This window comes from Papaver somniferum, unplaced genomic scaffold, assembly GCF_003573695.1.
Source record: "Papaver somniferum cultivar HN1 unplaced genomic scaffold, ASM357369v1 unplaced-scaffold_133, whole genome shotgun sequence".
NCBI classification, from domain to species: domain Eukaryota; kingdom Viridiplantae; phylum Streptophyta; class Magnoliopsida; order Ranunculales; family Papaveraceae; genus Papaver; species Papaver somniferum.
The window spans coordinates 2,307,975-2,380,063 of NW_020622492.1; the positions used below are offsets into that span (position 1 = coordinate 2,307,975).

A 72,089-nucleotide genomic window follows, 5' to 3' on the forward strand; every position below is an offset into this window, starting at 1 on the left:
CTGAATGCACAAACGAGCATTCCAAAACACGAAGGAACGATGAACCTATGCAAAATAGGAAGAAAATAATAAATAATAAAATATTAATCGAGACGCTGGGAGAATGGACCTACCGACCGACTGGTCGTGCCGTGGCCAGTCCCACGCCCAGTTTTATATTTTATCATATTTTTATTTTTTCCGCGATCTCATGAAAATCCCTTCATTTGAGAAAATATCATTCATCTCAAGGAAACTCCCCAGTCTCATGGTGTTTCCTCGTATCAAAGAAATAATAATAGATCAGGAAAGATGTCGTGGGACCGGACTCACTAGTCGGCCGGCCATGCCCTAGCCGTGGTCGGTTCCACACCTCATGACTCCTTATTATTTTATTATTATTTCCCTCATCCCATGAAAATTCCTTGAATTCATGAAATTTCCCTCAAGTCATGAAAATAATGTAAAATTAGAGAAACTCGTGGGACCGGGCCCTAGCCGGTCCCACATGCCCCTTATTTTATTATTATTATTTTTTATGTTTCCCTTATCTCATGGAAACTCCCTTATTTCAACAAATTCCTTGGCTTCAACAAACTTCTTGATTTTATGATATTTCCCTAAAATCATGAAAAATATTATAAAATTGGGAAAAGTGTGTTGGGACGGGCCATTTGGCCGACCGACCATGCCTTGGCCATAGCCGGTCCCACACTTCATGACTCTCTATTTTATTATTCTTATTTCCATAATCTCATGGAAATTCCTTAACTTCATGAAATTCCTTAGTTTCATGATATTTCCCTCACATCAAGGAAAATACATAAAATTGGGAAAGGTGCTGCGGGACCGAGCTTGCTAGCTGGCCGGTCATGCCCTAGACATGGCCGGTCCCACGCTCTGCAAATCCCATATTTTATTAATTATTTTTCATCATCTCATGAAGATTCCCCAGTTTCAGCAAAACCCTGAATCCTTCATAGTTTCTCAAAATGATGCTCAAACGCGCATCGGAAAATATAGAAATTCTCAGGACTGAGACACAGACATTATGGTGACGCGAGCATGTCTCCTTGACCGACCAAGGCTGTCCCTAAGGTTTGCAAATAGCCGGTCCCACATATTTTAATAATTTTGACCTAATTTGTTCAATTTCTCATATTGGGTCCAAACTCTTCTCAAACAACTGGGAGTTTTCTCAGACAACCATCAGCTTGTCCCACAACCATCAAGGGCCGGTCTCATGTCCTCTTGGTCGGTCCCTCATCTCTTCATAATTAGGTTTTATTACCTAACGCTCACACGAGCATTATTTTAAAAAATGATTAAACCATCATTTAATCATCTTTTCGCCAACTGGTCTTCAAGAGACTTTGGTATTTTTGCTCACTTGAGCATCTGGGCGTTACATGGTCGACTCATTGTCCCATGTATTCGGTCCCTCCCTCACTCCGTGGTTGATTTTCAATAAATCATCAATTGATCAAAATTACGGTTTTGAATCCAAAGCTCTGCAAAAAACGTGATTTTGAGTAGATTCAAATACTAATAATTTTACGTTGATCCCATGATCAACACTTTTATTATTATGTTCGGCCTAGCAGTCATTATTTTAAATTAATATTTTGTCTGGTCCTGCCACCAAAAATTCATCAGACGAGCAACATTCGCTCAGATGAGTAATATTTTCTCAGACTAAGGAATATTGGTTCAACTATCAATATTCAACTATTCAGCAGCACAGTTTGCTCAGGTTATCAGCATTTATTCGGCAATGATACATGTGTCTCAACAGACATGTTCAATTCATGAGACTCAGAACATTTGCAAATCACGTTCGACTCAGCAATACAAGGACTCATCATCCCACGAAGTCAACAACTGACTCCACAACCACGAGATGTCAATCGTGTCACATGGGGGGATATTAACTAGGGTTTTAGTCTGGCGGTCTACGGTACGTGTGTTCATGCACACGATGAGAATGTGATCAAGTCGTGCAATCAGTTGAAGGAGTTAGCAAAGTAGTGGATGGAAAATCAACCAAGTCTCCGCATGATGAGCAACTGGTTTTGACACGATTTCCCTCTTCCCCACTCTTTGACTTCAACAACTGTCACACTTCATGGGATCAAGGTGTTCAAAATTCCAGTAATATAAATAAGTCTCTGAATCCTGATTGAAACATACAAGAATTTCTCGACAAGTTCATACAGACAATCTTTCGTCTACACGAACTCGTCGTCTGGGCAATCACTCTCAATTGAGTAAATTCAATCATTCAGAACTTTCTTACGCAGAATACACAACACACCTACAATCTCGATCACCATTGATCTCACATATTTCTCAGCTTCCCTCCTACAGATCAACCCATCCTCTCTTGTGACCGAATAAACTCTGGAACGACCATTGTCTTGGTTTAGGCCGGAGTCTTACAGATTGATCTCTCGAACTTAAAGCACTCCCTTCTTGAAGTGAATCTGTGTGAGGTTGAGCATTTGCTCGGTTCAAGGAGTCTCCTCCGCACGGTCATCTCCTCAATCCCGTAAAAACCAGCAGATCTTTTTCCCCATCTACAATGTGTAGTTCACACTACAAATACATATGGTTTTTGGATCATTATGTAAGGGGGGGTGGTTTCCATGTGAGATGGAGTATTGACTAAGGGGGAGTGATACATATCACCATAGTATTGTTGTCGAAGTTGTGATGCAATTGAACTTTGATGCTGTGTAATAATACTATGACACTGTGTAACAATGATTGAGAATTCTTGTTTTCTCATTGTTATGGCTACGGATTTTCAACAACGATGATACTAAACTTACAACCTTTGGAATCATTGGAGTACTTGGAAGTGACGAAGATTTCGAGTAATGTTGAAGAACCAAGAAGATCAGGCATGTGGAAGTGAAGCTACAAAAGATTATTTATTTATTTTGTATTCCATATGTATTGATAGTTTTGTCACTAAAATTGACAAAGGGGGAGATTGTTAGAGCACTGCTCTGTTGAACTCGCATGCGTTGCTATCTCAAGCATGTTTGTCAATGTTAGTGATCAAAACTATAAGTCTTGATTTCTAGTCTACTATTAGCTAAGTCTCAGACTAGGATAGAAAGTGTAGTTGTGCTCAAGACTTCATGGTAATCATCATACAAAGACGAAGAACTACTCAAGGAACTTGTGGAACTTCATCGACTAAAAGGTATGTGGAGACTTGAACTTATCTATCACTCAAGTCTATATACTCTATCTTCTATCTTAAGACAAAAGTCGTTTTGCTATATAGACTATGATTATACACATTTTTTATTTCGAGCCGAGTTTATCTTGCTTATCTATTTCTCGAAATATGTGTTGGTAAGCTTTCGCTTTAGCCAAGTTCATCTTTACTAGTGACGAAATTCATGTTAAGTTTCAATCACTTGAAAATGGCTTTGACGAAAAATGGTTTGTGAATAACAACTATATAGCGTCCTCTAAGAATGTTTCAATGATTGAAATGAGAGTTTAGATTACATAACCATGGAAGGATATAAACATTGTGTGGTAACACATATGTGTGTAAGTCCTTATTCCTTGAACCAAAGTATGCGTACTTTGCTTCTCAGGAAAACCGGAAATAGAGCCCGCGTACCAAGTCCGCATACTATCGGAAGTTCTCGTCCCGAGAAATTCTGCTGGAGTTTGTAAAATAAAAAAAAAACTTATTCCGGGTACTTAAGTCCGCGTACCAGTTCGCGTACTTAAGTTGGTTATTTTCTAAAAACGATTATTTGTGAACTTAAACTTATATAAACTAAGGAATACATAATTGCAAATAGTGGCTATAAAGTTCATGAATCAATTCGAGTGAATCAAATCGTTTTTGTTTCAATTGTGTCTAATATAAAGATCTAAGCAATTGAACAACTCTCTAACTAATTCATTTGAGTTATTTGAACTAGTTATGGTAAAGAAGAATATGGTTGATATGAAAGTGCTCGTATAGCTAACCATTTGGTTAACTACTGTTGAAACCAACTAAATGTACATGTTTGGGTACGGTTACAAACCTAAAAACGTGCATTTCATTCGTGTGTAACAAGCTAAGTTTCGATCTAACAGTTGAAAGATATTAGCTTGAATCTAATCAAGTTTTCATCAAACGGTGAATATTGAATGCTTTGTTACCAAGGTAACTTAGATTGCAAACCCTGATTTGAAAGACTATATAAGGGAGAACTCTAGTAACTGGGAAACCTAATCCCTATACCTCCTGTGTGATATTAGTTGTACAATCTAAAGTCGATTCTCCTATAACCTTAAGTTTCTATCGAGACCCTGTAGGTTAACGACTTGAAGAATTCATTGGGATTGTGAAGCCAGACCGATACTACTTTCTCGTAGTTGTGTGATCTGATCTTTCTGTTTCTATCGTACTAAGTACAATCGTAAAGATTGGCTTGAGATTGATTTCTCCGATAGGAAACATATAAAAGAAGTCACAAACATCTTCGTCTCATCACTTGTGATTCCGCAATATCTTTTTTCGCTAGTCGATTAAGATTATTGTGTGGTGATTGATAATACTAGGCTACTCTTCGGGAATATAAGGTCGGGTTATCAATTGGTTCTTGTTCACCTTGATTTATCAAAGACGGAACAAAACTCGTAAGTATTTATGTGGGAGACTGATTTATCTATTACCGTAGACTTTTCTGTGTGATACAAATTTGTTTATTAAAGTCTTCTACTTTGGGTCGTAGCAACTCTTAGTTGTGGGTGAGATCATCTAAGGAAATCAAGTGCGTAGTATCCTGCTGGGATCAGACACGTAAGGAGCGCAACTGTACCTTGGATCAGTGTGAGATTGATTTGGGTTCAACTACAGTCCAGACCGAAGTTAGTTTGTAGTAGGCTAGTGTCTGTAGAGGCTTAATACAGTGTGTGTTCAATCTGGACTAGGTCCCGGGGTTTTTCTGCATTTGCGGTTTCCTCGTTAACAAAATTTTTGGTGCCTGTGTTATTTCTTTTCCGCATTATATTTTGTTATATAATTGAAATATCACAGGTTGTCCGTTTGAATCGATCAATTGGGAAATCCAACCTCTGGTTGTTGATTGAGACTAATTGATACTTGAACATTGGTCTTTGGTACCGTTCAAGTGATTTCTCTTGTATTCAATTAGACTCGCAGATTTCTATTTGCTTGAATAAGTATTGAATCGAGAAAGAGAGATATAACTCTTTGATATACTTTTATTAAGATTGAGTCTGACTGTGTAGTTGATTCTCTTAAAAGTATATTGGAGTTAGTCCACACAGATTGCTAATCGAAATATTGGGTGTGGTTGTTAGACCCCCACTTTTTCAGGTGACATAGTTGGAAAAACCATTAACATTCAAAGTAGAGTCCTTAGAACCCTAAGAAGAGAGAATAAACAAAAGAGTTAGTTAATAGATTAGGGTTTTGAAATGAGAAGGACTCTCCTTTGTTTTTCTATGGCATTAATGGTGGGTTAGGAAATCACCGAAACTAAGAAGACAGATGATTAGAGTTACGCAAATTAGGATGAGATAATTGAGCAGATTACCTGAGCAGATCTTTTGGGTTAGATCAAGGGATATGAAGTGAGTGTTTTTAACACTCATTCACTGCCGAACTAAGTGAGAAACCGCGTGAAAGAGTGTTTCCTGCCCATGGGAATCTAAATTTATAGACTAAGCGGCTAATCTTTATCCGCTTGGAGAGAATGTTTCTCTCCAAACGGCTAAACATATGCCTCCTCGTAGTTTTTTTCTCTATTTTAATAATAAAATCTAATTGTGGGTCCCTCGTCTAAGAGTTTTAAATTAATAAAACTCTAAAAATAGGTTTGGGAGGCAGATTTTCAGCCGCTCAACGTGTTTTTTTCCAGACGGCCAAAAATCAGCCGCTTAGTCTCCCCTTACGCCAACTCATTCGTTCCAGTGAGTGCATGAGTGGTTATTGATGAATGAGTGTGTACTCTCATTCCATAGTAGCATCTAATTTGATCAAATTGAGTGATACTCATTCATATTGAATGAGAACACTCACTCCATGGCCATTGCTATTAGGAAACAGAGATGAAAAATTAAAAATAAGCAAATAAGATTATTCCTACACAATTGTTTAGTTCCCTGATCATCAGTTTATGATGAAGAAGAAGCAAACCCTAATAATGGTTTTTTTTGTTTTCGTTTTTTGTTTTTGTTTTGTTTTTTTTTCTTTTTTTTTTCAGGATAATAAATTAAAAAAAATTCTTTATTTTGTAAAGAAAAACCTGGCCAAATTGGGGTATACCCAGATTAATTGGGGTATACCCGTTTTATTCCCATCCAAACTAGTGTGCTAAGGGGTGTCTAAAAGGTGTTAAAAGACCAAATTGCCCATACTAAAACAACCATGCCGACTAAAACATATTCAAAAAAATTAAAAATCTTTCTTCTAAACTCTAACTATACATGATAAAATCAAAAAAAAAAAAAAAAGAAAGAAAAAAAAAAACGAAGAATCAAAATGAATCAAAACTCGGCAGGGTATTTTTTTGTCGACCTTGCCGATTAAAATATAGTCCGCAAGGTATAAGGTTGAATACTATGCCGAATTTTCATCTCTGAAATTAGCAATTACAGGGTCGTCAAGGTATCCATCTCTATACCTTGCTGGCTATATTTTAGTCGTCAGGTTATGAAATTAATACCTTGTCGACTACAGTTTAGTCGACAAGTAATGAAATTAATACCTTGCCGACTAATCATGTATTTGTAACACCTTTCTCGGTATGTGAAAATTTTTATTGTCGGCAGGGTATTTTTTTGTCAGCCTTGCCGACTTTTCATACTTTCGGAACTGAAAATGTTGATTCCTTCTATAATTTTGAGTATAAAATCACCCAGCAGCTCTACAATCCCATATTTATAAGTGTTTGGGTAGTACGATTTCATTTCCGTTACAAGTAGAATTAAAAAAAAAAATCTCAAAAATCTACCCATATCCATGAGTTCAATCTAAAATAAAACATAATTTCAAAATTTTAATCAACTAATTAACTAACTAAATTAATTACCCTAATCACATTTATTAGTGTTAATTAATCAAGGCTAGATTAGCCATTGTTGTAAATATGTGGTTAAGGGGCTTTGTGTTTTACTTTAAAATGACCTTATTTTGTCTCATTTGGTATACCCCAATTAATCTGGGTATACCCCAATCAAGCCAGGAAGAAAAAGGCTTGTTTTTCTCTTAAAACTCCATCAGAAAGCCTTGTTTTTCTCTTCATGAAAAGTGGAACAAAACTGTAGTCATAAAAACCCAAGACGACCAAACTTGTGGTACAAAAACCCTATTCAAACGTTGGGATCCATTAAAACTTCATCTTAAACAAACTTGATACAAAACTCCAAATTTTCAAAAATTGATACAAAAACCCCAAGTTTCAAAATTGGTTTCATCAAATTTTATGATGAAACCTTCATCAAATTCTTTGGGATTTTTGTGTTATTTTTGTTTTGATGGGGTTTTTGTGTTACTTTTGTTTTGATGAGTTTTTTGTGGATGAATAGTGACACCTTTGGGGTTATGACTCGCGGACCGAAAATGGAACGGAACAATTCTAAGAATGGGAAACAGTGGGTGAGAGTCACCGTTCAACGTGGAAGCTTATATGAGTTACGATTTTAAAGGAGTTGGATTATAGCCTGAAACCTATTGAGATAGAAGCCTAGAACCCAAAGGTGAGGTGCCAAGTTTTGGTTTCCCACCGGGTAGATATTATCACAGAAAGACGAGTCTTTGGGTATTCGCGCCCAATCCTAAACATGTTTGCCATGAGTGGATCCTTCTTCTGCCCCACTTCTTCAAACCCTCCATTTCTTCAATCTTCAAGAAAAACATCACTTATTAGTTACCAGAAAATCCAAAGAAACCCACTTCAGAAAACGTTAACATCTTCTTCATCAATTTGTAAAGGAAGAAAATCATCGATTATTAGAGTTTTAAGAGAAGATATTGAAAAAGAAATTGAAACATCTACTGAGATAATTGATATTGATTTGTCTATTACTGAGTCAAATCAAGGAGAGAGTCTTATCACTAGTAATAAGGAAGTTCCAATTCTGGTTGTATATGATGAAGAAGAACAACAAGAAACCCTTAATCAACAACAAATCAAAAGTAAGGTGAAAAAAGATTCCAAGAAAGCAGATGAAGAAGAGGAAAATAGATTCAAGTTGAGAAATGGCAAACATGTATTCTCTTCGTTTATAAATTTGGAATAAATATTGTCTTCTGTAAAAAAGAATTTGTACTGATATATTAGATATGGAATCCGCTCAGGTTGTTGCAGAGAAAGCATATTTAATTGGTGTTGAGCTCAAAAATGTTTCTGATGGTTCATTCAGCTCAGAAGAATCACTCAAAGAACTTGGACAATTAGCTGATACTGCTGGGTTAACAGTTGCTGGTTCTACATATCAGAAGTGAGTGCTCTAATATGTTTTTATGCATGAACTAACATTTACAGCTTCAATTCCTATAATATTTATGTTTGAATGAATTGGATGGATTCATTTACTTGATTAGTAATTTGAATGAATTGAGTGCTCTTATTTTACAGGCTTGCTACTCCGAATCCGAGGACTTATATAGGTTCTGGTAAGGTTGCCGAAATCAAAAGTGCAATTAATGCATTGGATGTGGAGACTGTAATATTTGATGATGAACTTTCAGCAGGGTAGGTTGTTTAACCTAGTTTTTCATTTTGAACTGAATTATTTAAGGTGAGAATGCTTATCATTTTCCACTTACTCCCATTCAAGTCTATGTGGTGTCATGTATAAGGCAAAGGTTACCATTTTTAAAGTTCAGTTTTCCTTAAATCTAGCACGTATATGGTCTGTTATCTGTTGTTGGAGTTTCTAGCTTGAAAGTTCCAGACTTCTGTATCATAGAAACTTAGATATCTAACTCAAATACTAAAGAGACTGTAGTCTGCATTTCCTTCCAGTACAAGGTAGAGGAACGGAACTTCGACTTAAAACCACCCCTGAGGAAAATCCTTGGATTACCATGCACAACTTGTATGAATTTGTTGGAAGAGATCCAGACTACTTGTCATCCTTAAGGGAATTTTTCACTCATGTACCTTTTATACTGACTATTGATGATTGATCATATAGAGGTTACCCCTTACGTGATATTCCTTATAGATGTGTCCACTTACACTTGAAAAGATATATGTAGAAGGAAAAGCTAACCGATTCTTTTCATGTTGTAAAACTCAACTTCTAGGCAACTGAGGAATTTGGAAAAAGCTTTTGGTGGGAAGGTTCGAGTTTGTGACCGCACTGCTCTTATTCTGGATATCTTCAACCAACGGGCTGCAACACATGAAGCAGCTTTGCAGGAAAATATAGGATGTTTTATGTGCAATGCTTATGCAACAATTGGGTGAGTTTTGTACTAACACCAATAAGAATGCGTAGGTTGCACTAGCACAGATGGAATACCAACTACCACGACTCACAAAAATGTGGACTCACCTTGAGCGTCAGTCTGGTGGGCAGGTGAAGGGTATGGGTGAAAAACAAATTGAAGTGGATAAACGTATCTTGCGAACTCAAGTAAGTAAATTAAAATTTCGTGTATCATGAAACGTTGAATGGTTTATCATATTGAAGTTTTCCTAAAAATTATATAGCATAATGATGAATTTTTAAAGCTTTGAGACCACTTTTTAGTGTTCAATACCAACCTTCTCTAGAGAAATCTAAACTGTCAAGAAATGTCTTCCTTTGTCTAGAGAGTTGTGTTTTCTTGGTTTAGAGAAAACATCTCTAGAAGTTTCAAGTAACTGCCATATTAAAATGTGTAAGTGAAGAGGCTAGACCCTCATTGTAGTTCTAGCGAGTGAAGTAAGAAATTAAAGTGGGGTGGTGCGTGTGTGAGGTTGTGTGATCTGTTGAGCATGTGAGGTTTTTGTGTGCCTGGGCAAAGTGTGTAGAATTTTTTGCTTGTGATTAACGAAATGGTCTCATAAGTTCTGTCCATTATGCTTCTCACATTCAACCAATCTGGTATGAGATTATGTGTGTAAGCTTCCATATTAAGTTTGAGTGAATGAGACTTTGGCATAGTTTCGGGTATATTAACTATATACCCTTAGTTTTGACACCCAACAAATATACCCCTATACAACAATAAATATACCACTATCCTTTAAAAACCTTATCCATTTAAAAATAGTTTACCTTATTACCCTTACTCATAAAATTTCTTTTATTTTAAAATATAACAATTTTTTTTTCTCTATTGCTTCACTGTCGCCACCACCACCACTATTCCACCACTACTAGCACCACCGCATATCAAGCCACCACCACCAACATTCAACTACCACTCCACCACCACCACTCAACAACCACCACCTACCAACCGCCACCACCACTAATATTCCATCACCACTGCCGCCGCCACCACCATAGCCACCGCCGCCGCCAATCCACCACCAGTCCGCCGCTGGTGGTGTCAACAACCAAAGTTGACATTATAATATGGTGTCAACAACCAAAGTTGTTCCCAAAACAAAAACCAGAAAATTTATTTAGAAAATTTAACAAATAATATGGTATTAACAACCGAAATTGATCCCAAAAACAAAAATATGAAAACAAAGAAAAAAAAACGGTGTCAACAACCAAAAACACATTTTATATTCTTGCTTCACACCAACCTGAAAACAAAGTTGTAACCCACAGTGCACAGCAAAATCAAATCAAACTAAAAAGAAAAAAAAATCAGAATCATACCTGTAAAGTAAAAGAGATGTTAGCCCCGAACGAATCGAAAAAAATCAGTTGAAATCGAACCCCAATTGAAGATGAACGAAAGCAAAAATTCTTTCTATGGTGAAGAACGTATATCACATAATGAATTACTCACCATCGATTAATGAATTAGGTCTCCACCACCACCACCATCAACTAATAAAACATATATTTGACATCCTTCTGCACCACCGCCACCACCACCACCACCACCATTATCATTAACTAATTGAACATAAGGTTGTGATAGAAAGAAAAATCATTTAAATGAATAGACAAATAGAGTTTTGATATCCACCACCACCACCATCATTAACTGGCGGCAGAAAGAAATGGTGGAGAAACAACGGTGATAGTGGTGGTGATGGCTGTCATCGGGAACTTGGGAGAGGACGAGAGAGAGATTTATATCTGAAAAGAAAAGGAATGAAACGACTAATTTCCCATTACTAATATACAGGTTAAAAATGGAATTAATTTTTTTCTCGGGTTTCCTTTTAAAAGATGGAGGGTATAAATATAATGGGTAGGGATATTTATGAAAGCCCGTAAATAGTAGGGGCATTTATACAATTCCCACCACTATTTTTGAGAGTATCCTCCTCCTCCACATGGTCAGCCACTAGATGGGACTCAAACTTGACATGCTTAGCTAACTAGAACAACCCACACTAGGACACTCTAGCTTAACTGAACTATTTAAAAACAACATACCCAGACTTTTGGACATTCTAGATTTCTCCATAGACCTTCGTTTCTTGTATGCACCAGATTTTATGAAGTCGATGTTGATACTTCAACATGTAACCCATCTTGATTCTTCTGCATTTTCCACCATTCTTATCCCTTTTTTATTCATGTTGCCAGTTTGTTGGTATTTAATCTTATTCAGTATGTTAGAAATTCTACCAGTTTAAAACTTAAGTCTTAAACTGTGATTGGTTGGTTACTGCATTGATGATTCTCTCTCTCTCTCTCTCTCTTTTTTTTTTTTTGCTTGTCTAAGCAATTCATCTCTATTCTGGACTTGTAAAATCCTTCCATCCTTACAGATTGGCGTTCTGAAGAAAGAATTAGATTCTGTTCGACAACATCGTAAGCAATACCGCACACGTCGTCTTTCAGTTCCCGTCCCTGTAGTATCTCTGGTAAGCACATTTATAGATTAACATCAGGTTGAGTTTGCAAAAGCCACTATGTGACTATCCATATCTACCCTTCATCTTAACAAAGGACATACTGCAGGTTGGGTACACAAATGCTGGGAAGAGTACACTTCTAAATCACTTGACTGGAGCCAATGTTCTTGCTGAGGATCAATTATTTGCTACACTTGATCCAACTACTAGAAGGGTGCAGGTATGATAAATACATTAGTGCTTTTCTGCGTCGAAATTTATGTGTCCTCTAATATTTTTAGTTAGATCTGCCTCAAACATAAGAATCTCATGCACAGCAAGGAAAACAGAAGTCCATCTCTTTTATCAGATGAGTTGATTCTGCAGATTCAGCTATACTTCTGTAAAAACTAAATGAGACGAATTTCATCCGCTTGCCATGCAGATGAAGAATGGTAAGGAATTCCTTCTGACGGATACTGTAGGATTCATCCAAAAGCTGCCAACTACACTTGTGAGTTCTTTCTTGTCCAATTAGTTATGATAACCAAATTCCTTCCCACAATGAGCAATTATGGCTCAATATTCGTCAGCCTTGTCATGCTTATGGAATAAGAGCCTTACATGACTAATTTTTTTTATGACAGGTTGCTGCTTTTAGAGCGACATTGGAAGAAATATCGGAATCATCACTTTTGGTGCATGTGGTGGATATTAGGTATAATTTGGTAAAAGTTGAATTTTAAATGAACTATACTGTTGACTTATTTACCTTCGCCTCGTGCTAGATTTTCTATGTGAACAGCAAAATTTAAACGAACTGAACATTGCCTTTTCAGCCATCCACTTGCACAGCAGCAGATAGATGCTGTTGACAAAGTCCTATCTGAACTGGATGTTTCATCAATACCAAAATTGATAATCTGGAACAAGGTACAGCTAGTTTTTCTACAATGCTAAGCATCTAGGATATTGTAAATTTTGTGTGCATCTAGGCTGTTAAAGGCCATCTTATGCATTTTTCTTAACCAGGTTGGTTTATTTATTTACTTCAATATTAGGTATTGAGTAAAATTTATTAGTAATGTCAACTGTTCCCTCCTTTTGAGTTTGTCTGATGAGTTCAAGCCTGCCAAGATAAACAGAAGGTAGAAGTTATAATGAATTATGTTACTTAATTTATAGGTTGATAAAGTCAGAGACCCATGTAACCTCAAGATTGAAGCAGACGCAAGAGAAGATGTTATTTGTGTATCTGCTCTTAGTGGTGATGGGCTACAGGATTTCTGTGACGCAGTTCAATCAAAACTCAAGGTTTGGTTTTGACTTCATTCATTAAGTTCCTTGCAAGTCTGTTGAAGTTGTTTATTCATTTTGAGAATGAACGCTTACCTGAAAATCATAATGCATCTCATCAGGACTCTATGGTATGGGTGGAAGCCCTCATCCCATTCGATAAAGGGGAGCTTCTAAATACAATACATAGGGTTGGAATGGTAGATGGAACTGTAAGTATATATCCCAAAGCATTTCATCGGATGTTGTTCACTTGTTTCGTTAATCAACACACTATCTTATATTCAAACACTTGGAAGCTACAGGACAACATTTTGTCGAACTTATCAGCCTCGGATCGGTCTGATTCTCGCAATTCCCAATTACTATTACCTAATATTATAACTTTCATGGTCCGCCGTAATGATCAGCTATACACATTCTCACAGAAGATGGTTACTTTGCAATACCGTGTATGCAAAGATGGTTACTTTGAAACACTTTATTAACTTGTTTCTTGTCTACAGGAATACACAGAAGATGGGACGTTGATTAGGGCACATGTTCCCCTCCCAATTGCTAGGCAGCTAACGCCAATGAGGCAGCTTTGTTTTCCATCATAACTACCAGGTTACTCCTATATTTCAAATCAATTTGTTGCGATATATCTTACACATTTTTTTATATGTCTCTCCTTAAGGTTTACAAAGTAACCACCCTGTAACTGTGCATATGTGTATATACAACTGGTTTCAGTAGTATCTACCTTTTACTTGTTTGATTTATTCCCATCAAAACTTTGGATACAAGCTAAACTTGGAAATAATATTGAGCAAAATAACTGGGTAATAAGAAAATTACATAGTGAGTTAGTGACTACAGTAATTGATTCGTCGTTTGGATAAGAACAACCCAGACACAAGTTTCCTGCAGATATTCTATGCGGAAGCTTCCAAGACACAAATCTTCAAAAAAACAAAAAAATGACAAAGATAAAGATAATATATATTAAAGAAAGGTTACATCAGAAGCAAGTTTTACAGAGAGAGCAGTTGATGGAACTTGCCACCATTCTCCAGGATTATAACCTCTAAGGACAGATTTAGCCAAACAATCTGCCACCTTGTTACACACTCTAGGGACATAGACACAAGACCAGTTCTTATGATTATTACACATCTTAACACACTTATTTAGCAGAGGAGAGGATTGCTAGTAGGGAAGCAAACCTTCATTTGCAGATAATATTACATTTCTACAGTCAGACTCGAAGATAACTTTGTTCCAGTTGTTTTGCATTGCCCATTGCATAGCTTCTAGTAAGGCCCAACTTTCAGCCTGATGAACATGACTTACTCTTCTAAGAACTCCTTTTCCTGTAACATAAGAGCCTGTAGAATTCCTTGTTAACATAGCAATACCAGCCAAATGAAAAGGCTTATAAAATGAAGCATCTACATTGATTTTTAAAGTGTCTGGTGGAGGAGGATGCCAATGGTATACATGCCCTGTAGAATGACTAGTATGAGATGCATGAGTAATATTAACTATTTCAGATAGATACTTGAAAAGAGGCAGCAAAGTTAGGGTTAGGGTTAACTATTTCCTGTTGAAATTGAACTTTACACCTGCATTCCCAGATATGGCAAACAGTTGCAATCATGCTATGTAAAGAAGGAGTGTCTGAAGTAAAGTTGATGATTGAATCTGTTATCCAAGAAGCAATCCAGGCTTGAAGAGTAGAAAACTGTTGAATATAATTAAAGTGTTGAGGTAGTCAAGCTTTCCAAATTGCACTGGCAAAGGGGCAAGTAAGGAACAAGTGATTGATATCTTCTATATGCAGAATATTGCAGAGGACACAACTATTATCATTTGCATTTGTTATGTGCAAATTTTCTTTAACAGAAAGTGCATTTGGAATAACTTTCCACATAAAAATTTGTAATTTATATGGAATTTTCATCTTCCGAAATTTCAACCAAAAAGAAGATGACGTTGATTGAGAGTTAATATCACATAAATGATGATAAGTTGAAGCAGTGGAGAATTGACCAGAAGATGTAAGAGGCCATAACAAATTATCCTGAGATTGCAGATGCAAAGGGATAGTTAAAATAAAACGCACATGTGTTGGAGTGAACAACTGATAAAGAAGATGAACATTCCACTGAGATGTATGTGAACCAATTAGTTGAGAGAAAAAAGATAGAATGCACCTGTGTTGGAGTGAACAACTGATAAAGAAGATGAACATTCCACTGAGATGTATGTGAATCAATTAGTTGAGAGACCCATTGAATATCAGAAGTATTGAGAGCATCCCATGAACACAAAGCTGAGGATTCACTTGGAATCCAATTATACTTCCATATGTTAATCGTTGTACCGTCACCAACCTGCCATTTACTGAATTTTTGAACAACCTGTATACCATGAACAACACTTTGCCAAATCTAGCTTGAGTTATTATTATTAGGAGGAGGTTCATATTTAAGATCATGATAAGGAAAGTATTTAGACTTTAATAATTTCACATATGAATCATCTGGATTATGAATTATGTGCCAAGCTAATTTGGCTAACATACAAAGTTATAATGATGAAGTTGTTTTAAGCCTAATCCTCCTAATCTTTTCGGCGGATTCATCTTAGACCAAGATATAAAGTGTCTATTCCTATGAGTAGATGAACTGTTCCACCAGTAATTTCTTTGGATTTGATCCATATGATGAATGATAGTGTCAGGTAACTTCAGAACTTGCATTTGATACATTCCCATTGTACTAAGAACAAAATTTAGTTGTATTGTCTTACCAGCCTGATTGATAATTTTACTACTCCAACCTTGAACTCTTGCAGACATGTGCTCCAAAATAGGCTGATAATTTTTCGTTCTTGATCGATGATGGAGTAAAGGTATACCTAGATACTTTTCACCAAGACCCATAATCTTCATATGAAGAATGTTAGTAAAATGATGACGAAGAGAAGGGGAAACATTTTTACTAAAGAAGATAGTGGATTTTTGAAGATTCACTACCTGACCAGAAGCCTTAGTAAATTGATCCAAAATATGTTGCAAATTTCTCAAGAATTACTCAATCGCTAATTTTGTTATCTGCATCAGTAACACAATTCTGAAACTGAGATAAAATAGAAGTATCAGTGGCTGGATTAGCAGTTGTTGAAATAGCTGAGAAGTGTTGTAGGAGAGTATTTTCAATCTCATCCGAACAATCATGCCAATGCCAAAAGAATCCTAAAAATACATCTATTTGATTCCTTTTCTTGTTGTACTTTGTTGTAGCATGAAAAAAGACGTATTTCTATCTGCCTCAAGAGCATGTGTTCTAGCTTTTTGCATGTAGAAATCTTTTTGGATCAACAACCAAGAGAATGAGTGAGGTTAGTGATGATAGGATGAGAAATGGGCATATTTAAGCTAGTAAAATGTTGTATCTCTTGATGAATTGCCTGAATTCTAGATTCAATATTTCCAAAAGATAGTTTTTTGCAAAGCTGAAGTCTTTATCTAGTATACTTCAGTTTAGAAGTAAACCGATAAGAAGGGGAACCTAAGAAACTTTGGGTCCAACTATCATTTGATAGTATCAGTACAAGAATCTTGAGAAAACCAGCATCTATAGAGACGAAAAGGAATATTTCTAGGGCCAAAATCTCGACAAGTAGATAATAAAATCGGAGAACGATCTGGAGCAACATGTGGAATATGTTAGAGCACTGCTCGGTCGAACTCGCAAGCGTTGCTATCTCAAGCTTGTTTGTCAAGTTTAGTTGCCAAAACTGTAAGTCTTGATTTCTAGTCTACTTATAACTAAGTCTCGGATTAGGATACTAAGTGTAGTTGAGCTTTAGACTTCACGATGTTCATCGAATGAAGACGAAGAACTACTCAAGGGAACTTGTGGAACTTCATCAACAAAAGGTATGTGGAGACTCGAACTCATCTATCACTCAAAAGTCTATCTACCCTATCTTCTATTTGAGAAAAAAGTCGTATTGTTATATAGACTTCAATTATACACATTTGGTATTTCGAGCCGAGTTTATCTCGCTTATCTATTTCTCGAAATATGTGTTGGTAAGCTTTCGCTTTAACCAAGTTCATCTTTTATTCTTGACTAAAATCAAAAGATGATCATGTGAAATCGCCTTGTAACATCTTAGATGATTTGTGTGAGACAGCCATCTGATGTAACATCTTACATGATTTGCTTCAATTGTGTCTTGTATACTTCTATGAGAATTTAAACAATTGAACAACTCTCTAACTAGTTTCATTTGAGTCATTTGAACTAGTTATGATAAAGATGAATAAGGTTGATATGAAAGTGCTCATATGGCTAACCATTGGTTAACTATTGTTGAACCAACTAAGTGTACACGTTTAGGTACGATTACCTTTATCTAAATGATGGTACATTTCATTTGTGTATAACAAGCTAAGTTCGATCTAACGGTTGAAAGATATTAGCTTAAATCTAGTCAGGTTTTCATCTAACAGTGGATATTGAATGCTTTGTTACCAAGGTAACATTGATTGCAAACCCTGATTTGAAGACTGTATAAAGGAGAACTCTAGCAACTGGGAAACCTAATCCCCACACATACTGTGTGATACTAGTTGCGACTAGAGTCGATTCTCCTTTAACCTTAGGTTTTTTTACGAAACCCTATAGGTTAACGACTTGAAGACTTCATTGGGATTGTGAAGCCAGACCCAACTATTTTCTCTGTAGTTGCATGTTCTGATCTTGTTGTTTTCTATCGTGTTGAGTACTATCTTCTTTAAGATTTTCTCGAGATTTATTCTCCGATAGGCAAGATTGAAAAGTAGTCACAAACATCTTCGTCTCATCGTTTGTGATTCCATAATATCTTGTTTCGTTGATCCGTTAAGATTATTATGAGGTGATTGATAATACTAGGTTGTTCTTCGGCAATATAAGTCCGGTTTATCAATTGGTTCATGTTCACCTTGATTTACCAAAAGACGGAACAAAACTCATAGGTATATCTGTGGGAGACAGATTTATCTATTCAATAGACTTTTCTGTGTGAGACAAATTTGTTTATCAAGTCTTCGACTTTGGGTCCTAGAAACTCTTAGTTGTGGGTGAGATCAACTAAGGGAATCAAGTGCGCAGAATCCGGCGTGGTTCAAGAGGCGTAAGGAATGCAACTGTACCTTGATCAGTGTGAGATGGGTTAGGGCTCAACTACATTCCAGTCTGAAATTAGCTTGGTAGTAGGCTAGTGTCTGTAGCGGCTTAATACAGTGTGGCGTTCAAATCTGGACTAGGTCCCAGGATGTTTCTGCATTTGCGGTTTCCTCGTTAACAAAATTTCTGGTGTCTGTGTTATTTCTTTTCCGCATTAGATTTGTTTATATAATTGAAATATCACAGGTGTGTGTAAGTTCAATCAATTGTGAATCCAACCTTTGGTTGTTGATTAAATTGATTGACACTTGGATATTGGTTTTTGATATCGTCCAAGTTGTTTCTTATATTAATCAGGCTCACAGGTTTCTATCTGTTTGATTTGCTGATTACATTAAGAAACAGAGATACGAACTCTTTGATATATTTCTTGATTGAGCTCGCTTTATTAGTTGGTGCTCTCAGAATTATATTGGAGTTAGTCCATACAGATTGCTGAGCGAAATATTGGGTGTGGTTGTCAGACCCCCGTTTTTTCAATTGGTATCAGAGCAGGCAAACACTATAAACCTAATAAGTTTGTGTTTGACTGATCCCTAGAGTCTGTCCTTATGGGAAATCTCGTTGGGAAACTTGCTCTTGGCATCTGTAACATACGTCAGAATTTCTTAAAGATTGTTCAAAGCTTATTATCCACAAGACCTATGGTCTCTCAAGATAATCTCGCTCCATCTAACACTTTGGAAAACTTGGATGATGAGGAACAGTCTAAGAAAAAAAATTAAAAGTTCTTCTAAGAAAAATTGTTCGAGAAAACGTGGTCAACGCTCAAAGATATGGAATCTCACTAGATTAACTCTTAATCTTTTTGAGGAATACTATCATGATGGATCAATTGACAAAGATCTATTTAAAGCGTTATTAAATTCTTAGAAAAACTTAATTCAATTAAGGAATTGAATTGTTCTGATAAAAGTTATGTGCCTGACAAATCATGTGTACGAACTATGTTTCCTACCAACTCATGTGAAATTGATAAAAAAAATCTCTGGTGAGTTTTGTGTAGGTTCTAATGGTCGAAAAACGTCATTCCTTGGTCATAAGAAAAAAGATTTAAAAAATTCTATTAACCCTGAGTGTCATCATTACTATGATCATACACGTGGCACATGTCACAAATATCAACCGGAAAAGTTGCAGAAGGATCACTCTGCATTTCTAGCCTCTTGGTAACAAGCTTGGCTTTTACCCCATTTGTATATAACTTGAAGTGGGGCAAGTAACAGTTGACTATTTTGTCTGGGTTAATTTATTTTGTAATATTTTTCTTTTCTTTCCAAGGTTAGTTAAAAGTGATGTAGTCTTTCTACTGTTCTTTTACTGCACTGAACTGATCCCTTCACTGTGCGAACCTTGGTTGGTAACCGTTTTAAGAAATCCCGCTTTCCTTTTGTGGGTTCGGGTTCATGAACGGGTCCAAGCCCATTCTTGGGTCTATAAGAATTACGGTACGCGTACCTTTCTTCTTCCTTATCTTGTCCGCGTACATGAACGTTTCTAGGGTTCATGTATTATCTCCATTAAAATTCATCCTTGGAGATTCATAAGTAACTAAGGGTTTCATTCATCATCAAGGAGCAAATCAAGTCTTCTCCTTGTACTCTCAATTTCTAGGTCTCATGGGAAATTTCAAGGTTTCAAAGAAGGTTTCAAAAACATTGGATTCATCATCTTCTAGCATGACTTTATGTTAGAGTATACAAATAATATATTGAAAGTTTTAGTATTTAGGGTTATATTTAGTGTTTGATATATTTAGTATGAATTGATTTACAAGTATTAATCTTGCATACCAAGTTATGGTGTCACTATATATACCCTATGGGTTCTCAATGTAAATCATCTTACTCAATAATAATAATTCTGTTTTATTTTTATATCTCAAGTTCTGATTTGGTATCAGCGGGTTCGATTCGGACCTGTTGCCCACCTCTTTTTCTTTTCTAACCGGCGGCGGTAGCCTCTAATGCTATCTCCCGCTGCAATAAGATTAGTTTTTCTTATTAGGTTTTTTATTTTTTTTAAGTTTATCATCCATATTTGCCTAATCCTAAACCCAACCCCGTAATTCAAGTTTTCATATTTTGTTGAAGATGTCTGCAACGCCACCTCTCCCTTTCCAGAAGTTTTATTATTTATCTGACGGTTCCGTTACGCTCCGTTGATTCTTTTAAAGATTATGGATCCAGTTATCATTGGTTCTCCTAATCCATTATTTCTTTTCTCTACGGCTGCGCGATTCTTCGTCAACTTTTCTGAAAAAGCGGGGGTCTAACAACCACATCCAACAATTTGATTAGCAATCTGTATGGATAAACTCCAATATACTTTTTATGAGAATCAACTAGACAGTTAGACTCAATCAATACAAAGATATATCAAAGAGTTTATATCTCAATCTCTCGATTTAATCTTACTCAAGCAAATTGCGAGTCTCGATTAAAGAAAGATAAACTTGGATGGTACAAAAGACCAATATCCAAGGATCAATCAATATCAATCAAAAACCATTAGGAGGACTTTCCAATTGATTGATCTAAACGCACAACCTGTATTATTTCAATTATATAACAAATATAATGCGGAAAGAAATAATTTGTTAACAAGAAAGCCGCAAATACAGAAAAAACCGCGGGACCTAGTCCAGATGGAATACACACTGTATTAAGCCGCTACAAACACTAGCCTACTCCAAGCTAACTTCAGACTGGACTGTAGTTGAACCCCAATCAGTCTCCCACTGATCCAAGGTACAGTTTCACCCCTACGCCTCTGATCCCAGCAGGATACTACGCACTTGATTCCCTTAGCTGATCTCACCCAAAACTAAGAGTTGCTACGACCAAAAATCGCAGGCTTTGACAATAAACAAATCTATCTCACACCGACAAGTCTATCAAAGGATCAATCTGTCTCCCACAAAAAAACCCTAAAGTTTTTGTTTCTTCTTTTGATATAAAATCAAGGTGAGCAGAAACCAATTGATAATCCGATCTTATATTCCCGAAAAACAGCCTAAGATTAATCAATCACCTCACAACAATCTTAATCGTTTGGTAGCGAAACAAGATGTCGTGGAATCACAAACAATGAGACGAAGATGTTTGTGATTACTTTTTATATCTTGCCTATCAGAGATATTAATCTCAAGCCAATCAATCTGATTGTACTCGTATGATAAAAGATGCAAGATAAGGTCACACAACTACGATAACAGAAGTATCGGTCTGGCTTCACAATCCCAATGAAGTCTTTAAGTCGTTAACCTGGTTTTAGAAGAAGAAAACCAAAGGTTAAAGGAGAAACGACTCTAGCACGCAAACTAGTATCACACGTGAGGTGTGGGGATTAGTTTTGCACAAGGCTAGATGTCTCCTTTATAGTATTTCAAATCAAGGTTTCCCCTTGCTCACAAGAAAACACTATCCACCATTAGATGAAAACCTGATTTAGATTCAAGCTAATATATCTCAACCGTTAGATCGAAATCTTAGCTTGTTATACACAAATAAAGTGCACGCTTCTAGGTTTGTTAATCGTACCCAAACATGTGCATTGTTGGTTCAAAAATAGTCAACCAAAAGGTTAGCCATTTGATCATTTCATACCAACCATTTTCTTCTTCACCATAACTAGTTCAAATGACTCATATGGACTAGTAAGAGAGTTGTTCAATTGCAAGGAAATCTCATGTACTACACAAGACACAACTTAAGCAAAGATGATTTGATTCACATGAATAGGTTCATGAACTTTATAGCCACGTTTTGCAAACGCATTCCTTAGTCTTTATAAGTTAAGTTCAGAAATCATCTTCAGATATATAACCTTTCTCAAGTTCGCAGACTAGGTTCGCGGACTTAAGGTACTGGATAGAGTTTACAAACTCCAGCAGAAATTCTCGGGTTTGAGAACTTCGTCGGTTCGCGGACTGGGTTCACGCAAGCAGTTTGTTAACTCTAGCAGAAATTCTCGGGTTTCAGAACTTCGACAGTTCGCAGACTGAGTTCGCGGACTTGGCTACTAGCCATTCTTCCAGTATAGGACTTATGCACATATGTGTTTCCATAACATACTTATGTCCATCATTGGTTATGTAATCTAAACTCTCATTCCAATCATTGAAACATTCTTAGATAACGTTATATAGTTGTTACACTATTTCTCGTCAAAGCAATTTTCAAGATGACTGAAACATATCATGATTTGCGTCACTAGGTAAAGAAAAACATGGTCAAAGAGAAACGCTTACCAACACATATTTCGAGATATAGATAGGCGAGGTATACTCGGCTCGAAATACCAAATGTGTATAATCTAAGTCTATATATATAGCATACGACTTTTTTCTCAAGAAGTAGGAGATAGAATAGATAGACTTTTGAGTGACAGATAAGTTCAAGTCTTCACATACCTTTTTGTCGAGAAGTTCCACATGTTCCTTGAGTAGCTCTTCCACTTGTATGATGAATCGCCATGAAGTCCTTGATCTCAACTACACTTACTATCCTAGTCCGAGACTTAGCTATAATAGACTAGAAATCAATACTTATAGTTTTGATCACTAACATTGAAAAACATGCTTGATATATCAACGCATGTGAGTTCGACCGAGCAGTGCTCTAACAATCTCCCCCTTTGTCAATTTTAGTGACAAAACTATCAATATATATGAAATACAAAAAAGATAATGAACCTTTAGTAGCTCCTATTCCACATATCTAATCTTCAATATTCCTTGAAATCTTCGTCCTTCCAAGTACTCCAATGATCTCAAAGGTTGTAAGTTTAGCATCACCGTTGTTGAAGATCCGTAGCTATAACAATGAGAAAGCATTGGTCTCAATCATTGTTATACAGTGTCATAGTATTATTACATAGTGTCAAAGTCCAATTGTATCACAATTTTAACAATAATACTACGGTGATATGTATCACTCCCCCTTAGTCAATACTTCATCTCACATGGAAACCACCCCCCCTTACATAATGATCCGAAAACCATATGTATTTGTAGTGTGAACTACATATTGATTCTCCCCCTTTTTGTCAATAAAATTGGCAAAGGTACAAGAACGGGATCATAATGAAATTTCCGTAAGAGACATTTCATGACTAAAAGAAAACAATACACATCATCTTATTTAGATGCAATCATATAACCGAATCTAATAACATTCATCAAGGAGTTTAAAGATACAAGATAACCCCTCCAAAATTCCACAGCCGCACACCCCTCAAGATATGACCATTAAGCACAAGTTCAAAAGAACTTTCCCCCATTAGATGTCATTCCCAAGGGAACAACAAAAGCGACTTTAATTTCGAAAGAAATAAAGGATTTTTATTGGACACCAAAAACCATGATAAGTGATTTTCTATATCCAAAAACTCAATCAAATTAATCACAAGTAAACCCATGATTAATTTAATCGGAATACGCAATCAAATTAAACACACAAGGTGATCAACTTAATTGATTATGCTCAACATAAATAAACTTACGAAACATATGACTAACATAACCATTAGAAAATGATTAGGATAGTCGTTAATATACTCAACACAAGGAAACTTATGGAATATATGAATACTCAACTAGACTAATTACAAGAGAACCCATAATTAATCTAATTGGAATACACAATTAAACTAATCAAAAAAATAATCGATTTAATTGTCATTTGTTTTGCTCGACATAAGAGAACTTACGGAGCAATAACTAAATAACCAAACAAGATGATTAATTAAGTTCACAAACGCTCAACATAAAATACCTTATGGAACAACCAACCAAGCTAATCAATTAATCAACTTAGTTGTATCTTGCTCAACATAAGACACATTACGGAGCCTCACAGTAATACATATAATATGGATCAGGGATGATCAATACTGCGGAATACACAAGGATTCATTCTATCTTCAATCACTATTTGCATAACTACAATAATAGACATAATCCTTGAAAACAAAAGATTTTAACCTATCTTCCATCAAAGAATTGACAATATAGGCTTAACTTTTGTATTTGTCAAAAGTCCATTCGTTCTTAAACCAATACGAATACCGATCCTGAGAGACTTTACTTTTGACAAAATATGGGACAATCATAGTTCACGGTCGTAAACACCAATATCCCACAACAAATTGCCATATAACAAATCATAAAGATTAAATATTGCAAAACATCATCCTCCAAATATTTTTATAATTTAAAACCAATAAACCTAAAAAATAATACAAGAAGATGAAAATAATAGCTATTTATGGTCACAATCATTGCTATTCAAAGCACTAGTTATTCTTTCAACTAAACCAAAAAGAAGACATACTAGGCAACAAAATAAGAAACATGATTTAGAACACCTTAAACTTTGTCAGCAACAAGAGATTGAACATGAACGATTACTTCAGTTGTCTTCTTTAGTTCGCCTTTCAGAAAGTCAAGGTTCCTGGTTGCAATACCGAGTTGCTCTTGTACAACCTTAAAATCTTCAAGAAGATTTCCTACCAATTGTGAAGAAATCTGAACTGGTAGTTTGTCTGATCAAGAGCATGAAAGCATGAAATAACAATAGGACATAACTCAGCATCATCAACCTTGTTGTTTCCTTCCATTGTGCACCAAGGAGACATTAGTAAGTCTTTTTGTTATTGTGGAACACATTATATAAGGTATTCCAACAAACCCTAGGGAACATGACGTTCGTGTGGGATGGTGCGTGTACTAGAGAACAAGGCCCACGCTAGGCCAAGGATGCCCAAAAGAACAAAACGAAAAAGATGTTTGAGGAGCAAACGGAGTAAAGAAACTAAAAATATATATAACACCGAACAAAATACGATCCTGACCTCTTTAACAAGATACAACAAATCCTCAGAATCATGAGCATCCCTTTTTATTAAGAAGAGATGCAACATAAACAAGTCAGGGTGTAATAGGATGAGCACCTTGCTCATCAATATTTACTTCCCCTTTCTTTTCAACAGTATTTAACAAACTATCTGGTTTAGTTGAAGAAGCATTACCAAGAGAAGATTTAGGAGTACCTTGGTTAACAGCCTTCCATGTTTTCTTGATGTTCCGTCTGAGCCTGTTTATGCTAATCTTCAGATCAGACACTCGATTGTTGACATGTAAGAAGTCTGATTTGGAAGACTTGGATTTATCCCCTTCTTTGACGAGAGCAAAAGGACTCAGTACTTTTTTCTTTCTCCTATGCCTTTTTCTCTTTGCAAGGTTGGTCATCTTTTCGCCACTCTTCCTCCTTCCATTGTAGGCCTTTTTAGTTTTGAACACATAATTAAGAAAAGACTTATCATAGTACAATCCTTGAGTGTTGAACGTGCCTTTTCCAAAAATGTGTGATACCGGTTTAATAACTTCCTTAGACATCCATGTAAGAATGTTATGAAGCTTTTCATTCCTCAACCGATAGCGGCATCTTCGCTCAGAATGTCCTTTATTCCCGCATTAATAGCAGTTAAAGGAATTATTTTTAACTGTTTTCTTGTGAGCAGATTTAGAAGGAACATAATTCTTGCTTTTAGAACCACTGCAAGCTGCCAAAGGTTTTTCACATGGAGAATTATCACTATCTTTTACAAAGTTGATCTTACTAGTTTTTGGAGCGTCTATTCCTTTATAGCCCAGACCACGTGTATCACGGTGTTCTTTACATGATCCAATCATAGAAGATAATTTTGTAGAGATAGAATTGAATCTACTCAGACTCTCTTCTAGTGATTTTACTTTATTAAGAGCAGCTGCAAGCTCAGTCTCCAAGGATTTTTCTTTGGCGAGAAGACTGCGCTCTCTGTCGCTAAATTTTTTTTGTTGAGAGTCATATCTTGTTTCGGTTTCTGCAAGTCTTTCTTTCAATATGAAGAGATTTCGAAAAAGATTATCACATTCAGATCTTTTTGTGTGTACATCTTATTCACGATCTTTAACGATAGATTTTAAGAGTTTATATCTACCATCATATCCTTTAAAGAGTTTTCTCAAATTTCTGTTTTCTTGACAAAGAGGACCCATGTATTTACTCAAGCAGGTTGTTGACTTCTTTTCTTTCAAAGCACGATCAAACAACTTGATATATTGAGAGACTTCTTCATCAATACTTTGTCCTTCTTTTGAATCACTATCATCTGAAAGATCATCCAACTGTTCCTCAAGAGATTTTTTCCAGTCGAAAGAAGATTTATTCAATGGACAAGTTTTTGAATTCTTCTCAGAAGTTACAACCCTTTGAACCTCATGTGAGTGGCTCTGAACTGGTGTTGCGTTATCAGAGATGTATTTATCGTCCATAGAGTCAGATCGCTACAAACACAGACTTGCAAGGTCTTAAACGTGTTTTCCTGCTCTGATACCAATTGAAAAAGTGGGGGTCTAACAACCACACCCAACAATTCGATTAGAAATCTGTATGGACAAACTCTAATATACTTTTTATGAGAATCAACTAGACAGTTAAAATCAATCAATAAAAAGATATATCAAAGAGTTTATATCTCAATCTCTCGATTTAATCTTACTCAAGCAAACTGCGAGTCTCGATTAAATAGAGATAAACTTGGATGGTACCAAAGACCAATATCCAAGGATCAATCAATATCAATCAACAACCGTTAGGTCGTACTCTCCAATTGATTGATCTAAACGCACAACCTGTATTATTTCAATTATATAATAAATATAATGCGGAAAAGAAATAACACAGACACCAGAAGTTTTGTTAACGAGGAAACCACAAATGCTGGAAAAACCCAGGGCCTAGTCCAGATTGAATACACACTGTATTAAGCCGCTACAGACACTAGCCTACTCCAAGCTAACTTCGGACTGGACTGTAGTTGAACCCCAATCAGTCTCCCACTGATCCAAGGTACAGTTGCACCCCTACGCCTCTGATCCCAGCAGGATATTACGCACTTGATTCCCTTAGCAGATCTCACCCACAACTAGGTGTTGCTACGACCCAAAATCGCAGGCTTTGACAATAAACAAATCTGTCTCACACAGACAAGTCTATCAAAGGATCAATCTGTCTCCCACAGTAAACCCTAAATTTTTTGTTTCGTCTTTTGATATAAAATCAAGGTGAACAGAAACCAAATGATAATCCGGTCTTATATTCCCGAAGAACAGCCTAGATTAATCAATCACCTCATAAAAATCTTAATCGTATGGCAGCGAAAAAAGATGTCGTGGAATCACAAACAATGAGACGAAAATGTTTGTGATTACTTTTTATATCTTGCCTATCGGAGATATTAATCTCAAGCCAATCAATATGATTGTACTTGTACGATAGAAGATGCAAGATAAGATCATACAACTATGATAACAGTAGTATCGGTCTGGCTTCACAATCCCAATGAAATCTTTAAGTCGTTAACCTGGTTTTAGAAGAAGAAAACCAAAGGTTAAAGGAGAAACGACTCTAGCACGCAAACTAGTATCACACGTGAGGTGCGGGGATTAGTTTTGCACAAGGCTAGATGTCTCCTTTATATAGTCTTTCAAATCAAGATTTCGCCTTGCTCACAAAGCAAACACTATCCACCGTTAGATGAAAACCTGATTTAGATTCAAGCTAATATATCTCAACCGTTAGATCGAAATCTTAGCTTGTTATATACAAATGAAGTGCACGCTTCTAGGTTTGTTAACCGTACCCAAACGTGTGCATTCTTGGTTCAACAATAGTCAACCACAAGGTTAGCCATTTGAGCATTTCATACCAACCATTTTCTTCTTCACCATAACTAGTTCAAATGACTCGTATAAACTAGTTAGAGAGTTGTTCAATTGCAAGGAAATATGATATACTACACAAGACATAACTGAAGCAAGGATGATTTGAGTCACATGAATCAGTTCATGAACTTTATAGCCACGGTTTGCAAACGCATTCCTTAGTCTTTATTATTTTAAGTTCAAAAATCATCTTCAGATATATAACCTTTCTCAAGTTCGCAGACTAGGTTCGCGGACTTAAGGTACTGGATAGAGTTTACAAACTCCAGCAGAAATTCTCGGGTTTGAGAACTTCGCCGGTTCGCGGACTGGGCTCTCGCAAGCAGTTTGTTAACTCTAGCAGAAATTCCCGGGTTTGAGAACTTCGGCAGTTCGCGGACTGAGTTTGCAGACTTGGCTACTAGATATTCTTCCAGTATAGGAACTATGCACATATATGTTTCCACAACATACTTATGTCCATCATTGGTTATGTAATCTAACTCTCATTCCAATCATTGAAACATTCTTAGATAACGTTATATAGTTGTTACACTATTTCTCGTCAAAGCAATTTTCAAGATGACTGAAACATATCATGACTTGCGTTACTAGGTAAAGAAAAACATGGTCAAAGCGAAACGCTTACCAACACATATTTCGAGATATAGATAGGCGAGGTATACTCGGCTCGAAATAGCAAATGTGTATAATCTAAGTCTATATATATAGCATACGACTTTTGTCTCAAGAAGTAGGAGATAGAATAGATAGACTTTTGAGTGACAGATAAGTTCAAGTATTCACATACCTTTTTGTCGAGAAGTTCCACTGGTTCCTTGAGTAGTTCTTCCACTTGTATGATGAATCTCCATGAAGTCCTTGAGCTCAACTACACTTACTATCCTAGTCCGAGACTTAGCTATAATAGACTAGAAATCAAGACTTATAGTTTTGATCACTAACATTGACAAAATGCTTGATATAGCAACGCATGCGAGTTCGATCGAGCAGTGCTCTAACATTTTCTAATCCCAATTTTGCAAGGTATTATCTTTTTTTCTCTTAGCGATGGTTCTTATATGTATCATCAACGGTTCTGTGAATTTCGCTACTTTGGCGGTTCTCCTAATCGGTATTCTTTTTAATGGAGACGCGCTTCTTCTTATACTTCTCGAGCGTTTATTGGCACCGCACTTCATCAACAACTTTCATGGCCAATCTGATGTGGTTTTTTCAATCCCCATGAGAATTAAGGAGGGTGTTAGACTATACAAATAATATATGGAAAGTTTTAGTATTTAGGGTTTATTTAGTGTTTGATATATTTAGTATGAATTGATTTACAAGTATTAATCTCGCATACCAAGTTATGGTGCCGCTATATATACCCTATGGGTTCTCAATGTAAATCATCTTACTCAATAATAATAATTCTGTTTTATTTTTATATCTCAAGTTCTGATTCTTTACCTTAAAATCAAGACTCTATTAGAATTAGATTTGTCAATGATTCTAGTAGTAATATCTTTGAAAGGATTTCTTCTAGAAAAGAAGTTGGATATGGTTAGTGGTCATAAAGAAGATTTGGTTTTTTTTGAGATTTTTTTTTTGCTCGATCAAAACCAATTTATTACTCATTATGGAAAAATACAACCAACTAAAGAGTTTACAAAAAAAGAACCACCAAGGCCCAATAAAATGGAAAACTCAAAAGAAAAAAATAATACAAACTCAACTCCTAAAGCCCAACTGTAGAAACATAAGAAAGAAATTTTTAGCAAAACCTATAGTAAATTTGCTCAGGTGATTCCAAATCTGGGATGAAACTTGGTTTTGAATTGAAAATGATCTTTCCCCCTCTCACCAATCCTGCACCCTTCTTTGCCATGGAGTCAGCAGAGAAATTTACTTCTCTCAAGCTATGTACAAGTTGGATATTATTCAATAGTTCCTTTATTCTCTTCCATCTTACCTGCATGAACCAAGGAAGTCTTCCTGACATGTATGCACTCACTGCTGCTTTAGAATCAGAGTTAATACATATATCAAGCTTGTTGTTCTGTATAGCCCATTCAGCTGCGCCTGTAATAGCCATTAATTATGCAATGTAATTAGTTGCAATTCCCAGGCCAGTAGATTCAGCATATATACAACCTCCCATTTCATCTCTGCAAACAAAACCATATCCTGCTGCACCTGGATTGCCCCTAGATGACCCATCACAACATATGAGTATCTGATTTCTTGCAGGTAAGCAGAAACTCACTTCAACAATTCTTTGAGGCTTTATTGGTTGATGTTTAAGATCAATATTCTTAAAGATCATGTAATCATAGCTACACTCCCACATAAAGCTTTTTATTCTTACTGCACAGTCCTTTGTATACTGTTTTATTCTTCTCTTGAAATTACCCAAGTTTACTTTCTCTTCTTCAAAGCAAATTCTATTCCTTAAGAACCATAGCTCCATCATTGTAATGGAAGCAACCAGTAACCATATATCCTTTACAGCTCCACTTTTATTCTTAGCAAAGTTCATAACATCTTCATATGATTCAGGGTTGCAGAACAAGAAGATACCACCTAGCCATTTCCATATTATCTGACTGAAATTACAAAACCATAATATATGTTCAAGATTATCAGTATCAACACCACACATATAGCACTTTGATGCTAAACTGTAACCCTTGCTTTTTCTTTTTTCATCAGTTGAGCATATACCCCTGACTATCTTCCATACATTGCTTGCTTTTGTTGGATGAAGAGTAGGATGCCAAACATGTCTTGCCCATGTCACTTTCTTATAATGCTCTCTAATACATTCAACAGCTGAGTGTACTGTGAATTCACCTGACATAGTTCCAGTCCAAACTCTAGTATCTTTTGTTTTTGATAGAACAGTAATTCTTCTACTTGAAAATATTGAAGCATTCTAGAAGGAATCAGCCACTCACCAGCAACAATCAACTCTGCAACTTTCATGTTTTTGTTCTGCATCATATATTCATCCTCTTCACAAATATCATTAAGTGGTTTATCTTTTATCCACGCATCACTCCATACTGATATTTGCTCACCTGAACCAGTGATCCATCTAGTATGTAACTTTACTTCATCTAGTACCCATTTCAAACCTGGCCATACTGAAGACTTTTTATATCCTGAAATCCATTCACCATCTGCCTTTATATACTTTGCTCTCATAAATCTTTCCCATTCAACTTCAGAATTTTGTATCTTCCATACTAATTTCATCAGTAAAGCCTTGTTTATTACTTCCATTCTCCTTATGCCCAAACCACCCTCCTCCATTGGTGATCATGTTTCATTCCACTTTAAAGTTATACATTTTCTCTCATATGGATCCCTGTCCATAGAAAATTTCTTATAAGTTTCTCACAAGTTTTCACTACACTTGCAGGCCACTTATAGACTGACATGTTATAAATGGGAATGATGCACAAAATTGATTTGATAAGGGTTAGTCTGTCCTTGAATGATAGCATCTTCCCAATCCAACCAGTTAGTCTGTTATGTATCTTTTCCACCACACACCAAACTGTACTTGACCTCACAGCTCCTGGTTTCAAGATTACTCCCAAATACTTGTTTGGGAATGAAGAAAGATTCATTTGAAGCTCATTAGCAATTTGGTACTTCCTGGCTTCAGTTACTCCTCCTACAAAAAGCTTGCTCTTCATTTGATTTATGACTTGGCCTGAGGATGATTGATAATCACTTAATAATTTCATCACCTTTTGTATATTCCTTTTATGCCCATTTAAGAAAAAAAAGACATCATCTGCAAATAGAATGTGGGTAGGGTGTACTCCTTTGTAGTTAACCATTGGAGCAATCCTATTTTCCTCAACCATTTTGCTTAAACTCCTGCTCAAAACATCCTCAGCTAATACAAAAAAAATTGGTGATAATGGATCACCTTGTATCAACCCTCTACTCACTTCAAAAAAACCAACTGGACCTCCATTCACTAAGACAGAAACTCTAGCTGAAGTGAACAATTGATGTAACCATTTTATGTAATTTTGAGAGAAGCCAAATTTTTCCATAACTTCAAATAAGAATTCCCAGCTTAATGAATCATATGCTTGTGTTATGTCCAATTTTAATCCTACATTTCCACCTCTCCTCTTGGTATCTAACTCATTTATCATTTCAGATGCTAAAACAATTTGTTCTTGAATGCATCTGTTTTTTATGAAGGCTCCTTGTTGTTCAGACACTAATTTCTCCATCAATCCATTCATTCTTGATGTCATTATCTTTGTAAATATCTTGAAGCTGAAATTACTCAATCCTATAGGCATAAATTGAGTTGGTCTTCTAGCACATTTTACTTTAGGTAATAGGAATAGAAAATTAGAGTTGAGTCCTCTTGGAATAATACCTTTTCTCCAACAGTATTGCACAGCATTTATAACACCTTCTCCAATTATTTCCCAAGCAAACTTGTAGAAAAAACCTGGAAATCCATCAGGCCCAGGTGCACTATCAGCATTTAGATAAAAAATTGCATCTTTGATTTCCTGGCCTGAAGGAATGCTCTCTAACATCATGTTATCTTCTGCATTTATAACCTCTGGGATTGTATCAAAAATTCCTTCCATGAAGTTAACTTCCTTGAATTTTAATTTCTCCTTAAAATGATTCTCAAGAGATTTTGCAATCAAAAACTGTTCATTTATGATGGATCCATCTTCATCTTCAAGTTCAGTTATAGTATTTGCAACATTTCTAATCTTGATTGAAGTATGAAAGAATCTAGTATTAGCTGCACCCTCTTTTAACCAACTTACTCTTGCCTTCTGTTGCAATATTGAATGATGTTGCCTAGTTAATATATCTTGTTTTCCTCTTGCCACCACCAGATTGTTTAAAAGTGAAATATTACTTGGGTCTTGGTCTGAAAGAATTGTAGCATTCAAAACTTCTTTTTCAGCATCTGCCAATTTGATTCTAACATCCCCAAAGACACTCAAATTCCATTCCTTAATTCTTACTTTCATATTCTTCATTTTTTTCATAAAAACAAAAACAGGATTACCTTGCAAATCTTCATTCCAAACTTCATTGATTAGTCTTTTGAAATCTTCATGCTCCAGCCAAATCTTTAGAACTCTAAAAGGAATATTTTTAGGTTTAGGCATCATAACACAAGACCCCAAAAGTGGACTATGATCAGATATATTTCTTATTCCAACTTTGTAACACCAAGTAGGATATTTCTCAATCCACTTGACATTATACAAAGCCCTATCCAAAGTACAAACAATTCTTTTTACACCTGCTCTGTTATTACTCCATGTAAATTGTAGACCCGAACTTGGAGCTTGAACTAAACTACAAAAATTGATCACTGCATGGAAATCTTGCATAGCTGCTCTTAATGGAGATCTTCCCCCTATTTTTTCATCTGCGCTTAAAATTGTGTTAAAATCCCCAATTAACATCCAAGGTAAATCCATGGAATTTATTACCATTAATTCATTCCATAATTCTCTTCTATCAACTGTAAGTGAAGCTGCATGAATTCCAGAAACTAGAACACCACCAAAATTCACAGTAATCACCTGTCTAGTTATTGAAATCATCTTTGGTTCAGTTATAGAAGCACTCCAAAAAAGCCAAATATTTCCTTTAATACCATCTATTGAATTATGTATTACTTTTTGATTCATACATGCTAGTTTAAGACTTTTGCAGTCATTAGAATTCCATTTCACTTTTGGCTCCACCACCCAAACTAATGTAGGACTAAATTTTTTTACTAAACTTTTTAATTTATCTTTGGCTCTAGGTCTCCTTAAGCCTCTGATATTAAAGAAGATTGTCTTCATATAGAAGGTTGAGATTGAGAAGTAGCGGGACTCCTCACACCTTTTTTATCTTTCACTAAATTTGTTCCATTGTTTTTTCTTGTTGTTATAAAGCTGATGTTCTTTGGTTTAACCACTTTCTTCACAACTTCTTGAGTTCCTTGCTCCTTGTCAGTACCAACCTTAATCTTGTTTATCACTGAAGTTTTACTAGTGGCCACATCTAATAATTTGTTTACACTCAAGGGAGGAAACTCATCATTCTCTAAACTTTGTAATATATGAAATTTACCTGAATTTTCATGTTCTTGAGAATCGACTGCACTTGGCTTCTCTATTGGAGGGATTATAGCATCTACAATTTCATCTTCAATTAAAAATTCTTTCTCCACTTCATCTTCAGTTTTTATTTTGGGGGTATTGCAAATATCAAAACCTATAGGAGTTATAGTTTTCTCTTTAAGTTTCCATATTTTCCTCCGCACTTTAGGAACTTCATCAACATTATCAAGCTGCTTTTGTTCTTTTTGCTGCACTCTTCATTCAGTAATTAAATGCCCTACCACTTTGCAATGACTGCAAAAACTAGGAATTTTAGGAATCTGTACTTCTTGCTCAAAACTTCCATATTTGGTTTTGACTAAAACTTGATTAGGAACCTTGTTATCTAAATCCACTTCCACTAAAACACTAGCATAGTACCCAACTTCCCTTTTTAGACTTGTTTCATCTACTTTTATATCTCTTCCAATAGCATCACCCAAGGACATTAGAATCTTTTCTTTCCAATATTCAATTGCCAATCCTGGAAAGTTCACCCATACAAAAGCTGTAGTAGTTTTCTGAGCAGCAGGATTAAAATTTGGTTCCCAAAGTCTTAGTTTAAGGATCTGTGAATCAATTTTCCACCAACCATTCCAAATATACTTCATATCTTTTTCATTTGATAATTTGATGATGAAGAAACCTTTTCGAAGAGGAATCAATTGATAATCACCTGTTAATTTCCATTGTTTCCTCAAAGATTCTTCAGCAGCAGCAAATTTCAATTTAACAAAATCTAATCTACCAATTAGACTAAAATTCCATTCGCCAATACTCTCATCTATTTCCTCATCAGGAATATATAGAGATGGTACTGAACTTGTAGCTCCATTATCGATTATCTTCTCAGAAAAGAAACTGAAGTTAGAGTTATTCAAAACTGATCCCATTTTAACCAAAAGAGATCAAACAAATCCCCCGAAATGAAACAAACAAACCTTTCCGACCAACTAATTATCCGTTACTAAGTTTTAAAAGCAAAACAAAACCTATCATTGGATTCAGCAACGAAAATCGTCTGAATTAATTGCAGAAGAAATCGAAATCCGATGAAAAAAACGAGAAAACAATCACCGAGTTCGTCGCCTGATTCGCAGAGCTCAACTCGTTGAGTGGTCGATCAAATTTTTTGCGTTAACAACCAAAGTTTATCCTAAATTCTGGTGTCAACAACTGAAGTTGATCCCCAAAACAAAAATAAGAAAAATAAATAATAATAAATATGGCGTCGACAACCAAAGTTGATCCCGAATTCTGGTGTCAACAACCAAAGTTGATCCCAAAATCTGGTGTCAACAACCAAAGTTGATCCCAAAAATTGATACATTAAAATTAATGAACCTGACGTGAAAGGAACACGTATTTTCTGATGTGGAGTTAGTTGTGCTACCTTTGCACCATAGATTCATCTTGAGAGATACTTTATATCTTGGAGGATCAAGAACTAGAACACCATCAACAAATGCAACCAAAAAAAGGAAAATGATCATCTGTTACATACCTCCTGCACAACAGCCATTATCAACACCAGTACTGCAACTACTACAATCATCTCCACTGCAACATCAACAACCACCACCAGAAACAGCAGCAACCATCCCAACATCCACCACCACTTTGGATATAATCTTCATGTAGATTGTTATTTTCGATCTTCAAAATCGATTTTCATACTAAAACGGTGGTGATAGTAGTGGTGGTAGTGATGGCTGAGGAGAGAAGAAAACTACAGATATTTTCCAGATCTGGAATTGAAAATTAAATTATCGACTTTCCTTTTAAAACTGTACTCAGCGTCTGTGGTGCTGGTGGCGGAGGTGGTGGTTGTGGCACTGGTGTTGTGGTGTTGGTTCTAGTGGCGGAGGAAATGGTGGTGGTAGCGATAGAGATGGTGGTGGAGCGTTTTTTTTTTTTTTTTTTTTTTTTTGAGAAATTTAATCTTGAAAACATCTTTAATGGTCTTGGTGAAGGTTTTGATACTCTCACAAGAATCTTCTATGCTAACATCCACGATGTTGATCTTGATAACATGGAATCAAGACCATGATAAATAGAAAAAGGATTCTTGTTAATAGAGAGTTGATTTCAAGGATTACCAAAATTCCTCTGGGTAATTTTCGTCTTCCTAGGCCAAGTGATGAAAGACCATTATATGAAACTATCTCGCATGGTCTTTGTGGCAAGAGTGTTGATTGAAATGAAGGAAATTTTCCTACTAATTATCTTAGTCTTACTTTGATGTCGTTCGGAAAGCTTGGAATCTCTAATCTTTGTCCCTCCATAATTAAAAATTCTCGTTGGAGTCGCGTGTTTGCATAGTTGTCTATTTCCTTGAATTGGGTATCTCAAGTCTCGATATTTGTGGATTTATCATTTTTCAAATGGTCTCGATGATTTCACCCAACGAGAAGTTAGGATTTCCTTGCTTGATTGGACAAATTTGCCATGCACATTCTATTGCTCCAATTGGCAACTCTCTTGGAGCACCCAAGCTCAATCGCACATGGTACTTTTAAACGTATGAAGGAGAATACGTGCAAAAGACAAAGATGTGATTCCCTTGACGATTCTTGTGATCCTACCACCTTGAGTCTTCTTCAACAAATTCACAAGGGTGTGTGTAAGTTTAATTCAAGGGTAAAGTGTCTGCAAGAACAATTTTGTTTGATTGCAACTAAGTTTCCCGTAATCAAAGAAGATATGGATATTATTCAAGCCTCTTGGATGGTTTCCGATGATGAAGATGATGAGTAAACTCCTTGTCTCTTGATGTTTCAATTTGTATAGGAAACTTCTTATGAGAATTTATTCTTATGTTTTAAGAAGGATAACTAGGGTTTGGAATAGCCATTATTGTGAGTACACATATATATTTCCAACGATTTTCATCTTGCAATGTTTTTGGATTTATTTATTTAAATTCTAAAGTTTATTTGGAAGATGATTTTGCAGTTAATCTTTATGGTTTTATATATTGCAACTTGTTATGTGATATGTGTGATTGCATCCGTGAACTATGATTGTCCCATACATGGTCAAAAGTTAAGTCTTTCATATGTCATTATGAAAATATTGATAAAAGATTGAATGAACTTTTGACAAAAAGAAGTTAAGCCTGTTATGTCATTATGCAAATATTGATGGAAGATAGGATGAACTTTTGTTTACAAAGATTAAGTCTATTATATGTCTCTATGAAAATATTGATGAAAAATAGAACGAATCTTTGAGTATTCCGCAGTATTGGTTTTCATAATCCACATCTTTGTGTAAATACTGTGCGGCTCCTTAAGTTTCCTTATGTTGAGCATTTACGATTAAATTAATCATGGGTTCTCTTTTGGTTAATTTAATTGAGTATTTTGGATACAAATTCATATTTCATGTGATTTTTTAATGTCTAAAGAAATCCTTCTTTTCTTGTGAAAGTAAGGTCGCTCTTGTTGTTCTTTCGGGAATGCCAGTTTATGGGGGAGAGTTCTTATTTGAACTTGTGTGTAATTGCCATATCTTTGTGGGGAGTACGGCCGTGGAATATTATAGGGGTTTCTTGTATCTTTATAAACTCCTTGATTAGTGCATTTAGCTTTGTCTATATGATTGCATCTACACAAAGTTGATATGTGGTTCTCTTTTGGTCATGAAGTATCTCTATGGAAATTTCATTAGGATCCCACTAGTTTTCGTACCTTTGCCAATTTATATTGACAAAAAGGGAGAGAATTAATGTGTAGTTCACACTACAAATACATATGGTTACGGATCATTTTGTAAGGGGGAGTGGTTTTCATGAGAGTTGAAGTATTGACTAAGAGGGAGTGGTACATATCACCATAGTATTGTTGTCAAAGTTATGATACAATTGAACTTTGATGTTGTGTAATAATATTATGCCATTGTATAACAATGATTGAGAACTATTATTTTCTCATTGTTATAGCTACGGATCTTCAACAACTATGATGCTGAGTTGAACACATGTAGAATCATTGGAGTACTTGGAAGTGACGAAGATTTCGAGTAATGTTGAAGAACCAAGGATATCAAGCATTTGGATGAGAAGCTACAAAGTATATTTATTTTGTAATCCATATGTATTGATAGTTTTGTCACTAAAATTGACGAAGGGGGAGACTGTTAGAGCACTGCTCGGACGAACTCGCAAGCGTTGCTATCTCAAGCTTGTTTGTCAAGTTTAGTTTCCAAAACTATAAGTCTTGATTTCTAGTCTACTTATAGCTAAGTATCGGATTAGGATAGTAAGTGTAGTTGAGCTTTAGATTTCATGGCGTTCATCGAATGAAGACGAAGAACTACTCAAGGGAACTTGTGGAACTTCATCAACAAAAGGTATGTGGATACTTGAACTTATCTATCACTCAAAAATCTTTCTACTCTATCTCCTATTTCAGACAAAAAGTCGTATTTCTATATGGACTTCAATTATACACATTTGGTATTTCGAGCCGAGTTTATCTCGCTTATCTATTTCTCGAAATATGTGTTGCTAAGCTTTCGCTTTAACCAAGTTCATCTTTTATTCTTGATGAAGGTCAAAAGATGATCATGTGAAAATCACCTTGTAACATCTTACATGATTTGTGTGAGACAGTCATTTAGTGTAGACTCGAAATGTTTCGTATTGGTCATTCGATCACTTGAAAATTGCTTTGAAACTAATAGTTTGTGTGAGGCAGTTATTGTCGTCTTCCAAGAATGTTTCAATGATTGAAATGAGGGTTTAGAACATGTAAGCATTATTGGATATAAACGTAGTGTGTATTCACATTTGTGTAAAGTCCAAAACCGGGAACCATGGTATGCATACCCGTACGCGTACTGATTGGTTGTTGAAGTCCGGGAAGTAAGTATGGGTACCCGTACGCGTACTGTCGTAAGTTCAATTTCCGTGAATTTTTGATGGAGTTTGGAAGAGTAAAATGGTAAGCGTACCCGTACGCGTACTGGCGTAACCGAACTCAGTCCGTCTACTTAGGTATGCATACCCGTTTGCATACTTAAGTAGGTTATGTTCTAAAATCGATTTGTTCATGAACTAATACATTTATATATAATAAGGAATGCAATCTTTTGGAAACCGTGGCTATAATGTCAAAATCGATTTTTCTTCAATTGTGTCTTGTATACTTCTATGAGAATATAAACAAGTGAACAAGTCTCTAACTAGTTTCATTTGAGTCATTTGAACTAGTTATGGTAAAGATGAATAAGGTTGATATGAAAGTGCTCATATGGCTAACCATTGGTTAACTATTGTTGAACCAACTAAGTGTACACGTTTAGGTACGATTACCTTTATCTAAATGATGGTACATTTCATTTGTGTATAACAAGCTAAGTTCGATCTAACGGTTGAAAGATATTAGCTTGAATCTAATCAGGTTTTCATCTAACGGTGAATATTGAATGCTTTGTTACTAAGGTAACATTGATTGAAAACCATGTTTTGAAGACTATATAAAGGATAACTCTAGCAACTGGGAAACCTAATCCCCACACCTATTGTGTGATACTAGTTGCGACTAGAGTCGATTCTCCTTTAACCTTAGGTTTTTCACGAAACCCTATAGGTTAACGACTTGAAGACTTCATTGGGATTGTGAAGCCAGACCCAACTATTTTCTCTGTAGTTGCATGTTCTGATCTTGTTGTTTTCTATCGTGTTGAGCACTATCTTCTTTAAGATTTGATCGAGATTTATTCTACGATAGGCAAGATTAAAAAGTAGTCACAAACATCTTCGTCTCATCATTTGTGATTCCATAATATCTTGTTTCGCTAATCCATTAATATTACTGTAAGGTGATTGATAATGCTAGGCTGTTCTTCGGGAATATAAGTCCAGTTTATCAATTGGTTCCTGTTCACCTTGATTTATCAAAAGACGGAACAAACTCATAGGTATATCTGTGGGAGACAGATTTATCTATTCAATAGACTTTTCTGTGTGAGACAGATTTGTTTATCAAGTCTTCGACTTTGGATCGTAGCAACTCTTAGTTGTGGGTGAGATCACCAAAGGGAATCAAGTACGCAGAATCCGGTGTGGTTCAAGAGGCGTAAGGATCGCAACTATACCTTGATCAGTGTGAGATTGGTTAGGGCTCAACTACATTCCATTCTGAAGTTAGCTTGGTAGTAGGCTAGTGTCTGTAGCGGCTTAATACAATGTGGCGTTCAAATCTGGACTAGGTCCCGGGGTTTTTCTGCATTTGCGGTTTCCTCGTTAACAAAATTTCTGGTGTCTGTGTTATTTCTTTTCTGCATTATATTTGTTTATATAATTGAAACATCACAGGTTGGTGCGTAAGTTCAATCAATTGTGAATCCAACCTTTGGTTGTTTATTAAACTAATTGACTCTTGGATATTGTTTTGTAATACCGTCCAAGTTGTTTCTTATATTAATTAGGCTCACAGATTCCTATCTGTTTGATTTGCTGATTACATTAAGAAACAGAGATACGAACTCTTGGATATATTTCTTGATTGAGCTCTCTTTATTAGTTGGTGCTCTCAGAATTATATTGGAGTTAGTCAATACAGATTGTTGAGCGAAATATTGGGTGTGGTTGTTAGAGACCCGTTTTTTCAGAATTTGTTGAAGAGAAATTGTAGTATAAGCATTCATCCAACAGACATTAGCTAAAGACCTATCTAACCTAACAACAATATGAGCATCATTAGTTCTGTGATTAGACCAAGTTGTAGACGAACCTGAAAATCCTAAATCAATTAAACTTAATTGTTGGATAATAGGTCTAATTAATATAGAGTGCTGGTGACAAGAAGAATGTGACTTTGAGTTTCTGAATCAGTAATTGTGAAGTTAAGATCTCCAAGTAACACCCACGGCAAATCAACATGAGGTTGCATTTCTAAAAGATATTACCATTGCTCTTGATTTTCAGAAGAATCATGAGATCCATATATACAACTCAGTAAAATATCAGGAAGATGAGATTGAGTATGCAAAATGCTATGAATGTCATGTCTAGTTGTATGCATAATCTCAAGATGAACACCTAATTTCCATGCAATAGTAATTCCACCAGACAAACCAACAGAAGATGCATTCCAAGAATTTGGATATTTAAATTGTTGTAAATAAAAATGCATCTTAGACTCCTGAGATTTAGTTTCCGATAAAAATGCATCTTAGACTCCTGAGATTTGTACTCGTTAATACAAAAATGAAGATAGTCACGAATAGAAGGGTTTCCAAAACCATGACAATTCTAAGAAACAATCTTCATTAAAGGAAAGTTAAGAAAGCAAGAAAAAATTAAAATGCAGTTGAAAGCTAGAATAAAAGTGATAGGCATTACTTGTTGATCTGCATCAGTGAGATTACGATTATAAAATCGAGTCCTTGCAGCAATGTCTGAATCACTTGGCTCAAATTTAACATTTGTTCGAGCTGTCCCGTATCTAATTTCCCCCACCGGCTTAGTTAAAAATTGATTTTCATGTGATAGGGTGTATAATACATCCTATTTATTATCTATTGTTTATGTTTCTTTGCTATTTTTCTTGTAAATTATGTATTTTACGCATTAGGTATTTTGGAGTCGCACGGAGGAAAAGAAGAAGAAATCACCCAATTTGTGCAAAATGGGCAATATTGTCATTTCATAGGCGAACACTATCTGGATTCCATTCAATGCTAAGGGGCAACTCTGTTTGAGGAGTATTAGACACAGACCAGTTGATGCTAAGGAGATTCCATCTAGGTGGTTTTGCAGTTGGGTGTCTAAATCCCACCAAAATTATTACACAACCCTAATATCGAGAGATATCCTGAAAGTTAGAAGAAGAAAGCAACAACCGCTGCTATTTACTGCCGAGACCAGATCGCGAAATAGACAGAGAATTGAAAGATGAGAAAAGGGTGAGATGAAGAAGAAGCTGTTGTTGTGAGACCGAGAGAGAAATAGGCAGAGGAATTTAAGAGATGAAGCTGCAACTGTTAAATTGGAAGATTGAGATGATGAGATCGAGAAGCAGTTCAGATGAATAAATATGGAGTTTGAGTCTGTAACTGGTGATGACTTGAAGCTCTTGTCGATGCTCAACAGATGGGTCTTGAATCTGTGGTTTATAAGGGTTTCGATTGTTTCTGCAATTGAAGAACAGAATTGGGTTGGAGAAAGATTTGAAACCAGAGGAAAGAATTAGTGATGTTGTGAAGATGAAATGGGTTGAGATGGAGGTCAAGACAAGGTGGTGTTGCTTTATGGGTTCGAATGAGAAGAATGAAATAGATGTTGTAGCTTTGAAAGATTCAACTGTAATAGGAGCTGCAAGATGGAGTTGTTAATGTGAGCAGCTGATGTTGGTGGTCGAAAACAAGGAAGAGATGCTGCTGTGATTGAGAGCAACTGGGTTGTGACCTGATCTGAATCGAAACTCTGTTGATGAATGAATGCTTCAACTAGATGTATGTGTAGGATTGTTACAGGGAATTGGCCTGAACTCGGCTTGAGGAATGCCTAGAAATAAACAGAAGTCTGTCGTATTTTCATACCGACGAGTTAACTCATTGTCGCCGATGACCGATCCAACTCGTGAGTAAGACGAGTAAGACAGACTCAGATCAGCTGACTCAGTGGCTGACTACTCCCTTCTTTGACTTGTTTACTAACGGAAGACCAATTTGACAGTAAACTCTAACAACGCCGTAATGGAATATTCTGTCAGCAGAGTAGAAGATTCTGATTGCCGGTGGTGACTTTTCAGGCTGAATTCCGGTGATCCCGTGAACTGTTTCCGGCGGACCAAAAGTAGCAGAATTTGTGAAGTATTTTCTAGACTCATCTATGGGTTTGAGGAATTGGACTTGAATTTGGAAAGTGAAGATGGAAGATTTGAGAAAGACAAGGACTTGGAAAGAAGACTTACAAAGGGAAAGGGATTCTATTCCTAAGAGGATTTCTAGGAAATTTAAGCCTATAAATAGAGAAGTTCTCTATACACTTCGACACCTCTACACACACAACACTTGTGTTTTTGCTTGATTTTTCAAAATTCTTCTTTTAATTATTTGTGTGAACTTTAAAAAATTCTCCCTTTAATTATTTGTGTGAATTTCAAAAACATGAATAGATAATTTTCTTATTGATTGAGGATGAATTCCTAGTTCTTAACATGTTTTGAGTTTTGTTTTTAAATTTACTTTGAAGTTTTTCACATGATTATCGTTTGTTTTTACTAATAGGAATGTTTATACATTCATGGTTGATTGATAGATTGTTTAGGTGGCCAACTAAATTGATTTGTTAATTGATCTAAAGCTAGTGAAAGTTAGGGGATAAGTAATCGTTTCTTGACTCTTTACACAAGTAGCAAACACGAGACCTTGCGGAGGGATTCCGTGAAGCAATTGTGTGTGAAAACAACGTTAGCAAGTAGACCTTGAGCTAAGAGTCTAACTACTAATATCAACCTAATAAATTCATAAATCTTAATGCGTTTAACTAAATTACATCTTGAGTTAGCTACTACTAGGTGGGTTGGTGAATAGAATCCGGTAGTCGAGAACTTCCGTATCCGGTGATACTAGGAATTTAGGGGTTTAGCACTGAGCTAGCTGCTTTACCTACGGTTAGTGATAATCTGTGACTAATAAAAAGTGGAAAAGAACATAACTTTATTTATTGTTTTGCAACGAAGAAGGATTCCTTGATCTAATCTCTCTTATTGGTTTCAGTATACACTTTTAATTTCTTTGTTTATTTTATTTTGTTTTTAAAATCTAAAACCAATCCCTCCTTTTTGTGACAACTAAACAACTAAAACCTCTTTCTCCTCGTGGGAACGAACTTGACTACACTATATTACTTGTTAATTAGGTGGAAAAATATTAATTAATTTGTTGTGGTTACGATACGCATCATCAGGTTGATGGCTTGTAGAAGCCTGGGAAGTAACATTTGGATGGTTACTTGTAGAATCATGGTTGCTAGTGGTTGCCTGGATGTATCATCATCAGGTAAAACAACATTGGTCATATTCCTGCATCTTTTTCGACGACTGAAAGTGCGACAACCAGTTCCAAAATTAGAGCTTGATGGTACCAAAACAACATGAGGATGAGGCATAGCCCTGTCAGCCGGTGCAATTGAGGAGTCTGATTGAGAATATGTAGTAGTAAAGTAAGAAATATGCATTCCATCTAAATGACCAAGCTGAACAAAAGTTGGTTCCTGTAAGTAAGATCTTCTCTGATGACCATGATGCATAAACAAGTTAGCCAATTCTTGAGGATTTCTTTCTGGTAAGATGACTGGTTCCAAAGCAGGACTAAAGTTTCCCACAGTTCTTTCCATGTTAAGTTTCCGAGTCTTTCTAGGGTATTATGATTAGGAACTTTACATTCATCATATAACTTGTATGGCTGCTTCTCAAAATGAAACCTAACCCATCTTGCGACACCTGGAGCTTTAGCAGCATGAATTCCTTTTATCATTGTTGTTCTAACTTTCATCATAACTAAGGCTCTGAATTTGTTTGGTTTAGTGGGATGAATACTATCAGGTTCTACAACAACAGTTTCTCCAACTATATTACCAAAAAGTTGAAGGATTTCAGGGAAAGTAAATTCAAGGAGGAGATATTTGAACTCAAGCCAAAAAGGAGAAGTGTCAAAGTTTAGTCTTTGAGAAGGATAAGATGGGTGCCAGTCTCTAAGATTAATCAAATATCCATCAAAGTTCCATGCTCCCTCAAACAAAATTGCATCTTTATCTTCAGTTGAAAAAATCGAATGACACAGATGTTAGGTTCAAAAGATCTTACCATAATTTGCCATTGATTATCCCGTTTAAGATGAGGCCAAATATACTTTGCATCCTTTTCAGCATTCTGCCATAACATAATACCAGGAGAAAATAGTTTACTTGCAAGACAGATATTCCAATCCTTAATTCCTTGAGATAAAGTTGTTGTAGAGTGAGTAATAACTCTAGATTTATCATGATGATCTTTTAAGTTGACACCTTCCATATGTTGAGAGATATTGTTGATATTATCAGACAAAGTGTAGAAAAATCCAGAGGTTTAGAAGATTAACAGGTAACTGAAGAATATGATCTGGTAAAGTATTTAAAAAGATTAACAAAGCAGGTTTGTTAGAGCATTGATCGGTTGAACCCACCAAGAGATGGTATGTCAAGTTTGGTTGTCATATTTTAGTGAATCAAAACTCATGTTAAGAGTCGCTTGATTATGTACTAGAGTCAACTTCGTATAGGTTAGCTTGAAAATATTAGGATATGAGACATTACAAGTATTGCGAAGTCTTGAAGATGTTAAGAAGCAAGGAGCTACAATGACAACAATAATCCTTCCACTTGAGGTTAGTGATATTTGACTTGAACTTTTTCATTCCCTAACGTATCTCTCAAGTCGTGCATATTGAAAACATAACTGTGAAGCATATTTGAACTCTAGGTAGACATAGTATTAAGGAATACAATAAGAGTTTTATTGCTTAACCATTAAACTTTGTAGATAGGACATCACAATAATCATTTGAATGCTATTGTGATTATGTATGGCTATGAGGTGAGGATTTCATCCTAGGGAATAATGTTTACATGTGTTCTAAGGAAGTAAGTTCATAAACTTGTTTGTGTACCGAAAAGGAAATATCCAGGTGTTATTGGTTTTGTTATTCGTTGCTTATCTTATGAACAACCAATATGTGTGATAGAGTATAACCGCTCACAACTTGTTGTGTTCTTGGTAGACTATTCACAGAGGCCTGAGTTATGTATAACTTTTATTAGTAAAACCGATCTTAAGTAATCACATGTGGTATGATCGGATTTTATATGTATGACCAATTAAAAGGAAAGGGGAACCGATCCTTGTAAGGGGTGCAATACATCAAAGGGAACCGATCTTTGTATGGGGTGCAGCAAGGGGAACCGATCATACCACACATACAAGTTTATAGCAGAAAGAGGAACCGATCCTATGGACATGTGCAACACATATAAGTTAGATACCATATATATGTGGGGAACCGATCCTAGTACCTAGTCAACCGAATTTTTGGATAGCTAGTGTGACTATGCACAGTGCTCACATAGAGGTAGAACCGAAACTTATTTTGGTAGAACCGTAAACCCATGATTGTGATTGAATGTTGGTTTGATCAATCACGTAGTTCTTGAAAATCAGATGAACCAATTCTAAACTTGTTTGGAAGTGTGGAAAATCGGTTTCAAGGTTGTAAGTGTGACAGAGAACTTACAAAGTTAAGATGTCGACAAACTTTGAACATGTGTTGTGAATGTTTATTTCTTTAAATGTTCAAAGATATTCCTTAACGGCTAAGGGAAGAGAATCCCAGGATCGAAACATAAGTAAGTTAAGAATCTTTTAATTAAGGTTATTAATTTCATTAGGGAAATTACAGAATTAGTAATGTGCATTTACTAATTAGATTTTTCGAGAGATTTCGATCGTTATTTTTGGACAGAGCATTTCCAGGAATTATGAAAACCGAATCTGTGCTTTTATGAATATCTTGAGAATATTTTCGGTTTTGGAAATTCCTTGGTGTCCAAACTTCCTTGTCTTTAAATACTCGAAGTTTGCGTTTCCAGCAAACTAATCCTTCGTAACAACAGATTTACTCTTTTGTTGTTGTTACTGGTGTAGCCGCCTATTCGGAGAGGAGAGTAACCTAATTAGGCGAAATATCTTACGGATGCTCATTTTAAAGTCTTATTTGGGATTGATAATCTCTAGCGTGTACCGTTGGTGGAAAACTAGATAATTGCGGTTTATCTTTTGTTTTCGATTGATTTGATTGACTAACGGTGGTTGAACTCTGATTGCACCTAGTTTGTTTATTCTTGAGAATCTTCTCTTCTAATATAAGATTCACTCAAACTAGTTCAGAGTTTCGACAGGGATCTTTAGACTGTTCTTAGTTCTAAAGACGATCTTTTGATAATCCATTGTTAACAGACTCCGTTCCGTGCGTGATTAATCACAAGAGATTCAAGTTATTGTGTGCAGGTTTTTATTGAAGATTTAAGAAGATTTGAAGACAAAGAAGATACTGAAAATCTGACTTGGGTTTTATAATCTTTGGTGTGCACAATACTTGTTTTGGTAGAAGAGGATCCAATTGATAATCGGCTTATCCTTGTGGTAGATTGGATTGATTAATTGAGTAGATCGGCATCAACACGATTCTTCGGATTAAAGGTGTTGTTGGCTTAATTTTAATCGATTACCTTTGGGTGATTGAATATAAGATAGATTTAAGGACCTGAAGAAGGAGTTTATGTTGAGATAAACGGAATATCCTTTTTCCGACTCATATCACTTGGTTGAATAGAGTTGATACCAAAAATATTTTTTGTTCCTTTACTGTTTGGAATACGAACCAAAGGAATTGTTCCAAGTACGTGACTTAGTTATAAGTTGGAGGCATGGGAATACATAAGGAACTAGGTGAACTATAGAGTTAGTTACTTGGTCTCAACTATATGAAGTTAGTGTAATTTTTTGTAGCGGCTTAATCCTGAGAGTATTCAATTCTGGACTAGGTCTCGGGGTTTTTCTGCATTTGCGGTTTCCTCGTTAAAAAAATCTTGCCGTGTCATTTACTTTTATATTCCGCATTATAATTTTTTTATTAGAATTAAAGTAAATTACACAAACGTTAATTCCTATTTACTTGATAAGCAATCCTATTGTATTTGGTTAAGTCTGAACCTTTCTGTATTAAGTAAACATACTACGTTGTTGTATTGTCTCGATCTCGTATCCATAGACGATCACACGAAGTGTGAACCGATTAATTGTATTGTCTCGATTCAGTCCGTAGACAATCACTTTCGGAGAAAGGACTTGTAGGTAGGAAAAGTTTTAGCTTGAGGTATATTTGGGTACCCTCGCCTTTTGAATTGGTATCAGAGCAGGAAAAGACGAAAAGATCTAACAATTTGTGTTTGGTGCGATCCAACCTATAAGAAATGGGCCAAGGAAAAGTTAAGCGAGAACGAAAATTAAAGAAAGGCTCAATTAACGTATCACAAGATATGTGCTCCAAAGGAGAGTGTCCGCCTATCTCGGATTATTCAAATGATGAGTCCTCTGGCGAGGCATTTCTGAGTTCTATCATTGATATCTCTGATGAAATATCAAGTGTGAAAACTTCTGAACTAAAAGAATTGAGTAATCAGTTTCTCTTTTGCTCAAACGAACTTCTCTCGACTCTTGAAAGAGAACAAGATCTAACATTGAAGCTTGAAAAAATTTATAAAGAGAATGAATTGCTAAAAGAAGAATTCGCACAACAAGCCCGTAACTACGAAAAAGGGATGATTGTTGAATGCCATCATGTAGAGACTTGTGAAAAAGATATGGAAAGATCTCAATAAAACATCTGTCTTTTGGAAAAAGAGCTTGATGACTCTAAATTAAAGTTGAACTCTCAACAAGAGTGCTTCAAGGAAAAGGAAGAAAATCTTCTTCTTAACATAAGTTGTTTAGAGGAATCTCTCAACACTACTCTCAATGAAAACAATTCATTAAAAGAAGAAATCTATATGTTGAGAAAAATGAATGCAAGTTCAAACAACTTATCTTCTTTATTGGAGTCAGGAAGAAACCATGGAGACACACGTGGTTTAGGATTTGAAGAGAATAATACTTTAGTTTCTAATAAGGAAACCAAATTTGTCAAATACGCATGCACTCAAACTGAGGAGGATCCAAAATAAAATACTCAATACAGCTGTTCAGAAATTTGCCGGGAAAAACAACCAGTTGTTGATCAGTCACTCAAGAAGAAGGAGAGCGATGAAGAAGAAAAGAAACCAAAGCTAAGGAAAGTAAAGAGAGTTAAAGGAACTTTAAACGATCCTGCACAAACAGGTAACTACAAACTGTACAACTTCCGTAATGTGAGATGATGTTATTCTTGTGGTAGTAAAAAACATTTTCAGAAATCGTGCAAGATTCGTAAGATGCAAAATGCTCTTCGGTTTGTCTCAAAAGAATTGGGAAAAATAAACATTGATTCTCATCTCTTATCAAACAAAGTAAAGGACTATTATACTGATTTTTTGGTCTACCCAGCACATACCAAAATCATTTAAAAAGGGGCATAAGAAAAATGAGTTTAAACAGGCAAGCTTTGTCTCTTATTCTTTAAAAGAATCAGTCCCTGAACCATTTCTAGATTATGATGATATATCATATCTCAAGAAATGGAAGAGAAAGAACTGTCAAAAATAATGCACTGCTGCATAAGAACAAATTTCTCTATACCCGAGCACTCTTGTGTTATAGGAATTTGTTTATAAATGGGTATCTTTGATTATTTCCTTCGGAGAAAGATTACCGAAAATATTTGTATATATATTGGTTTCCTTTTTAATAAAGGGTAAGATCTTATAAATACACTGTTCTCTTTCGAAATCTTCATGGTTCTTAAACAATGAATGATTTAGAGAATGCTATACCTGATTTGATATATTTCTGTAGATTTCATGATCTACTATCTAGAAAAATTCATATGATTCTCTTCACTGAGAATAAAAGGTCTTACAGCGAATTTGTGGGAGAATACTGTATCCAGGAAGTGGAAAGTGTTTTGGACTCTTCTAACAAAGGAAGATTCGAAATCTGCTCTGATTTGTGTTCATATCAAATCATGCCCTCTCTTACTGAAGTAAGGGCCACTAGTTTATGTGAAGGAGTTCTCAAACTGATTGGACGAAAGGAACTTTTGGAGGAATTATCCTCGGTCGCTCGAAAGGAAATCACTTTCCACGCTGTTTGCTGGGCGTCTTATAGAGACTTTCATGATCTTCAAATGATTAGTTTTCACTCCAACAATCTTGAAATGTTTGAAGAAAACCTTGATGAGATCATGGAAACAGAAGATAACAAGGATGAATGAGTTCAATCACTTAATCTAGTATTATAGACATCAATTTTTGATTTCTTTCATTGATTTTATTGGTCTATTATGAATAAAACTATTATGAAGAAAATAATTTGATTAGTAATTTTTCTTGTGATAGTTTTCGGTTTACATAGCCTGTGCTTAATTGATTTTATCTTATTGCTATGTATGTTTATGGGATGTTTGATTTCGGTTTGACTACCTTAATATTCGATCTCATATATTGTGAACCCTTATGGTTTGGGTGACTTTTTGATTTAGGGGGATTAAGTTCTATCCCTAGTAGGTAGGCTTTATCAAAGGATCATGAGGGGTTCTGATAGAAACAATATGTGAAAAAATCACAATATGTTGAATCGGTTTTGGTTTAGCATAAAAGCATATGTGTTTCGACGGTTTTAAACTTTTGCTTGCAATTGTTAAAACCGGTTTTCAACCTTTCTATGGTAAAGGTTGAGGTGTGTTGTTATTCTTTTGTTTATGCATAAGGATGACAACGTGGTGATATTTCGATTTCAATTCTCCCTGAACGAAGATGCTATCATATTGGAGAAGTGGATGCGAAATTTTAGGTAACAATCTTGTTAGTTAATTGTTTTCGTGTTTAAGAAAAGCCTGAGTTTATATTATATATATTTGTTGCTTTTACTTAACAAAATTTCGGTTCAATTGATATTTATTCCATGATGTGTGTTTCAATTGGTTCCGGTTAAGAAAAACTATTGTTATCTTGCTTTACTGGGTGGTATCAATTGTTTAGGCTTACAAAATTTTGGTAAAATTGATTTGTGTGTGATTCAATTGGTTCCGGTTAAGAAAAACCATTGTTATCTTGCTTTTGTATGATATCAATTGTTTAGGCTTATAAAATTACGGTGCAGTTGCGGTGCTTTTAATGTCTATGTTGTTTCAATTGCTTCCGATTGAGGTGAATAATTATACAAGTTGATTTATTTTGGTTTGTATGAATTATTTATGGCTTAACGAAATAATTTGTGTACGGGATGAGTTGTTTAGTCCAATTCGATTCCGGATAAGAAACTAAGTTAATTCTGATCTTAGTTTGTCTTATCAAAGTGAGGTTTCGGTTATTCAAGTCTAATCGAATGCCTAAACAAGTAATGATAGTTAACTAACCTAGTACTTTTCTTGTTTAAAATTGAAAGGTCTAAGTTTATGGATAATTAGAACCTGATGAGAAAAATGGAGTTTATCTTATAAGCGGTTGTTTTTGAACAATCAGTTTAGCAAAGGGATTAATGTGCTTAGTTCTTTTTGGTTTGCTAAACGAAGTTGGAAAAATTGTTTAGGACAATTGTTTCCTTGGTAACATATCAAAATAAGACTACTTGTAGTTTCAGTTTTGATATTGGTTATCAGAACGTGATGTGTGGAACCCTCATGCCTAACTTTACAGGTTTGCAAGTCTATTCTGAGATTTGTAAGATTCTTTTCGTGTTGTCCTTTATTTTTTCGTTTCTTTGTCATTTTTGTGACAAAAAGGGGGAGAAATATACGGAGTAAACAGGTGATGCTGGCATTGATTTTATATTGATTGGCATCGCTAGGGAAAAGAACATTGGTACTTGAATGTTTTATCTAACGAAAGAGTGAAAGCACAAACTAAGGGGGGGTAACATGTCATATAAATTGGTATAACAAAGACGTGCGGATTTAATATCTACCTATCTTCCTTAGGGGGGGGGGGTATTAGCGTTGTTATTATAATGTCAACAGCGGCATTTTCAAGGATTGAATGTAAACAATTTTATTGTGCTGTTGAATCGGGAATCAAGCGGATTGTAATGAATTCTTGTAATTTGTTTATCCATATGATGTAAGAGTTTTGTCACTAAAATTGACAAAGGGGGGGATTGTTAGAGCATTGATCGGTTGAACCCACCAAGCGTTGGTATATCAAGTTTGGTTGTCATATTTTAGTGAATCAAAACTCATGTTAAGAGTCGCTTGATTATGTACTAGAGTCAACTTTGTATAGGTTAGCTTGAAAGTATTAGGATATGAGACATTACAAGTATTGCGAAGTCTTGAAGATGTGAAGAAGCAAGGAGCTACAACGACAACAATCATCCTTCCACTTGAGGTTAGTGATATTATACTTGAACTGTTTCATTCCCTTACATATCTTTCAAGTCGTGCATATTGAAAACATAACTGCGAAGCATATTTGAACTCTAGATAGACATAGTATTAAGGAACACAATACGAGGTTTATTGCTTAACCATTAAACTTTGTAGATAAGACATCGCCATAATCATTTGAATGCTATTGTGATTATGTATGGGTATGAGGTGAGGATTTCATCCTAGGGAACAATGTTTGCATGTGTTCTAAGGAAGTAAGTTCATAAACTTGTTTGTGGACCGAAAAGAAAATTGACAGGTGTTATTGATTTTGTTATTCATTGCTTATCTTATGAACAACCAATATGTGTGATAGAGTATAACCGCTCATAACTTGTTGTGTTCTTGGTAGAACTATTCACAAAGGCCTGACTTATGTATTGGTATAACTTTTATTAGTAAAACCGATCTTAAGTAATCACATGTGGTATGATCGGATTTTGTATGTCTGACCAATTAAAAGGAAAGGGGAACCGATCCTTGTAAGGGGTGCAATACATCAAAGGGAACCGATCCTTGTATGGGGTGCAGCAAGGTTTATAGCAGAAAGGGGAACCGATCCTATGGACATGTGCAACACGTTTCTAGGCAAAGGGGAACCGATCCTATGGACATGTGCAACATATATAAGTTAGATACCATATATATGTGGGGAACCGATCCTAGTACCTAGTCAACCGAATTTTTGGAAAGCTAGTGTGACTATGCACAATACTCACATGGAGGTAGAACCGAAACTTGTTTTGGTAGAACCGTAAACCCATGATTGTGGTTGAATGTTGGTTTGATCAATCACGTAGCTCTTGAAAATCAGATGAACTAATTCTAAACTTGTTTCGAAGTGTGGCAAATCGGTTTCAAGGTTGTAAGTGTGAAAGAGAACTTACAAAGTTAAGATGTCGACAAACTTTGAACCGTGCTGTGAATGTTTATTTTTTTAATTGTTCAGAGATATTCCTTAACGGCTAACGGAAGAGAATCACAGGATCGAAACTTAAGTAAGTTAAGAATCTTTTAATTAAGGTTATTAATTTCATTTTATAGGGAAATTACAGAATTAGTAATGTGCATTTACTAATTAGATTTTCCGAGAGATTTCGATCGTTATTTTTGGACAGAGCATTTCCAGGAATTATGAAAACCGAATCTGTGCTTTTATGAATATCTTGAGAATAATTTCCGTTTTTGGAAATTCCTTGGTGTCCAAACTTCCTTGTATATAAATATTCGAAGTTTGCCTTTCTAGCAAACTAATCCTTCGTAACAACAAATTTTCTCTTTTGTTGTTGTTACTGGTGTAGCCGCCTATTCGGAGAGGAGAGTAACCTAATTAGGCGAAATCTCTTACGGCCGCTCAGTTTAAAGTCTTCTTTGGTATTGAGAAGCTCTAGCGTGTACCGTTGGTGGGAAACTAGATAATTGCGGTTTATCTTTTGTTTTCGATTGATTTGATTGACTAACCGTGGTTGAGATCTGATTGCACCTACTTTGTTTATTCTTGAGAATCTTCTCTTCTGATATAAGATTCACTCAAACTAGTTCAGAGTTTCGACAGGGATCTTTAGAATGTTGTTAGTTCTAAAGACGATCTTGTGATAATCCATTGTTAACAGACTCCGTTCTGTGCGTGATTGATCACAAGAGATTCAAGTGATTGTGTGCAGGTTTTTATTGAAGATTTAAGAAGATTTGAAGACAAAGAAGATATTGAAGATCTGACTTGGGTTTTATAATCTTTAGTGTGCAAAATACTTGTTTCGGTAAAAGAGGATCCAATTGATAATCGGTTTATCCTTGTGGTAGATTGGATTGATCAATTGAGTAGATCGGCATCAACACGATTCTTCGGATTAAAGGTGTTGTTGGATTAATCTTAATCGATTACCTTTGGGTGATTGAATATAATATAGATCTAAGGACCTGACGAAGGAGTTTATGTTGAGATAAACGGAAGAGCCTTTGTCCGACTCATATCACTTGGTTGAATAGAGTTGATACCAAACAAATTTATTGTTCCTTTACTGTTTTGAATACGAACCAAAGGAATTGTTCCAAGTACGTGACTTACTTATAAGTTGGAGGCGTGGGAATACATAAGGAACTAGGTGAACTACTTGGTCTCAACTATACGAAGTTAGTGTAATTTTGTGTAGCGGCTTAATCCTGAGAATATTCAATTCTGGACTAGGTCCCGGGGGTTTTCTGCATTTGCAGTTTCCTCGTTAACAAAATCTTGCTGTGTCATTTACTTTTATATTCCACATTATAATTGTTTTATTATAATTAAAGTAAATTACACAAACGTTAATTCCTATTTACTTGATAAGCAATCCTATTGTGTTTGGTTAAGTCCGAACCTTTGTATCAAGTAAACATACTTCGTTGTTGTATTGTATCGATCTCGTATCCATAGACGATCACACGAAGTGTGAACCGATTAGTTGTATTGTCTCGACTCAGTCCATAGACAATCACTTTCGGAGAAAGGACTTATAGGTAGGAAAAGTTTTAGCTTGAGGTATATTTGGGTACCCTCGCCTTTTCAAGGTTGGTTAAATATGGGAATGAGATCTGGATGATAAGCATTCACAAATATTGGTAACAGAGAAGGTGAGTAATAAGAAAAGTGCACAAGTGTTGTAACAAGTGATGATATTGTATGAAGCCAGGAATTAAAGTTTGCAGTTGCATTGTTGGGAAACCAGGTATCAATTAGAGATATAAATAGTTTAATATGATAGTAGTGAAAAAGCGGGGGTATAACAACCACACCCAATATTTCGTTCGGCAATCCGTATGGACTAACTCCAATATAATTCCAAGAGAATCAACTAGACAGTTAGACTCAATCAAGGAAATATATCCAAGAGTTATATCTCAGTTTCTCAACACAATCTTCAATCGAACAAATAGAAATCTGTGAGCCCGATTGATATGAGAAATAACTTGAACGGTATCAAAAACCAATGTTCAAGTGTCAATCAATTTCAATCAACAACCAAAGGTTGGATATACCAATTGATTGAACTACGCACAAGTATATCAATTATATAAAAATATAATGTGGAAAAGAAATAACACAGACACCATAAGTTTTGTTAACGAGGAAACCGCAAATGCAGAAAACCCCCGGGACCTAGTCCAGATTTGAACACCACACTGTATTAAGCCGATACAGACTATATCCTACTACAAGTTAACTTCAGACTGGAATGTGGTTGAACCCTAACCAATCTCACACTGATTAAGGTACAGTCGCGTTCCTTACGCCTCTGAATCCCAGCAGGAATATATGCACTTGATTCTCTTAGCTGATCTCACCCACAACTAAGAGTTGCTATGACCGAAAGTCGAAGACTTGATAAACAAATCTGTCTCCCACAAAAAATTATATTCTGATAGATAAATTTGTCTCCCACAAAAATTCTTATGAAGTTTTTGTTCTGTCTTTTGATAAATCAAGGTGAACATGAACCAATTGATAATCCGATCTTATATTCCTGAAGAACAACCTAAAAATATAAATCACCTCACAATAACATAACTATATGGTAATAGAACAAGTTATTGTGGAATCACAAAGAATGAGATGAAGATCTTTGTGATTACTTTTTATATCTTACCTATCGGAAATAAATCTCGAGCAAATCTTAGAGAAGATAGTACTCAATACGATAGATCAAGTAAAATCTGAACATGCAACTACAGAAAAAATAGTTGGCTCTGGATTCAGAATCCCAATGAAGTATTTAAGTTGTTAACCTATAATGGTTTTAGGAAAAACCTAGGTTAAAGGAGAATCGACTCTAGTCGCAACTAGTATCACACAAGAGGTGTGGGTATTAGGTTTCCCAGTTGCTAGAGTTCTTCCTTATATAGTCTTCAAAAAGGGTTTGAGAACTTTGAAACAAAACAATCAATATTCACTGTTAGATGAAAACCTGATTTAAGACTCAAACTAAGTTTACTTAAAACCAAAGCAATATCTTTTCACTGTTATATGCTCTTAGCTTGTTACACACAAATGAAACATATTTCAGTTAGATATGGGTAACCGTACCTAAACATGTACATTGAGTTGCCTCAATAACAGTTAATCTAAGTTAGCCATATGAAAACTTTTGTATTAACCACATTCATCTTATCACTTCTAGATCAAATGATAATCAAGTGAATCTAATTGTGTTACTCATAGAGTTCTTCAATTGTTTATATTCTCGTAGAAGTATTCAAGACACAATTAAAGCAAAATCGGATTGATTTAATGCAAAGATTGTATTCCTTAATTTATAAATGTATTTTTTCATGAGTATGAAATCATACTTAACCGATTTTAGAACTTAAACCAACTCAGCTTGCAAATGGGTACGCAAACTAGAGTTCCGAACTTTGATCTTTTCTGATAGTTCGCAAACGGGTTCGCATACTGTCTTTCCAGACCAAACTCAGGTGAAACAGTTTTCAAACGGGTACGCAAACTTGGTTCCCAGACTTTAACAATTAAAACCGTTTGCATACGGGTATGCATACTTGGTTCCCGGACCTGAATCATTCTTACAACAGTTAGCATATGGGTATGCATAACGTGCTATATCCAGACAATGGTTAATTGTTATAAAATCCCATTTCAATCATTGAAACATCCTTAGAAGATGACAATAGCTGTCTCACACAAACTATTAGCTTATAAGTAATTTTCAAGTGATCAAATGATCAATATGAAACATTCCGAGTCTACATGAAATGACTGTGTCACACAAATCATGTAAGATGTTACAAGGCGATTTGCACATGATCATATTTTGACTCATTATTTAGTTTTCAACAAATAAATTGTTTCCGACTAAACTCGTAAAGAATAATGATGAACGTAGTTAAAGCAAAAAGCTTTCCAACACATACTTCGAGAAATATATAAGCGAGTTAAACTCAGCTCGAAATATCAAATGTGTATAATGTAAAAGTCTATATAGCTATACGATTTAGTATCAATAGGAGATAGAATAGAATAAAATAGAATAGACTTCTGAGTGATAGATGATTTTAAGTCTCCACATACCTTTTGTTGATGAAGTTCCTCCAAGCTCCCCTTAGTAGATCTTCGTTTTCAATCGATGAACGTCGTGAAGTCTAAAGCTTAACTACATATTTTATCCTAATCCGAGACATAGCTATAAGTAGACTAGAAATCAAGACTTATAGTTTTGACACTTAAACTTGAAAAACAAGCTTGAGATAGAAACGCTTGCGAGTTCGACCGAGCAGTGCTCTAACAAGTAGAGATGCACCAATGCATATGGGATAATACAACAGACCTCTAACCAATGAAACTTGATTCAACTGATGATGATAGACATTATTGATGTCACTGATGCAGACAACCAAGCTTTAATACTGCATAAATCTATAGAAGACGACAAAGAAAGAAAAAACAAATTAAATTCTTTAAAGAAGGAATCAGAATCAAACAATAGAAAAATGATTGAGAAACTTAAAATTGTAAGATTCAATTACATCAAAAGAAGGGAACAATTGAAATCAAGAGGATAAAGATGAAAAAAATTAGGGTTTAGAAGGGTAAACACATGATAGAATTGAAGGAGAAAACAACCGAAAGAACAGATATTAGAGATTGACAGATGAGCAAAATAGGAATTGATGCAGGAAATGAAGAAATTTTGTGTAAGATTAAGGTTGAATTTTCGCTTGACTTTCGCTAATAAGGTCAAGGTTTCCTGTTTACAAATATTCAATTTAAGTTAAAGTTGAATAGATGAGGTACCCAATACACCACAATCTTTAATTTATCCACCTATAAGTCCTCTTGTTGAAAGTGATTGTCTATGGAAAAAGTCGAGATAATACTACAAATCGGTATTCACACTTTGTGTGATCGTCTGTGGATACGAGATCGAGATAATACAAAAATCAAAGTGTGATTACTTGATAATAAGTTCGAACTTAACCAAACTCTATAGGATCACTATCAAGTAATACGGAGTTAACATTGTGTATTTTACTTTTAATTATAATAAACAATTATAATTGCAGAAATAGAAAAGTAAAAGACACAGCAAGATTTTTTTAACGAGGAAACTGCAAATTCAGAAAAACCCCAGGACCTAGTCCAGAATTGAATACTCTCAGAATTAAGCTGTTATACAAAATCTAAACTAACTTCGTATAGTTGAGACCAAGCAACTAAACCTAGTTCACTTAGTTTCTTCAGTATCCCTGCGCTTCCGACATTCAATAAATGCGTGCACTGGAATAATGCCCTTGGATCGTATTCCAAACAGTAAAGGAACAACAAATCTTTTTGGTAACAATTCTCTTGATTCTTTCAGATGAAGATATCTCAAGTAATATGCAAAGGCTCTTCCGTTTAACCAATAAACTCCTTTGCCTGGTTAGATCAATCCATCCAACAACTACTGAAGTAACAGAGTTTAGATTTGCAATCAATCAATATAAATTCAAATAAGAAACTATAAGGTGATGCCGATCTCAAGCAACTAATCAATCGAATAAATCCGATTCTAGTTGGATCCCAGCCGATCAAGGATTTTGCACACCCAAAGATATAACAACCAAATAAGAAATCTTCTTTGTCTTCAGATCTTCTTTAATCTTCAATAAACACCTGCACAACACCACTTGAATCTCTTGTGATCAATCACGCACAGAACGGAGTCTATTAACAATGGATTATCACAAGACGTCTTTAGATCTACAAATAGTTCTAAAGATCCTTTCGAAACTTCGATCTAGTTTGAGTGAATATTATATCAGAAGAGAAGATTCTCATGAATAAAGAAACTAGGTGCAATCAAAGTTCAACAACCGTTAGTCAATCAAATCAATTGAAAACTAAATAAACTGCAATTATCTAGTTTCCCACCAACGGTACTCGTAGAGCTTCTTGATACCACATAAGTATTTAAACGAGCGGTCGTAAGATATTTAGCCTGATTAGGGTACTTTCCTCTCCGGATAGACGGCTCCACCAGAAATAAAAAAAAAGATGAAGGATAGTTCGCAAGAGATACAAATTTAGGTATTTATAGACCAAGGATGTTTGGACACCAAGGAATTTCCAAAACCGAATATTCTCAAGATATTCAATAAATGCCAAAAATCGGTTTTCATAATTCATGGAAATGCTTTGTCCAATATTTTCCGAAATATCTCAACAGAAAATCTCCAATTAGTAAATGCATATTACCAATTTTTATTTTCTAGAGATATGCATTTAATTGTTAGTAATTAAAGCATATAAAAATAACAACCTTAATTAAAAGATTCTTAATTTATTTCGGATCGGGATCTCCTTGAGTTATGAAGGAATATCTTTGAACAATAAAAGGTAAGAGTTACTGATCATGTTCAAAATATGTCGACATCTTTTCTTTGTAAATCCTCTTTCATATTTACAATCTTGGAATCGATTATACCACACTTCCAAACAAATTTAGAATTGGTTCATCTGTATTCCAAGACAACTATGTGATTGATCAACTATCAATTCAGTAATCATGGGTTTACGATTTTACCAAACACAAAGATCTGTTCTACCTCAATATGGTTACTGGGACCGGTTACATCAGTTACCAGGATCGGTTATGTCAATTACCAGTACCAGTTACCATATTTCTCATGGTATTACTTGTGATTGGTTACACAAGTCACTAGGATCGGTTACACCATTTACTAGGACCGGTTACACCAATTACAAGGATCGATTACACAACTCTTTTGTGATCGGTCACACCAATTACTAGGATCGGTCACACCAATTACAAATATCGATCATACCATCTTAGGTGATTACTTAAGATCGGTTACACTAATAAAAGCCATACCAAATCATAAGTCAGGCACTGTGATTAGTTATACCAAGATACATAACAAATTATGATCGGTTCTAACAACTCACACATATTGGTAATCCAAATATATGAAATGAATAACATACCAATAAGCCTAGTGATTTCCCTTTCGATTCATAAAGCAAGTTAATGAATATACTTCCTTTAAACAAATAATCACAATAGCATTCATACGATTGTGTCGATGTCATATATACGAAGTTCAAAAGATAAGCGTTATACTTCGTATCCTAATTCTTTAACACCATGATCATGTGATCATATCTTACTACTAGAGTATAATCATTCACAGCTTCGCAGTTGTGTTTTCAATATAGCACGACTTGAAAGATACGTTAGGAATGCAACAGTTCAAGTCAAATATTACTAACCTCAATAGGAAGGATGATGTCGTCGTTGTAGCTCGTTACTTCTTCACATTCTTCAGGTCTTCGAGTAATACTTGTATGTCTCATAATCCTAGACTTTCTAGTCTAACCTATACGAAGTTATTCTAGTACATAATCAAGCGACTCTTAGATGAGTTTTGATTCACTAAAATATGACAACCAAACTTGACATGCCACTGTTGACATCTGAATAACAAAGCTAATATCCCCCTAAAGGTGAGATAAGTAGATTTTCAATATGCCCATATTTGTTATTTCCCTTTTATAGTCCAAATAACTACAATATCAATATGATATGTTGCTCCCCCTTAGTCAATGCTTTACTCATTCGTTAGATATAACGTTTAAGCACAATTTTCCTTTCCTTAGTGATTACAAATCACTTGTTTACTCCATATATTTCACCCCATTTTTGTCACAAAATGACAAAGGTTCGAGCAAATAAAGGTCAAACCGAGAGGATCTTACAAATCTAAAAACTTGTACAACCTATAAGAGTTAAGCACGAAGGTTTCACTTACCATTTTAGATAACCAATATCAAAACCGAAACTTCAAGTAATTTGGTTTTAATATGTTATCAAGGAAACAATTGTCGGAAGCAATTTTCCCTAATAGTTTAACAAATTGACTAAGAAACTTAGTTCCCTTGCTAAACCGATTGCACAAATACAATCGCTTATTTCGATAAGACCAAAATAAATATCAAAATCTTTATTTTTCTCATCAGGTTCTAATCATTCAGACAATAACTTAGACCTTTCACTTTAGACAAGACAAGTACTAGATTAGTTAACTAGTATTTCTTGTCAAGGAATTCGATTAGACTTGAAAACTGAATCCTTCAATTTGATAATTCTAACTAAGATCATAATTAAGGTAGTTTCTCTTATCCGGAATCGAATTGGACTAAACAAATGATCCCGTATTTTGGTAAGCCATAAAAAATACATAGAAACCAAGTAAATTGACTTGCATAAGTATTTTTCTTAACCGGAAGCAATTGAAACAAACATAGACATTATAGCACCGCAATTGCACCGAAATTTCGTTAAGCCAAAAACACTTGATACCAAACAATAAAGAAGATATCAGACGATAGTTTTTTTTAACCGAAAACAATTGAATCACACACACACATAATGGAATAAACATCAATTGTGCCGAAATTTTGTTAAGCAAAAGCAAAATATATGCAATAAAATCAGGCTTTTCTTAAACAGGAAAATGATTAACTAACAAATTTGTTACCTCAGATTCCGCATCCTCTTCTCCCTTGAAATATATATCATTAAGCGCAAGTTCAAGTTAGAACTCTCCCCTATTATGTTGTCATCCTCTCGCAAGAACAAACGAACAACAACAAAGAACAACCTTTACCAGAGAAAGGTTGAATCGGCTTTAACTAATGTGTGCCAATAGAAAAAGTTGAAAATCCGAAATACATATGTTTATGTTAAATACAACTCATGTAAACACAAATTGATTCAACACATTATGACTTTTTACAGATGAGTCTCAATCGGAACACCTTATGATCCTTTGATAAAGCCTACCAACCTGGGCTAGACTTAATATCGCTAAATCAAAAAGGCACACAAACCATAAGGGTTCACATCATATGAGATCGAATATCAAGGTTATGAAAAACGAAATCAAACATCTCATAAACACATAGCAATAATATAAAGCATTCAAGCACATGCTATGTAACGGAGAAACTATCACACGAAAAGTTATAAAATAATAATTTTATTCAATAATAATAGATAGTTTTATTCAGAAATAGACCTTATACAATAATTGAAATAAATCAAAAACTGATGTCTATTTTTATTGGATTAAGTATTACAACATACGACTTAGTCCATAGAAGTGCTCTTATTATTCACCGAAGATTCTTCAGTGTTTTGATTCTTGAGTCTTCTCTTGATTTAGGAATTAATTCCAAACTTTAGAAAAACTACTTAAGTTATTCATGATGTAGATAGATCAAGTACAATTTTATACTTTTCACAAGTTTCGGTGCTCTTTTAAGAAATTCCCATTTATTCAGATGGAGCACGAGTTTGAGAAATTCTGATCAACTAACTTAGTTGTTGAAATGAACACTTGATGACTCACCATTGCTTTGGGAGCAAGATCTATCTTGGTGTGTTCGAACATTCTTTTTATGTTTTCCGCTTTATAGCAGATTATTGAAGGATATCAGTGTATCAACATCACTGGATGTTCTTAAATCCTTTTTGAGACTAAAAATTAGACTTTCATAGTCATTTTTATCTAAGATTACAACATGATTGTTTTTCTTAGATCTTTTTCCGCTTTTCACTTTCACTTCAGCCTTTGGCATCCATATGTGAGTGGATTTTGAATGAAGATTATTCATTTCTTGCAATATTGCATATTTCCAAGCTGAAGCATCAGATCTCATATTCCTATTGACAAAGGTATTAGCCTTTATATCATTGTTCCTTCTAGGATAGGAATTTGAATTACATGAATAATTCTTTTGTCTCAAGATAGGACACTGGTGATCTGAAGGTTTTTTAGGGGTAAATTTACTCAATTCTTTTGAAACAAAAGATAGAGCATCTTGCATCTTTCAAATTTTACAATTCCTTTGCATATGACCTTTATCTCTACAATAATAATAATGTTTATTGAAAGGAGTAAAAGTTTTAGTCTTACCTTTATGAGATGTTCTGTCCTTATGCTGATCTTTAATTGGAGACATAGTCTGATTGCTTTCAGAGATGTTTTCTGCTAAAATCTCACTTGACTTTTTAGGTGAATCAATAGCATCAATTTGTTTCATTAGATCTTCTGAAACGGATGAGCATACGACCTTTATAAACTTTACTTCTTTGTTGATTGAAGAAGTATCGATACCATCATATCCTAATCCTCGTTTGTCGCCATGATTTTTTCCTGCCTCCAACATAGAAGACAAATTGATTGTGCTATCATTGAGTCTTTTTTAGCCTTGAAACTTCTTCTTCCAAGACCTTGATGTTTTCAAGAGCACTGGCTAATTTGACCTTAAGAGGATTTTCTTTGAAGGAAATAAACTCATCTTGTTTCTTACTCATTCAATGTTGAGAATTAATCCTTCTTCATTTTTATTCAACAAATAATGTTTCCTGCCGAGATTCTGAAACTCAAGAATTTTTTAGTTCAGGCTTTCTTTGCAGTCCTTAAGAAGATATTTGGTATTCTGATATCCATAAAAGAAGCCAGAGAAGATTTTTCTTAGTTTCCTATTTTCTCTACAAAGAGGAGCAAGAAGCCCAATCACATCTGAGGTAGATAGTCTTTTTGTAGAGACAACACCTAGTAATGAGGAAAATTCAGACATATCTTCTTCAACAACTTGATCGATTTCTGAGTCACCATCTTCAGAAATTTCATCAAGTTATTTTTCAAGGCAAGTTCACCAATCATCAGAATCTACATTATAAGGATCATATTATTCAGTAGATTCACAGAAGATATCATTTTCAGGTGCTGATCATTAATCTTGGTTCTCATTAACTAATTCATTCATAGGATTCATTTCTTATAGGTTGGATCATACCAAACACAGATTGTTAGATCTTTTCGTGTTTTCCCACTATGATACCAATTGAAAAAGCAAGGGTACCCAAATACACCACAATATTTAATTTATCCAGCGATAAGTCCTCTTACAGAAAGTGATTTTCTATGGACGAAGTCGAGACAATACTGCAAATCGGTATTCACACTTTATGTGATCGTCTATGGATATGAGATCGAGATAATATAACAATCAAAGTGTTATTACTTGATAATAGGTTCGGACTTTACCAAACTCTATAGGATCACTATTAAGTAATACAGAGTTAAGGTTTGTGTATTTTACTTTTAATTATAATAAAAAATTATAATTGCCGAAATAGAAAAGTAAAAGACACAGCAAGATTTTGTTAACGAGGAAACTGCAAATGCAGAAAAACCCCGGGACCTAGTCCAGAATTGAATACTCTGAGAATTAAGCCGCTATACAAAATCTAGACCAAGCAACTAAAACGAGTTCACTTAATTTCTTCAGTATCCATGCGCTTCCGACATTCAATAAGTGCACACACTGGAACAATTCCTTTGGATCGTATTCCAAACATTAAAGGAACAACAAATATGTTTGGTAACAACTCTCTTGATTCTTTCATATGAAGATATCTCAAGTCATATGCAAAAGCTCTTCCGTTTAACCAATAAACTCCTTTGCCTGGTTAGATCAATCCATCCAACAAATACCGAAGTAGCAGACTTTAGATTTGCAATCAATCAATATACATTCAAACAAGAAACTATAAGGTGATGCCGATCTCACGTAACTAATCAATCGAATAAATCTGATTTTAGTTGGATCCCAGCCGATCAAGGTTTGTTGTGCACACCCAAAGATATAGAAACCAAATAAGAAATCTTCTTTAATCTTCAATAAACACCTGCACAACACCACTTGAATCTCTTGTGATCAATCACGCACAGAACAGAGTCTGTTAACAATGGATTATCACAAGATGTATTTAGATCTAACAACAGTTCTAAAGATCCCATATCGATTCAACCTATAAGAATTAAATCTATGTCTGATTCAGTTAACGTAACGGCAGGATTTGACTAATTCAAAAACTCATGGTGGAAGACACGAATGAAGTATGTAATACTCTTATTCCTAAATATATTAGGAATTGGAATCATATCTATGTATTTCCTGAGGGACTTACATAATCCTTTGGATATTATAGGATTGTATATCATTGCCTTGGGTACTAACATGTTTAGCAACAATTATACAATGCTCTATGAGACAGGTTGTATCTCGAAAATGCATAAGATTCCTCTCAGAATTTTTTATATGAACCATGGCTATTGTGTTCTTGAAAAATATGGAATCTTAAATATATCTTGGATGTCCTATCAAATTATATATATGTACATTTTCAGATCTAAGACTGTCAATGTATCGCTACCTAGGATGCGATTTTGGAAACTTTGTAACCTTACAAGGAATGATTTTTCAGTTAATAATTCTATTAACAATGGATTGCTTCATACACCTCACAACTGTTTTAGTGAAGCAAGTGATCTTTTGAATTATTACAGGATTTATGATTCTAATGGTATTTGTTAGAGCATTGCTCGGTCGAACTCGCATGCGTTGCTATCTCAAGCATGTTTGTCAATGTTAGTGATCAGAACTATAAGTCTTGATTTCTAGTCTACTATAACTAAGTGTCGGACTAGGATAGAAAGTGTAGTTGAGCTCAAGGACTTCATGGCGATTCATCATGCAAGAAGAAGCACTACTCAAGGAACCGGTGGAACTTCTCGACAAAAAGGTATGTGAAGACTTGAACTTATCTGTCACTCAAAAGTATATCTACTCTATCTCCTACTTCTTGAGACAAAAAGTCGTATGCTATATATAGACTTAGATTATACACATTTGGTATTTCGAGCCGAGTATACCTCGCCTATCTATATCTCGAAATATGTGTTGGTAAGCGTTTCGCTTCGACCATGTTTATCTTTACCTAGTGACGAAAGTCATGATATGTTTCAATCACTTTGAAAATTGCTTTGACGAGAAATGATGTAACAACTATATAACGTACTCTAAGAATGTTTCAATGGTTGGAATGAGAGTTTAGATTACATATGAACATAAGTATTGTTGTGGAAACACATATGTGCATAAGTCCTATCCCTTGAACCAAAGTTTGCAAACTTTGTTGATCAAGAGAAACCGGAAGAATGGCTAGTTGCCGAATCCGCGAACTCAGTCCGCGAACTGCCGAACTTTTCATCACGAGAAATTCTGCTGGAGTTGACGAACTAGTTGCGTGAGTACTAGTCCGCGAACCGGCGGAAAGTCTTTGCCGAGATTTTCCGCTGGAGTTTGTGAACTCTGTCCGGTCGCTTAAGTCTGCGAACCTAGTGTGTGAACTTAAGAAGGTTATATATATGAAGATGATTTCTGAACTTAAACTTATAAAGACTACGGAATGAAAATTGCAAACCGTGGCTATAAAGTTCATGAACCGATTCAACTGAATCAAATCATCTTTGCTTCAATTGTGTCTTGTGTAGTACATAAGCCTTGCAATTGAACAACTCTCTAACTAGTTCATTTGAGTCATTTGAACTAGTTATGGTGAAGAATAATATGGTTGGTCTGAAATGCTCATATGGCTAACCTTTTGGTTAACTATTGTTGAACCAATAATGTACACGTTTGGGTACAGTTAACAAACCTAGAAGCGTGCATTTCATTTGTGTATAACAAGCTAAGTTTTCGATCTAACGGTTGAGAAATATTAGCTTGAATCTAAATCAGGTTTTCATCTAACGGTGGATATTGTTTGCTTTGTGACCAAAGCGAAACCCTGATTTGAAAGACTATATAAGGGGACATCTAGCAACTCTGCAAAACTAATCCCCACACCTCACATGTGATACTAGTTTGCGTGCTAGAGTCATTTCTCCTTTAACCTTTGGTTTTCTTCTTCTAAAACCAGGATAACGACTTAAAGAATTCATTGGGATTGTGAAGCCAGACCGATATTACTTTTATCGTAGTTGTGTGATCTGATCTTGCATCTTCTATCGTACGAGTACAATCAGATTGATTGGCTTGAGATTGATATCTTCGATAGGCAAGATATAAAAAGTAGTCACAAACATCTTCGTCTCATTGTTTGTGATTCCGCAACAACTTGTTTCGCTAACATACGATTAAGATTGTTATGAGTTGATTGATTTATCTAGGATGTTCTTCGGGAATATAACACTGTATTATCAATTGGTTCCTGTTCACCTTGATTATTATCAAAATATGGAACAAAAACTTTAAGGTTTTTTTGTGGGAGATAGATTGATCCTTTGATAGACTTGTCTGTGTGAGACAGATTTGTTTATTGTCAAAGCATGCGATTTTGGGTCGTAGCAACTCTTAGTTGTGGGTGAGATCAGCTAAGGGAATCAAGTGCGCAGTATCCTGCTGGGATCAGAGGCGTAAGGAGTACAACTGTAACTTGGATGAGTGGGAGACTGATTGGGGTTCAACTACAGTCCAGTCCTAAGTTATCTTAGAGTAGGCTAGTGTCTGTAGCAGCTTAATACAGTGTGTTTCAATCTGGACTAGGTCTCGGGTTTTTTCTGCATTTGCGGTTTCCTCGTTAACAAAATTTCTGGTGTCTGTGTTATTTCAGTTTCCGCATTATATTGTTTTATCTTTATAATTGAAATAATACAGGTTGTGCGTTAGATCATCAATTAGAGTAATCCAACCTTTGGTTGTTGATTGTCATTGATTGATCGTTGGATATTGGTCTTTGGTGCCATCCAAGTTATTCCTTGTGTTTGATTAAAGACTCGCTGATTTCTATTAGCTCGAGTAAATCAAAACAAGAGAGAGATATTAAATCCTTGACATACTTTTACCTGGATTGAGTCTGACTGTCTAGTTGATTCTATAGAAAGTATTTCGGAGTTAGTTCATACAGATTTCTAAGCGAAATTTTGGGTGGTGTGGTTAGACCCACGTTTTTTCAATTGGTATCAGAGCTGGCAAACACGTTCAAGACCTTACAAATATGTGTTTGTAGCGATCTGACTCTATGGAGAGAGGTGATATCTCTATTAACGTACCACCAGTCTTTGATGGCTCTAATTACTTATGGTGGAAAATTGATATGCGAGCTTTTCTTCAAGCACGTGATTTTCAATCATGGGTATATGTTGTTAATGTCTATGATGCTCCCGTTGTGGCAGTTGGAGATGTAAATGTTCCCAAGAATATTGGTGAATATAATCCTGCCGAGATACTTGCTGCAAAGAAAAATTCCGACAGTTTGAATGCCATCATACATGCCATTACCCCAAATCATCAGCACCATGTGTCAAATTGCACTAGGTCTAAAGATGCTTGGGATATCTTAGAAACCGTGTTTGAAGGTAACTCCAGTGAAAAGGAAGCTAGGCTTCAAAACCTTAATTACGATTGGGAGAACCTTCGTATGGCAGATGAACATACATTTGATGAGTTTAATCACAAAGTGTTTGAAATTGTTAATGCATCTTTTGCATTGGGTAAGACTATTCTTGAAACGGACATTGTGATGAAAATTTTCAGATCGCTGCCATCCAGATACGAGTCTAAGAAGCATACCATCGTTGAGGGAAATAACCTTTATAATCTTTTCATAAATACATTGGTTGGAAATCTAAAGATCTTTGATCATGAGCATACATCCAAAATCGGAAAGGATGTTGCCTTTAAAGCACAAAAGAACACTAAGTTACTTGATAAAAGTAAAAGTGTTTATGTCTCTGAGGATGATCAGTATGAGGGTGATTTTTCGGATGAAGATCTTGATAAATCAGTCTCCTTGATCACAAGATAGTTTAGGGATCTTCTATTGAAGAGAAGTAAACGGTTTTCAAGAGACAAACCTAGGTCGTCAGATAAACCTCACAATCGCGTCCCTCCTAAAAACAGGGATGCTGACGAGGCTGATGACGAGGATATGCCACAATTCTTTAAGTGTAAAGGTTTTGGTCATTTTGCAACCGAGTGCCCAAATCGTAGAAAATACACTGGGAACAAAGGTCTTGCTGTAACACTTGATGAGATGTCTGAGATCTATAATTCTGATGAAGATAGGAAATCAAGTGTTGGCCTTCTATGTGAAAACATTGATTTTGATAATTGTAGCAATACGTATATCAACCTTGATGGTTTCGGTGAATAAGAGAATCCAATCAAGCTGAAAGAATCAATTAACCCATCTTTTGGAAAATCTGGTTGTAATGTTTCAGGATCTACTATATGTCTGGATGCTTTCACACCACAGATGCCTGAATACTATCCAAGTTTGACGTGCTCGTTTTGTTCTCAGAAGGGTCATGAACTATCAAGATGTTACGAGTACAAACATCAAGCGAGGCACGCCAACAAACTTCAACCAAGATCAAATCGATTGGCAAGGAAGCTTAAACTTTCTCAGAAGACTGCTGAGGTATGTAGGATTTTATCTTCGTCTAAGAAGTTGGTTTCCAAAGACAAAATAGGACCATTACAAAAGAAAGTATGGTCAAATCGCTTTGATAGACAAAAGTCTGAGATTCCTCTCTAGAGGAAAATGGTGGACAAATGGTTGTTCACCACAACAAAAATTGATTGTGTTGTTAGGTAAATCTTGTCTCATGTGCCTGATCAAAAGAGACAAGGTTGTGTACCAATCAGGCTTTAGGAAAGTTTTTTTTTCTTCTTTTCTTAAAATGTTTTTCTATCAAAATAAATTAAAGGGTTATTATCGACAATTCTACTCTTTATAGGGTTTAAAATTGGGCGTCTACGAACCTGCTTAAAGGTTGCGAACCCTACATTCATTTTTCCTCTCTGATATCTTTTATATAGACTGCTTGATGAGATTGTGAATTCCACTCACAAAAACCAGTTGTTTATAATTGTTCTCTAAGCATCATGCCTTTGATGGAAAAGATGTCAATATGATTATTAAGCCACCAATCAAGGAAAAAGAGAAATCTCCAATAACCCATTCCGTGAAAAGAAAGAGGAGGAATACAAGAAATCCAAGGGATGTCCCTTCTAACTCTCAGAAGTTTTCCGGTGTTTTTGATGAGTTGAAGGAAGTAAGGAAGGAGATTAGTGAAATAAAGGCTTGCGTTTTAAGATCTTTGGAAATTCAGAAGGCCCTGATTCGACATCATCAGCCAAGACAGTTTGTTGGTATTGAATCCTTCCTCCATGAACCTTATATTCCAATGGCTGTTGACGACAAGGAGTTCGAGAATGATAAGGAATTTCTCAAAGATATTATTTCCTAGTATGTCTTCTTTTTGGTTTAGTTGGAAGAATAACTAGTACTTGAATAGCAATGATTGTGACTACACATAGCTATTATTTTCATCTTCTTGTTCTTTTTAGGTTTATTGGAAATTCTAAAAATATTTGGAGGATGATGGTTTGCAGTATTTAATCTTTATGATTTGTTATATTGCAATTTTTTATGGGATATTGGCGTTTACGTCCGTGAACTCCCATATTTTGTCAAAAGTAAAGTTGTTCATGATCGGTATTCAAGTATTGATTTAAGGATGAATAGACTTTTGACATATAAAAAGGTTAAGCCTATATTGTCAATTCTTTGATGGAAGATGGGTTAAAATCTTTTGTGTTCAAGGATTATGTCTATTAAAAATCGTTATGCAAATAGTTATGGAAGATAGAATGAATCCTTGTGTACTCCACAATATTGATCTTCACTGATCCATATTTTATGTAATACTATGAGGCTCCGTAATGTGTCTTATGTTGAGCACGATACAACCAAGTTGATTAATTTTTGATTAGCTTTGTTGGTTGTTCCGTAAGGTACTTTATGTTGAGCATTTTTTGAACTAAATTAATCATCTTGTTTGGTTATTTGGTTATTTCTTCATAAGTCTTTTTATGTCGAGAAAAATAAATGACAATTAAATTGATTACTTTTGCAATTAGTCTGGTTGTGTTCCAATTAGATTAATTATGGGTTCTCTTGTAATTAATCTAGTTGAGTATTTTCTTACTCCGTAAGATTCCTCTTATGTTGAATATATGAACGACTATCCTATTCATTTTCTAATGGGTATGTTAGTCGTATGCTCCGTAAGTTCTCTTATGCCGAGCATAATCAATTAAGTTGATCACTTTTGTGTTTAATTTGATTGCGTATTCCGATTAAATTAATCATGGGTTTACTTGTGATTAATTTGATTGAGTTTTTGGATATAGAAAATCATTCTCATGGTTTTTAGTGTGCAATAAAAATCCTTCTTTTCATTTGAAATTAAGGTCGCTCTTGTTGTTCCCTTGGGAATGAAATCAAATGGGGAGAGTTCTTTTGAACTTGTGCTTAATGGTCATATCTTGAGGGGTATGCAGCTGTGGAATTTTAAAGGGGTTATCTTGTATCTTTAAACTCCTTGATGAATGATATTAGCTTCGGCTATATGATTGCATCTAACTTAAATGGTATGTACTTTTTCTTTTAGTCATGAAATGTCTCTTACGGAAATTTCATTATGATCCCGTTCTTGTACCTTTGCCAATTTTATTGACAAAAAGGGGGAGAATTAATATGTAGTTCACACTACAAATACATATGGTTTCCATGTGAGATGGAGTATTGACTAAGTGGGAGTGATACATATCACCATAGTATTATTGTTGAAGTTGTGATACAATTGGACTTTGACACTGTGTAATAATACTATGACACTGTATAACAATGATCGAGACCGATGC

At 35.3% G+C, this 72,089-nt stretch overlaps 1 protein-coding gene across 2 annotated transcripts; it reads left to right on the forward strand.

Moving 5' to 3' along the window:
* The first annotated feature begins 7,770 nt into the window (after positions 1-7,770).
* LOC113333785 (GTPase HflX-like) lies at positions 7,771-15,145 on the forward strand. 2 transcript variants are annotated; one of them, XM_026580190.1, is made up of 14 exons: positions 7,771-8,238; positions 8,327-8,469; positions 8,607-8,723; positions 9,281-9,395; positions 9,475-9,612; positions 11,868-11,963; positions 12,061-12,174; positions 12,379-12,447; positions 12,581-12,651; positions 12,773-12,866; positions 13,119-13,247; positions 13,352-13,441; positions 13,736-13,838; positions 14,849-15,145. In XM_026580190.1, the coding sequence occupies exons 1-13, from the start codon at positions 7,810-7,812 to the stop codon at positions 13,829-13,831; spliced, it is 1,701 nt and encodes a 566-aa protein (XP_026435975.1). In that variant the 5' UTR covers positions 7,771-7,809; the 3' UTR covers positions 13,832-13,838; positions 14,849-15,145. The 2 variants fall into 2 exon arrangements, with proteins under 2 accessions (XP_026435975.1, XP_026435973.1); XM_026580188.1 differs by lacking the exon at positions 14,849-15,145 and having other exon boundaries at positions 7,772-8,238; positions 13,736-14,096.
* The last annotated feature ends 56,944 nt before the right edge of the window (positions 15,146-72,089 follow it).

Excerpts from the sequence above, each read along its gene's own strand:
- LOC113333785 (XM_026580190.1), top strand. The coding sequence starts at position 7,810 with ATGTTTGCCATGAGTGGATCCTTCTTCTGCCCCACTTCTTCAAACCCT. Across the intron at positions 12,448-12,580 it reads AAAAGCTGCCAACTACACTT|GTTGCTGCTTTTAGAGCGAC; the intron begins GTGAGTTCTTTC and ends TTTTTATGACAG. Across the intron at positions 13,442-13,735 it reads TTGGAATGGTAGATGGAACT|GAATACACAGAAGATGGGAC; the intron begins GTAAGTATATAT and ends TCTTGTCTACAG.